This window comes from Eptesicus fuscus, chromosome 7 (genome assembly GCF_027574615.1).
Source record: "Eptesicus fuscus isolate TK198812 chromosome 7, DD_ASM_mEF_20220401, whole genome shotgun sequence".
NCBI classification, from domain to species: domain Eukaryota; kingdom Metazoa; phylum Chordata; class Mammalia; order Chiroptera; family Vespertilionidae; genus Eptesicus; species Eptesicus fuscus.
Genome location: NC_072479.1, coordinates 56181541 through 56251695, shown reverse-complemented (window position 1 = coordinate 56251695; position 70155 = coordinate 56181541). Strand labels below are relative to the sequence as shown.

General features: G+C 48.1%; 3 protein-coding genes and 1 long non-coding RNA gene across 6 annotated transcripts in view; 1 reads left to right on the top strand and 3 right to left on the bottom strand.

Moving 5' to 3' along the window:
• Positions 1 to 2848, bottom strand: part of ATP5MC2 (ATP synthase membrane subunit c locus 2) — a 6826-nt gene extending 3978 nt beyond the window's left edge. Inside the window, exons 1-2 of the mRNA XM_028144515.2 lie at positions 2679 to 2848; positions 99 to 156 (exon numbers count right to left, since the gene is read on the bottom strand). Of these exons, the coding sequence (XP_028000316.2) occupies positions 99 to 156; positions 2679 to 2848 (228 nt within the window). The remainder of the gene's footprint in view (positions 1 to 98; positions 157 to 2678) is intronic.
• A 25883-nt stretch (positions 2849 to 28731) lies between these two features.
• On the bottom strand, positions 28732 to 44967 carry CALCOCO1 (calcium binding and coiled-coil domain 1). 2 transcript variants are annotated; one of them, XM_028144519.2, is made up of 15 exons: positions 44838 to 44967; positions 42269 to 42448; positions 41830 to 41932; positions 40871 to 41061; positions 38990 to 39148; positions 38445 to 38593; positions 36491 to 36581; positions 34032 to 34187; positions 33575 to 33829; positions 32997 to 33122; positions 32433 to 32528; positions 31985 to 32093; positions 31550 to 31749; positions 31078 to 31184; positions 28732 to 29882 (listed from the first exon to the last, which is right to left on the bottom strand). In XM_028144519.2, exons 2-15 carry the CDS (start codon positions 42422 to 42424, stop codon positions 29705 to 29707), a joined length of 2076 nt encoding a protein of 691 aa, XP_028000320.1. In that variant the 5' UTR covers positions 42425 to 42448; positions 44838 to 44967; the 3' UTR covers positions 28732 to 29704. The 2 variants fall into 2 exon arrangements, with proteins under 2 accessions (XP_028000320.1, XP_008138996.1); XM_008140774.3 differs by having other exon boundaries at positions 44810 to 44838.
• A 243-nt stretch (positions 44968 to 45210) lies between these two features.
• On the top strand, positions 45211 to 49276 carry LOC129149787 (uncharacterized). Of its 2 annotated transcripts, none has more exons than XR_008556601.1 (3): positions 45211 to 45277; positions 47785 to 48007; positions 49032 to 49276. It is a non-coding gene; the product is annotated as an uncharacterized LOC129149787 (long non-coding RNA). The 2 variants fall into 2 exon arrangements; XR_008556600.1 differs by lacking the exon at positions 45211 to 45277 and adding an exon at positions 45983 to 46151.
• A 661-nt stretch (positions 49277 to 49937) lies between these two features.
• Positions 49938 to 50237, bottom strand: EIF4EBP3 (eukaryotic translation initiation factor 4E binding protein 3). Its single transcript, XM_054718439.1, is given in 3 exon segments — positions 49938 to 50046; positions 50048 to 50157; positions 50160 to 50237. Coding segments are annotated over 3 exon segments (297 nt in total).
• Positions 50238 to 70155: the final 19918 nt, after the last annotated feature.

The following is a 70155-nucleotide window of genomic DNA, read 5'->3' as shown; positions in this document are numbered from 1 at the left end:
AAGGATCTTCCCCCAGCCCAACTGTAAAGAACAAGGTGTTGCAAGGAAGAGACAAGATGCCCCTCTTGAAAAGTCTCCTAGAAAAGGCAGGTACTCACCAAGGAGGGGGTGGAGACAAACTTGGTGCAGGCATACATTTTCAGGGGATGAGGGGAGCTGGAATTACAGAAGCACATTGTGAACACTGTACTTGCTCACCAAATGACATTTTTATTCGCAGAAAAGAGGCTCTGGAAAATTTAAATGGCCCAGAGAGCAGAGTGACTGACCTCAAGTCTTAGAAGAGATGGAATCAGAACTCTGAAGTCAAGATTTCCTTATAATCAAGCGACTTCCCTGGTCTGAGCAAGTAGCCACCTGGTCCGTTTTAAGACCCATTATTTACTTCCATAGCCTCATGAGTTGGGGTTGTCAAGAGGAAATTTGCTCAGTGTCATTTGCCTAAGTTTTCCTCAGTTTCTATTCAAAAGGAACCCTTTTCAAAAAAGACCTCATTATCTGGGCCTAAAAAAGTTGCCCTGTAAAGACTCTTGGGAATTATTTGTAGAAGGCTAAAACACTGGAAGGGTCGCCAATGATTTTTTAATTACCTTTAAGCATTTGATTCTCCATTTCCTATATCAATTAACAGAGTGAGGAAGATCAATGAGGAACTTTGCCATTACTCTAATTAGCAACAACTGTTAAAGTATTCATTTTCACCATCACACTAAGGGCATTCAATTTTGTATACACAAGATCTAAAACAATGCTGACACTCTGTAGGTGCCTAAGTAGGTAGAACTGAACTTATCTGGGAGGTATGGGTGAGTTAAACATCTAAAGGCAGGGTTTTTCCAAGTGCAGTGAGAGGCCCACCTGAACTAATTATCTAGGTGTAAGGATGGTGTATGTATTAAAAATGCATATTCTTGGGTCTCACCTTAGACCTTCCTGGTCAAGACCTCTGGGGTTAAGGCCAGCACCTGTATTTCAAACAAGCTTCCCAAGTGATTCTTATCCATACTAAAGGCACCATCTAAAAACCAATCTTAAATTATGACAGTGGTAAAGCCAGGACCTTAACTCTTCTTACTAATAAATGAAAGCTTTATAATATGCTAAAGGTTATAATACTTACTGATTACTTAGGCCTGTTAAGTGACACTTCCTTAAAGGAGGTGGACTCCTAGGTTACTCTTCTGAATCCAGAATCTTTTTACTTTTAGATTAATGGAGGTCTTCAACTCTTATCCTGTCAAGAACTCTTATTTCTGCCCATATTTAACTCTAACCTAACTTTGTGCTGAACTATTCAGGTTTTCTTGGGTCAAATCCAAAATTTCTTTAAAGCTTAAAAAAAGGGAGGGCTGGTTTTTCCCCAAGGATTAAACCTCAATATCATCATTTGTAAAATGCAGTTCTTAGGGAGATTAACTGAAATTACGTATGTAAAGAGCTTAATGTGGTGCAGGCCCATAGTAAGACCACACCCAAGGGTGACAATTAAGGGAGCCTGCAAGAAGTGGTGTTTGCTCCACCGGCCACCTAACCTGGCAAGTCTGTAACTGCTAACCTACAACACCCCGGGCAACGGCACCATCCGGAACCAGAGGACCTAAGTCATCACAGGTTTCCTCCTCCGTGTATCAGTCACTGAGTTACTGGACTGCTGACTTAACCATTCCCTTCCTTAAACTTTCTTTTTCCTTTTGAGGGCAGAGTCTAGGGCAGTGATGGGCAACCTTTTGAGCTCGGTGTGTCAAACTTCGCCAAAAAACTGAGCATAACTCGGGTAGTGTGTCACTTTGAGGAAAAAACATTATTTCGCAAACGTTTCATCCTCGGCATGCGGCCGCGTGTCATCAGAAATGGCTACGCGTGTCAGTGCTGACACGCGTGTCATAGGTTCGCCATCACTGGCTAGGGACTCTCAGTAAGCCCTTGAGGAAAGCGGGCAGGTGCACATTATCCCATGCAGGTCCCACCCTACCCTTCTGGGCCTGCTGCCTCTAACAGAAAACCTCACTATCAGTCCACTGTGTTTTTTTCCAGCTTCACCGAAGTGGAAGGAAGAGAACGGTCCTGGAAGACAACCAAAGGTTCCAAAGAAACCGACCTCTTTTCTGCAATAGCTCTCCCAGATCACAGCCTGAAGGGAATGTTTTGACTGTTTTGTTCACTTCTACCACGTTCACGGTTTACTTTTTTAAATGGAAGGGTGCTGACTAGAGGGGTTGGTGGCTCTGGATGATCCACTATCTCCATTGCTCGGCACCTGAGGTCCTGAAGTCTGGAGGTTTCAGGATAAGGAAGGCACGGAGTAAGGATGAGAGGATAAAGCAGAGATTGGAGGGGAGAGTCGGGGTTGTGATAACTCTGAGAGGGCACGAGGGTAAGAAAAGAGCGTTTGTAAGGGCTGAGTCACGACAGGTGAAATGAGCACTCTGGCATTTGACTTTCGCCAGCTCCAACGCGCCCTCCCACAACGAGTCATCCAAGATGGCGCCAGGCCCGCGCGGTTGGAGGTCAACGGCACACGGAAGGGGCAGATCTTAAGACGCGGGGATACCGGGAGCGAGGACGGGCGTGAGGACCCGGGTGGGAGCATGCAAGGTACGGACCTCAAAGCAACCGCGCGAGGGAGGGTATCCCGCGCGCGTGCGCGGCGCAAGCGGGCGCGAGGGCCCAAACCTTACCTGCTCCCAGGGCAGAGAAGACAGAGAGGGGCGGGGGGGCCGGAATAGCGAAAGGAAGGCTTGGCGCATGCGCGGCCCGGACCAACGAGTCGCTCCGATAAGGATAGAGTGACTGCAATGTTGAGGCGGCTCAGGCGCCACAGCGCCGCCTGCCACCTCGGTGGCGGCATCCGGCCAGTCGCTCCACCTGGTGTTGTAGAGGAGAAACTGCAGGCGGAGCGGACTGAAGAAATAAGGATAACTACCCAGTGTAAGCCGACCCCTTATGTGGCCTGTGGTATGGTCTGCACAGCATTTGGGATCTTGGACTCGCGTTCCCTTCCCGAGCATGCGTAGTCACATTGGAAAAAATAATCGACCTAGTAATTCAGTGTTAAATAGCATACAATCGGGATTGGGGTTCAGTGCCCAAAATGTAGCGGGGTTCTTGCGTTGTTGCCCCCGGAACTCTGGCTTTATGGATGGGAAACCTATTCAATGGGGAAATAGTCAGCAAAACGCCCCAGCTATCTCTGGTGGCTTTGCTTTTATTTCCCCCTCTCTCTCTTTCTTAATTCCAGTGATCAACCACGAGGAAACTAGCATCAGCGAACCAGAAGATAGGGGCTAAGGATGATGGGACTCAAGCACCTGACTAAATCTTGAAACTGACCTGCAGTGAGGTTGCGAGGTCACGCCAGGCATGCCCATTCTCTGCCCAGGCTTCTGAGACAAGCAGACCCCCAATGAAGTGCTCTCATGAAGACCCCTCAGCTTTCCCCTCGTCCTGTCCTTCCATGGGCCACGTAAGGAAGGGGGGCGCCACGGCCCCCATGGCTTCCTCCCGGTCCCTGTCTCCCGCGGGGTCTGACAGCCTCTGGAAGAGGCGGGTGCACGGCCTACCTAGTCCCCTCCTGTCCAAACCCCGGCGTCCAGGCGTCGGGCTTGCACGCAGCATGAGAAAGACGGGGAAAGCTCACCAAACCCCCATAAAAAAATAAAAAATAAAAAGAATGCTGCGGCTGTAAATAAAGCCAAATCCACCGGCCTCGGAGGGGCCGTTTGTCCTCCCCTCCTTGGCCTCGTCCTTCCCGCCGCCCCCTCCCGGTTCCCGGGCCCCGCGGCGCCCCGGCCCCGAGCTCCTCCATTTAATCGGATTTGGGAGAAGGGGAGGATAAATCACGGCAGCAGCTTTACGGTCCCGGAGGAGAGGCGAGCCGCAGCCAGGCACACCCCGGCCGGCGATAAAAACCGCCGCTGAAAGCCCACGGAGCAATTTCCCGGGACCCCGAGCGACGCCATTACAGGAATGTAATTTTGCCCGGATGAGGCCCCGAGTTTAATTATCCTCGCGGAGGAATTTCAATGTGGCCAATCCATCTTGCAGGCGGGCGGCAGAGGGATTTATATGGGCCCGTTATTTCACACCGATCCTCCATCTGCATTTTTATGGCCCCGAGCTCCTGAAAGGGGGGGAAGGAGCGGGGAGAAATCGGAGACGCGGGCGCAGGGAGAGGGTGGGGGGACTTCCCTCCCTCCCGAAAGCCGCGACTCCGGCTGGGTGAGGATTCTCACGGGTTCCCCTGAAACCCCCCCAATCTCCGTCCAGGGCCAGTGGGTGTCTTGGGGGACGAGGGTGAGTGAGGAATGAAGCTGGAAGCCTTGCGAATCAATCAACAGGTATTTACCAAGTACCAAGCAGGGCCGGGCGCTGCCAGATGCCGAGGAACAAGGGAAGGCAGGCGAGCAAGGGTGCCCCTCAAGTCCCCAGACACCCCCACTCCGTCCGCACTGAATGCCTTTGAGCTCGCAGCTTCAGGTCCTCCGAGGCAAAAAGTTCACGCTTCTCCGGGCCGCTACCACCAAACGGTTTTTGCAGCTGTTGGGACAGCACTGACCCCTCTCAGATGCCGCTGACAATCCCCAAGGAGGTGTGGAGAAGGGGCTCTGAGGAGCTAAAGCTGGCTCCTCTCAAAAGTTGTTACAGCTTGCCATGTCTAATCCCCCCTTGCTCCCATTCACCGGGCTCTGGATTCAGACAAACCTCGTTTCCCAAATCTCTGTGTGACCTTGGGCAAGCTGGTTAGCCCCTCTAGATGGAGTACCTTCTATGTAAATTGGGAATAATAATAGTGCGAACACCACAGCGAACATTGGGGTAATAAACGTGAAGCTTTTAACAAGGTGCTTGGATCGCAGTAAGAGTTGAACTAATGCTAGTAATAGTAGTAACAGCATTATTATTATTACTACTATTAGTATTAGCATTGCCATTCAATTCTGCACTGCTCCTCAGAGGCGTTATTACCAGGTTCTTTCAATGATGGTTGAATATACTCAACTGTAACTTAACTAAATTTTTTCATCTACATCAATCATCCAAAACAAGTTATTTGACACGGTTGGTGATTGAAGATCTGGGGGGGAAGGCTGAGAATCCTGGGGGTTATTGCTACTAGGTCTGAAGCCAGATGTTATATCTATAAGGGAACAATGAGATTACAAAAAGTGGACAGAGGTATGTGAGTGAGTGGTGAAAAGATTACTCAAGAGAACATTAGCAAAGGGTCTAAGGATTTTCTTTACTAAGGACTTGGGAAAGAGTCCTTCTCTCACTTCAATGAGGGGAAAACGGTCCAGGAAGGAAAGGGTGTGGAGCCAGAACTATCCTTTCCAATCAATCCCTTCCTTTTCCTACCAGACCATGTAACAAGGTTGGTCTGATTGGCCAGCTTTTCTAATGACTCTTGGTGGCAGATTCTGACTGGTTGGCAGCTTCCCTGCTCAGTAGTGACGAAGAAAGGAGATTGATCTTTTCTTTCTCAGGATTGGTTCACAAATCGGGGCTAGAGACTCGTTTTAATTGACTGGATAGGCGAGGAGGGAGGTCCAGCACATCTCATACAGATATTCTGTCTCCTTTTCCACAAAGGTCACCAAGAAAGAGTCTTGATAGGTTTATGCATGTTTGCTTTTAGAAAGACACAGTCGTTTAGTGAAGAAGAATCAAGAGAATCATGCAGGCATGCTACAGCTCAATTTGAAACCCCAAACAGAGGAAGGGATGCACAGAGAGAAACATAAGAGGGGTAAAAAGAGATAGAGACTAGGACCCAGGGAAACACAAAGAAAAATGATTGCCAGAGAGGAGAGGAAAGGTTTGAATAATTTGTTTTTCATTCCTGATGGTTTAAGATGAGGCTACTTTATGATGCATTTTGCTAGATGCACATGTTGCCAGCACACGGCATGGAAAGAATAGCTGACTTGGAGGCAGGAGACTGGGAGACTAGTCCCAGCCTTGCTACTAACTACCTGAGTAACTGCACGTTTCTTCACCTGCCAAAGCTCCAGTTTCCTCAGTTGGAGAGAGAAGTAGGTGATTTCTAAGGTTCCATCCAGAGTTAATCTTCTAGGAGTCCCTTTCTTTCTGCTAAACAAGGATTTTTGTACAAGTTAAAGTGGTACCTTTGCACTGCCAATAAGGACTATTCTTAGGTCTTAAACTCCTCTGTTTATGATTGCTAATTACAAGCTCCTGAGGCTGGATGGATTTTACACTTTCTCTTACTAAATCAGTTTCTTGGGACAGCAGAACAGTGAAGCCATTAATTAGCAAACCAACCTATTCCAAAAACAGTAAATGAAGGAAGGAAAAGGATCCTTAGTGTCCAGGCTTCTGAGGGAGAATTGGTGGCAAAAGGATGACCAAACAAATTTTTGCTGGGGAAGAATCTAAGTTCTTCTGAATTTGTAAGGTGAATTTGTACAGGTCCTGTATATTTATCTAGAAGCCATGATTAAGTATCTATGTGAACAGATTTGGTCCCTGCCATTTGGGGGTTCCCAAGCCGAGGAACACACACAGACAAAACAGAAAATAAAAGTCATTGTGATATGTTGTGAAGAGCTACGGGCAGCAAACTAGAGTTCTGAATCTAGATTTTAGAAACCTACTAATTCATCATATGACTTTAGGAAAATCACTTCCCCTTTATAGAATTTAGTTTTTTTCTCTTGCAAAATGTAGGAAAACACTAGGTGAATGTTCTCTTTCAGTTTTAAATAAATAGCATAGATTTGTCCTTCCTGGTTTGCCCTTGTCTCCTATGACTTCAATTAAACAACCAATACTTATTGAGTATCTACTGTGTGCAAGATATTGTGCTAGATATTGAGAATAAAGAGGAAGAAATAATCCCTTTATAAATTTATAGTAAAAAAGACATGTACATATATAATATGTGGCAAAATTTAATAGGTTAAATGGGTAATAGGAGTTGAGGAGGCAGTATGACTTTCAGCTACAATGATCAAGGGGCACCATGAGTAAAGTAGGTATTTTTCTTCTTTTTAGAAAGTATGAAGTATTTGCATTATATAAAAGTTGCAAGTAATGAGCCCTACCTGGTTTGGCTCAGTGGATAGAGAATCGGTCTGTGGACTGAAGGGTCCCAGGTTCGATTCCAGTCAAGGGCACATGCCCGGGTTGTGGGCTTGATCCCCAGTGGGGTCATGCAGGAGGCAACCAATCAATGACTCTCATCATTGATGTTTCTATCTCTCTCTCCCTCTTCCTTCCTCTCTGAAATCAATAAAAATATATTTTTAAAAAAGTTGCAAGTAACGAATATCATTTATTCAACAGGTATTTATTGAGATCCTAAGTGCCAGGCACTGTCCTAGGTTCTGGAAACACAGCTCTGAACAAAACAGGACAAAAATCACTTGCCTTCCCAGAGCTGACATCCTACCTAATAATAGACAAATATGCAAATTGACCGTACTTTCGCTATGCCCACGATTGGCCAGGAGGCGCAGGGGGGGGCGGGACTCGGGGGGGCCGGGGGGGCCGATTGGGCCGGCGGGACACTGAGCTCGCATCACCAGCGGTGGCGTGAGCTCAGCGTCTGCGCTATGGCTGTGCTGTGGCACAGAAGGGGCCTCTGGGGCAGCGAGCTCACATCCCGCCGCGGACCATCAAAAGCGGGGGAGCTGGGTGCCTGTCCGCTCCAGCACCAGGCCTTTTAGAAGCCTCTGCCACGCCGGAGGCTTCTGAAAGGGCTGGTGCATCAGCGGACAGGCACCCAGCTCCCCTGCGATCGAAAGCGAAAGCATGTAGAGGACCCTACACGTGCATGATTTAATCATGCACCGGGCCTCTAGTTTTATATAAATCACTAGAGGCCCAGTGCACGAATTCATGCACCAGTGGGGTCCCTCAGCCTGGCCTACGGGATTGAGCTGAAACAGGCTCTCTGACATCCCCCGAGGGGTCTTGGATTGTGAGAGGGTGCAGGCCAGGCCGAGGGACCCCACCAGTGCATGATCCGGGCCAGGGAGGGATCACTGGAGGGTTCCAGGGCATATTTGTCCTGTCTCACTCAGTCCTGATCCTCGGGACTCCAGCAGCAAGCTAACCTACCGGTTGGAGCGTCTGCCCCCTGGTGGTCAGTGCATGTCATAGCGAGGGTTGAGCGGCCTTAGCATATCATTAGCATATTACGCTTTGATTGGTTGAACTGTCAACCGGTTGACCAGACACTTAGCATATTAGGCTTTTATTATATAGGAAGGATGAAGCATAATAATAAAATGGACACCCCTTAAACCACCCCTAATTCAAGAAAAGAAAAGAAAAACTAGTACCATGGGGCAATGGGGGGGCCACATGCTGCTCTCCTATAGTAGCCCCTGAGTTTTATGTTTACCATTTCAAGGTTTTTCTTGATATAGTTGACATATATTGTTTATTTTGGGCTCCACCCTTTAAAAAACATTCTAAAAGTGGTATAATATTATTTTTAGACTTCTTTTCTTGCTCTTTTATTTAATATTTTGTTTCTAATATTCATCCATGTTGATGTAGGCAGCTGTAGTTTATTCATTTTCATTGATGTATAATAGTCCACCAACTTATTGATTAATTACCCTGTTGATGAGTAGTTAAGTTTGTTTCTAGCTTTTTGCCATTACAAATAATGCTTCTCAGAACATTTCTGTACATGTCTCCTTGTATACATGGGCAAAAGCTAACAAACTTAAATAAAACATGAAAATAAAATATGAAAATCTTTAAGTTTTCTAGATAATGTCAAATTGTTTTCCAATATTTATGTCCATCAAAGTATATAAGATTTCAGTTGCTACCCTATCCTTACCAATTTTGGTATTTAGTCAGTCTGTTGAATATAAAATGATATTTCATGGTGGTTTCAATTTCTATTTGCCTGGTTATTAATGAGGTTGAGCACTTTTTCATATATTTATTGGTCAATCATGTTTCCTCTTCTGTGAAATGCCTATTCGTGTATGTCTTTTGCCTGTTTTCCTATTGGGTTATTTGTCATCTACATATTGATTTATAGAAATGTATATATATAGCCTGGTACTGATCCTTTGTTAGTGGCAGCTATTAGTGAGGTTTAAAGGATGGATGGTTTCAGTTCCAGCTCAGAGTCCTCATTTAGTTGAATTAATTAATTCTTAATTCATTCATTAAATATTTATTGAATGTCTAGCCAGACATCATGCTAGACACTGAAAATACAATCCCACATTTATTCACCCTTTACCACTTCCAAAATCTAGTTGGGTCCAAGCCACTGACATCTCTTGCTGGACCACTAGAATAGCCTTTTAGCTGGTCTTCCTGATTCCAATCTGGCTTTGCCATAGTCTACTTTCCACACAGTAAGCAGCTAAAGTAATATTTTAAAATGTAGGTCAGAAAATGCAACTTAAACCTCCCAATAGTTTTCCAGTACTCACAGAAAAAATTTCAGGGTTCAGCTACACTAGACTCCTACTGATCCTTAGACACACCAAACTTACTCCAACTCAGGCCCTTTGCTGTTTCCTCTGCCTGGAACATTCTTCCTCCAAATCATGCTCATTCTCTCATTTCATTTAGGTCTCATCTCAAATATCACCTCCTTGGAGAAGCCTTTCCTGACCACCCAATCTAAATAGCCATCACCTTCCCTTCTTTATCTCTTTATCTTCTTTTATTTTTCTTTTTAGCATTTATTGCATTTTTATTTTTATTGCTTCTCTCCTCCCCCCCCCCCCGCCCCTCCCTCCAGAAGATAAGCTCCACCAGGGCAGGGACATTGTTGACCACTATATCCTCAGCATTTAGAACAGTACCTGGCACATACTAGGCTCTCAACAGAAATTTCATGAATGATTGAATGGTGCATAAGAGAGTCCTTGACTTTAAAATGTCTATAGTCTAGCAGGGAATACAGAGAATTAAAAGGCAAATTATTTCAATACCGTACAATAGTGTTACAAGAGGGGTAAGTACTTGATGCTATCAGAGCTCATAGGAAGAACATGAATCCAGTTCTGAAAACTGGTAGTCAAGGAAGGCTTCCAGGAGGAGGTGACATTTATGAGACAGTGAAGGCCCTGTATAAGGAGGGAATAGGAGGCTATCCCATAGAGAAGAAACAGTAAGTACAAAGTCTTTGAAGTGAGGGATTACATGTTCTCTTCCCCAAAGGGCAAGTAATTCAGTGTGGCCAGAATGAACAGTTGTGGGTGTGGCAGGGTACAGAGAGGTGAGACTGGTTGTTAGTAGCTAGATCCCGAAGGATCTTGAGCATCTAGGACATTTGGATTTTATCCCAAAAGCAGCAAGGGATTATTTTAACAGAAGAGTGAGAAGCTCAGATTTGCATTTTAGAAAGATCATTCTATCTCTAGTGTGAAGAATGGCTTGGCGGCAGGGGTGGGGGGTTGGACTGGGGGTACAGAGTGCAATAGGAGGCTGTTGTCATAATTCAGGTGGGAGATGGTGGTAGCCTGAGCTCTGAGGTGGTAGTGGGAATGGAGAAAATTAGGCAGAGCTCAAGAGGTTTAGAAAGAAGTGATCAGGCCTCAGTGATTGATCGTTGTGGGGGATGGAGGACTGAGGGAGAGATAAAGATGGTGCTCAGTGTTCTGGCCTGAGTCACTGAGTGGTGCCATTTCCTGACAGGAGAATGGCAGCACCGACAGTAAAATGACTACAGGTATGCACTGTGAGTTAGTTACATCCTCTTCAGTCTGGGAATAGCAGGAAAAATCTTGGCAGCTCTGAGAGGGCAGGAGAGAGGAAAGCAGCACCTCCTTTTGCAATAAGCTGAAAAGTTTCGGGTGAAAGGTGGATTTGGGAAGCTGTGAGAATGAAGAGGGGTGAATTGCCCAGTGGGCAAGTTTGGGGATTTCTGGGCAGAAAGGATAGAAAGCAGGAGGCAAAGAGTCAGTACCGTATGTTATAGTGAGATGAGTTGGCCTATTGCTCATATTTGTGGAGCCTAGGGCAAGATAAAAATATATAAACCTATATACCAAATATCTAAATATGTAAGAGTCATAAATCAAAGCTAACAAACTTAAATAAAACATGTTCTACCCTTTTATTTTGATAAGTATATCAATATCAACTGGGAGATTTATATTTAGAATTCTGGGACTCCTCCAGCTAGCATTCCTGGCTCTGTCCCACGACATGAGGGGCCTTACACAAAAGTGTGTGCTCAGTGCAGCCACACATTTAAACTCCATCCACACTCCAGGGCTAGCGGTGTGACCTCCAGCAGCTCCTCTGTACTCTCAGGAGATGGGGCCCAAGGAAGAGGCCCTGAAAGTGAGCTTGAGGTTGCGTGGCAGGGGAATCTGGCAACTGGAGCATGATATAGGAGAGGGGAAGCATGAGCTCTGGGTAGGCACATCTCTGGCCTTAAGTTATCCTCACTCTGGAGGAGGAGACGCTGTCTGAAACAGACATCTAGGGTAGAAGAGGTCCTTCTTGCTAGGTCTAAGGGTGTGGACTCTGAAATCATATAGACTGAATTTGAATTCCTATTATGATATTTATGAACTCTTCTTTGAACCTGACCAAACTCTCTGAGCCTGTTTTCTTACTTGCAAAATGACAATAATAATATTTACCTCATAGGGTTATTGTAAGAATTAAATAAGCTAATATGTGCAGAGCACCTGGTATTTAATAACCACCACTCATTCACATTGTTTTCTTTCCACTCACTACCATACTTCCTTCACAGTAACCACGGAAGCTGGAGAAAAAAATTATAAAGTCTTTTTCAGGCAAGGCTGTCTGGGAGGAGTGTCTAGGAAAAAGAAGTTTATAAGGGAGACAGTAATACTCCCAGCTCTGGCTGGGACCATGTGGGAGAAAGAGGAAGAGCAAGTTATCTTGGATGCAGATAAATGAGAAATAATAATGGCATAATTGCTTTTACAATCTGTTTTGCTGACAGTAGCAGCTGGCTACTGTTTTGGCTTTTAGTTTTCAGATAGGGGAAAGTGTGAATAATCTAAAATAATATAAAATACAAACATCATTTCTTGATGACCAGCAACATGGTCAGAGAAACACATGGTTGCAAACATGGATTCTGTTTTTCTTTTCTTTTTAAAAATATATGTTTTTATTGATTTTAGAGAGAGAGGAAGGGAAAGGGATAGAGAGATAGAAACATCGAGAGAGAAACATGAATTGGCTGCCTCTTGCATGCCCCCTCACTGGGGATCAATGGAACCCTGACCTGGGAATTGGACTGTAAACTGGTGACCTCTTGGTTCATGGGTCGATGCTCAACCATTGAGCAACACCGGCCAGGTGGCATATTCCGTTTTTCAAACACTGAGACTGTTTCAAACACAGAGACAGCATGTATAGATTCTTATCAAGTGCTGTCACTCTCACTACTCCTGCAGCTGGAATACTCTCGTCCTTCTTTTCTACCATTCCAAATTCTACTCTTTATTTCAGGTCCACTCCTTTCATGTTAAGCATCCCTGTCCACCACCATCCCCCACTTCCCTTGAGCTCTTCCTAGTTTTTATTACCTAGAACTTATTCAAGTTCTTAATATGATTGCTGTCTTGTATTGTTCTCTAACTCTTTCATGTGTGCAAGTCTTTTCTCCCCGAATAGAGTTTAAGCTTATTAAGGGAGACCTATGTTTCTATTTATCTTCTCTTTCTTATGGGGTCTATTTATTCAGTGTACATTTATTGAGTTCCCGTGTGCCTGAACTGTGCTTGGGATTCAAAGATGCATATATATATATATATCTTCTTTACTAGAGAAGCTAATAATGTTATGGACTTATGGTTTGATAACTGCCTATAAAAGTGTTGCACACATAATGGGCCCTCAATATATGTTTGATGGATTGATGAACCATGCTGCTTTTCAACTAGGTATTCAATGAATGAATGAATGAATGAAACGGCTAAACAAGGAGCCCCTGGTACAACTGTTCCAGGTGTACGTGTACCCCTCCTATATGAACCTAGTTCTAATTGACTTTAAGGTGTAAGACTGGTTTGAGGGCAGAAGTGGTCTTTAGAGGCATCAAAACTGAGAGCCTACTGTCTTTTCAAGGCAATTTCAAAGCAGTGTTCACTCCTTCCCTTAAGGCCTAGTGATTAAATTACTAAGCATTTTACAGGCATTGGCCAATTTGTGTCATTCAGGTTGGTGAGTTATAGAACTATGTTCATCACCATAATAAAAACAGCTATTATTGAATACTTATTATGTGCTGGATGTTGTGCTGATTTCTTTACATAAGTTATCTAAGTCCTAACAACAAACCTATGAAGTAGGTATAATTATTATCCCCATTTTACAGAAGAGGAAACAGCTAGTAAGCAGAAAAACAAGGCTTGAATCCAGAAAGTCTGATTCCACACTTACTGCCTACACAATTAATTGGTAGAGTGGAGAACTGAGTTCTTGACTTGGCCCTGCCATTGGCATGCTGTGTGACCTGCAGAAGTCATTTCACCATTTCACCTCTCTGGTCTTTAGTCCCTTCTGATCACATAATTTAAGGGTGACAGTACCAGTATTAAAGCCTGTTCATTTTTTTAAAAAATCCTCACTGGAAGACAAGTTTTACATTTATTTTTAGAGAGAGAGGAAGGGAGAGAGAGAAAGAGAAGGAGAAGGAGAAGGAGAAGGGAAGAAGAAGAAGAAGAAAAGAAGAAGAAGAAGAAGAAGAAGAAGAACAACAACAACAACAACAACAACAACAACAACAACAACATTGATGTGAAAGAGAAACATAGATTGGTTGCCTCCTGTACAGGCCCCAACAACAACAACAACAACAACAACAACAACATTGATGTGAAAGAGAAACATAGATTGGTTGCCTCCTGTACAGGCCCCAACCGGGAATCAAACCTTTAACCTTTGGGTGCCTGGAACGATGCTCCAACCAACTGAGCCACCGAGCCAGGGCTTAAACCTTATTCTTTTGAATTCAAGTCCTGTGCTCTTTCCACCACTTTCAGCTGCCTAAAGCTGATGGTGATTCCCCTAAATCTCATCTTTTATCTTCTTGTGGCATCTGCAGGAGCCTGTGGTATAGTCATTCATAAAACGAGTGTTCTTTTTTTTTCTTTTTTGAGAGCTTATATATGAAGACCTTGATGGCTTTGTGAAAGGCTTGGCTGATGGGGAATATAAAGAGAGTTGCAGAAGACCCCTCAACCGATTTCTTCCTGTGACTCCCATCCTTCAATTTCTAGGTTAAAATTTTTTTCCCCAGTATACAGGATGTTTATTATCAAGGGTCCATTCAGAAAGCACATAGCCCAAACCAGGCTATGATCAAAAGGCAGGTGGTAGGTCCAATGCATTTCTGAGAGTGCAGCTTGCTCAACATGGGCTAGAGATTGAGACCAGGTAACATGAAAGAGCAGGCAAGTCTACTACTCTGAGGAGCCTCCACAATGAAATTGAAGCTGTCGAAATCCTCCATTTTGTCCCTTCATAGATGGGATTTCGCCTCCACCTCCATGTATACAGACAAAGGATGATGATTATTTGAACAAGTGTGCATGGTTGGCTGGCCTCAGTATTTTAAATTGATATGCACAAATACAAATTGGTTTGCTGTACCCCTCATGTTGTTATTTGGCTCAGCTCTCCTCAGTCTGTAGCTGTGTGTTCCGTTCTCACGAGGTAGTCTCTGGCTGGGGTGACTGCTAGTGTCCTTTCCTAGAGCATCTTTAACATCAGGCAACCTGATGTTAAAGATCAAGCAGGATGGCTTTTATGTCCCATCTTCGTCACCTTCTCGGGCCTCCAATTTAAGCTAATTTTCCAGAATAATTTGCATTGTTCTCCTGTATACCTTTTTTTCAGCTTTCTTCTCCATCCCTGCATAAAATTCTACAGAGATGGGGCGGGGGAATGGGGCCCCTCTGCAGAGGAATCTCTCTCATGTGCAGGGCAAACACACACACACACACACACACACACAACACACACACACACACACACAGTGGCAGGAAAACTTCATCTCTCCTCTGACTTTACCATGTTCCCAAATATCAAATCAAGCTCACTCCCAAAGGAAAAAAAGGAAACCTTAAAAAAAGTACTCCCCTTCTAGAAAATGAGTTCATCCCTTGGGGAGGGATCCACCTGTGGTTTACTAAAGGGCTGAATTCTGAAGCATCTACTTGTATGTCAGGCTGCAGCTGAGGGCCTGGGGATCTGAGGTTTTGGGTCAGTCTCCCTGTGGATTTCACCTATTTGTAAAGGTATTTTCCTTAAGCCGAAGGTAGCTTTGCTTGTAGGTTAGAGTTCTAAATGTGTGTGTGGGAGAGGAAGTGGGGATGGTGGTGAGGATCACTGGGGGTAGGAATTCAAAAAGCAGTCTAGGTCCTGCCTTTCTGGGAATCTGTGGGTGTAGGGGACTCCGTGTTAGATTGGGGTAACCCAGAGGAGGGAACCAGGGAACAGTTCAACTTTGTTTACAAATCAATATACAAGCAATTGCAAATGAATTCAGGCAGGGACAACCATCAGCTTCAAATGGAGAACACTGCCGGGAAAGGCGGCTGCCGCAGAAGGGTAGACTTTAGAGAAAAACTTGGAAAGCTTCTGGAGGGAGCCGGTTGGAGAGGTAGGCTGGGAACCGCAGCCGAGGGTAAGCCCAGCCCGGCCGCCGTCCCCGGGCTCTCCTCCTCGCCGGCCGCCCGCCGCCCGCCGAGGCCGCCGGGTGAAGTGCTCTCCGGAGCCGCCGGCCCCCGGGTCCCCACCATCCTCAGGCCGCTTCCTCCACACGCGCTCCTCCCGGCTCCCCCTCTATAATCTCCTGACATCTTTTCAAATCCAATTATCGAATTAATTGACGTGCTAACCGAGAGGCAAACAGAGAGGGGCGGCAAACACCGGGCGGCTCAGATTTATCCTCCGGCCTTCACAAGCCCCGGCCGGGCGAGATTTACTGGGCCTCCAACACGGCGACAGTTCAAACCTTTGATTAATCATGTTTTTCTCCCAGCCCCATAATTTAGTTGGTCTTTTTCCCTCCCTGCTTTTTTTTTTTTTTTTATCAGTGGAAACAGAGACGGAGTCCTCATCAGCTTCAATTACAAATATTAAGCCCCCGACAGCATTTTGACAGAGAGGCGGCCAGCCCCCCTCCGTCCCGCCCCTTTAAATCATCGCCGAATTAACATCACAATCGGCGGCTGGCGTGCGTTCAGATTTAAATGGTGGCATATTGTTCGCGGACCGTCTAGGGGAGAACTGCGGGCTCCTAGCTGCGGGCGGCAGCCCCCGCCTCTCCCCACTCCGCCCCGCTCCGGCCTCCCGGGAGCTGAGACACCGGCGCCGCGGGAAGATCCGGGCCCCCGTCTCCGGCGGCGGAGACGCCGGCGGGGAGTGCGCCGGGTGGGGGCGGCGGGCGGGTGAGAGCGGGAGGGTGTGGAGGGAGAACAGAGGGGGTGCCGGGGAGCTGGGCCCCGGATGGGCAGAGGGGGTGAGTTTGGCTTGCGGGGTGGTAGGGGGAACAGGGTTTATGCAAATGATATGCAGATGAAGGCGCAGAAGCCGCGAGTTTGGGAATGCCCCGCGACTGCCCTTTGGGGGAAAGATTATGGCCTCCTCGACCCTCCCCGGGCCTGCGCGGCACCCTTGGGCCGTGGTGGAGTCGCCAGGAGGCAGGGACACCTCTTGCTCTTGGAGTTTTGCTGTCTGAAGGAAGAACGTGAGGCAAGATTTCTCCATTTCTTGAGCGTATCAGAAAGAATCGGCCCTAAGCCACAGCCCGCAGGCTTGAAGATAGGCCTCTGACAGGACTTCCTTAGTGGGGAGATGGAGCGTGAGGTAAAAATCCCCCTCCCCCAGGGAATTTTCGGTTTAGAAGACCCTGGAAGTAGCCAGGTTTCTCAGGTGCTTGGGGGGAAAGTTGTAACTATTTGGCTCCATCCCACTCAAGTGGAGGAGAAAAGGGAGAGTCTTTCGCTGACTCCATTAATCCTTTAAGAATGAAGGAGCTCAGGAAGGAAAATGTCAATCCAGGAGCCTAGGTTTCCAGATATTTTCATATCCACCTGTCTCTTCAATCTTGACCGCATTAATCTCCAGGACCCCACTTCTGCCTAGCAACATCACAACCAATCAAGATGCAATTAGACCAGGCTGCTGGGCTCATCCTTAACTGGGATTGGCTGCTCGCAGTATGTGCATCGCAAGTTTTCATTGGCTGACGGCCACCTGTATGGAAATGAGAATTACACGAGACTCAGCGGGTTCTCCGCCCTGTGGACCTGTGGCTTAGTGCGCTGAAACCTGCAAGCTCAGAGCAGGAATCCTGGGGCTGGTTTCTTGTCCTTTCTGCCTCCTTTTCCCCTGAAGAGATCTCTCGAGCTTTTCCCTTCTTCCTGGCGTCCCTGCCTGAGGCCTAGTGTCAAAGAAACGCGACCAAATAACGCAGAAATAATGTGGATTTGTGTGCTTTTTGCATTCTCTCGGTTCAGTGTCAAGATTTTGCCCCTTCGGTTCGTTGCCGCCACGGTTCCTACCCCGTTGTCTTGTCCACATCCATCCTAGGGGCCTGTAGAGTCCCTCAGTCTCTGCGCCTTGTTGCCACAAACCCTGCCTTTGGGCTCACCTTCTCTCCAATTCTCGTTGCCCCTCTCCTCCCGCTCAGGCAGGCGTCTCGCACAACAATCTAAAGCCCGATTTAGGAGGGAGTTAGAGGGGGAGAAGACCCCTCCCCCAAAACACCCCCCATTCTCGTTCCCCATCCATTTTCTCCGAGGGAGCCGAGTTTGACAGCGAATTCATTCCGAGCGGGGAGGGTGATTTATTCTTCAAATATACCGACAAGTGCGGGCATGATGGAGCCCATTAAAATGTTGGGAGATTGTTTTTATGATTGAAGTCTGTATTACTCCAACCATAAAGAAAGAGAGCAAGGAGTCATTAGCATTTTCATGATGGTGTATTTCTGCTTGTCTCCACGCCATCACTCATCTTTACTGCCCGTCCCTTTGCTCTCCCTCTGCTACAACGAAGAGAGACTGCAGCCTGAGTTGGGTTGGGGGTGGGGGGAGGCGGGGGCCAGAGATCCCCCAGTCGGTCTGCCCTTCACGCCAAATCCTCACCCTCCCTGGGACGCAGATCAGGGGGTGAGATGTCGGACACAGACATGCTTCAGCTTTCTTCCTGCCAGCCCCTCCTGCCCCTAAATGGTGGGAGCAGGGGGTCCTGCACAAACGGAGCTTGGAGACCTGGGAAGTCTGGCGTTAGGGAAGGGGGAATACTCCTTCCTTTCTTTGGCTCTCCCCTTCCTGGCCTACACTCCACTTAGAGCACGGCAGGGTTATCCACTTAAGGGTAAAGTCAGGAATTCCTGGCTGAGTGCCCTGGGCTGGAGACATCAGAGTAGGAGAGGATAAGGAGGAGACTCTTATTCCCTTGGTTTGGAGGCTGTGTTGGTAGGAAGTTGGGAAACTGGACTTTTGGCTTCTGTCTCTGCTATTTCCTAAAGGGCCTAACCTTGGTCTGGGATGGGCTTAAGTCTTTCATCTCCACTGCAGCTCCCCAACTCTTGCTCCCTCCTGACATCCTAAGTCCTTGATTTGTTCTACCCAATCATATACAAGACTCTTCAGTACCAAAAGGAACACATTTATGAAAATAACAGAGATCAAAATAACCACTGCCAAGGAAGATTCTTGGAGAAAATTTGCTATGGGTAAAACAGTTTCTTTAGGTGTCCAAGGACTGTTGGAATCACCTGTCCTCACCCCTGGCTTCTGATGAGACTCTTCTCCCCCACAAAATACTTTTACTGATTTTTAGAGAGAGAGGAAGAAGGAGGGACACACAGAGAGAAACAGCTATGTGAAAGCCCAACACAGACTGCCTCCTGTACGCCCCCTACTGGGAATCAGGGCATGTGCCCTGACTGGAATGGAACCCATAACCTTTTGGTCCATGGGCCCACACCCAACCAACTGAGACACACCAGTCAGGGCCTGATGAGACTCTTAACATAAATAAACATTCATTTTAGGTTGGGCATAACTTGCCTGCATAGCCTATTGCCATAAATTGTATGGTGGCACTTGAATGGGAGTTGATTGGGATAAAGGGGTAATGGGAAAATGGAAGTGTCACTAGCAAGACATGAACAGTGCTAATAACGATTAGTGGACCACTTTCCTCTTGGCCCAGTGCTTTCTCATTGATGTCTCACAACCTGAAAATTAGGCTTCATGACCACCATTTCACAGATGAGGAAACCAAGGATCAGGTGAGGATGTGTGGTGTGCCCAGGGTCATTTAGCTAGTAAACAGAAGAATCAGGATCTGAACCCCGGGCTGTCTTCATTATCAGTGCTGCCTGTGAAGGAGTTCACGGTCTCTAAAGTGGAAGTCAGAAAGACTGATTGCCCTGCATACTTCATCTGGATTTGTGAGAAAGTGGAGACTATCTGGTAAGTGCTTACTAGGAATATTCATCCCTTGGCCACTGGTCTGGGAGTTGGGTAGTAGTTAGCATTGCTGGGATTAACTGCTCTAATCATTCAGAGAACATTTATTGAGCACCTATTACGTGTCATCTTTTGTTTGACCATACCCTCCCTTTTCCTAGGCTCCCCCCTTATTAAGATGGGTACCTAATAGGGCTCTGCAGTTGGGCAGAGATGGAGCAAAGGGGGGTGTGGAGGTGAGAGCCCCCCCTACAGCCTGCACATGCCCAGAGGCTGCTGCAGCAGCAGCCCCAGATTTACAGCTGCCCTGGCGCTGATGCCATAAAAGCAAACGATCCTTCTCTGTACTAATTTCTGTGTAATTAGATCTCTCCTGGCATGGAAAGTGGGGAGTGGGGGTGGTTAGGAGGGGAGGGTGCCAAGGACTCTTTACAGAGGTGGGGGAGGGGCTGTGGGACACACAGAGCTTCATGTGGGGCAGGTTGGGCACAGGGACCTACATGCCCTCTGACAGATGGGAAATATAGTGATGCACACCTGGAAGGCAGATGTGATAGCACCCTTTGTCCCTAGGATGGGGACAGACTAACCTGGGATCCTGTACAAGGATCCTGAAGCTGGAAGAATAACTCCTGGCTAATCTATGTACACATGGAAGGCACTGAAATCCTCAGAGGAGCTGCACACAGATTTCCCCTCACAGGCAGCTGGACAGCAAAATCTCTCAGAGGGGACTGAACAGCAGAGAATTCCTGCAGACCCATTACATTTACATCCACATTTACAAAACAATATATACATGCTCATTTACCTGCAGGAAAGCAGATACACATTTCTCTTAATCAAATGCAGAAATCACAACATCTGCACTAAATATAACCTCCACAAATGCTTGTTCCCTCCTCCGCCCCCACCCATCGCCAGCCTGCCTCTTAGAGGCAGGAAACTAAAGGATGAAGAAAGCCCTTTCTTTAAGGTTTTCTTTAAGTTATTTGGAGATGAATCCCATTATACCAAGAAAGGGGGGTGGGGGAGAAAGGATTGCAGAAGAAATCAGGAGGAATGTGGGGATGATTAGAGAGGGAAAGATTCTGGAACTTTGTCTTTTTTTTTTTTAGGGAAGAACAGTCTTAGGGAGGAAAAAATACAGTTGTTATTATCTGCCCTCTCCCCACCCCATGGTGACAAACAATGACTGTAGGCAGTAATGCCATTTGGAACAACACTTCTACCAAGCTAAGTATTCATTATGCACTGGAGTGTATCTGTGGAGGGACCTCAGAGGGCCTCTTATCCGATCTCCCTCTGCAGCCCAAATTTCTTTCACAGTAAGCCTGCCAGGGAGTCAGCCAGATTCTGCTTGAATGCTTCTGTTGAAACGAGCTCTTTACTTCATAAACAGTTTGCCCCTGTTACTGGACAGGTATAGAGGTTAGAATATTCTTTGGTTAAATTCAAATTTGTCCACTTTGAAATTTCAGAATATACTATTTCTAACTACTGTCATATCTCCTTGACATATCTCCTAAAACATATTCTAATGTTTTAAGACCAGCTCAATCAAAGCATTAATCGTCCCCCACAACAGCAATAACAATTAGATACTCATTGGAAAATCAGGAGATTCTGATCTCCACAGATAATTGTCATGTACTTATCTTAAGCCCTTGTTCTAATGGCTAATTCATGATTAACCCGAGTAATGAAAATGTATCACAATAAAGAAAGATTTGTCATGCCTTGTTATCACTTCATTGGGCCATCCTTCTAGATACCTGCCATAACACCAGGATATTTCTATTCCAATAAAACATGATCATGATGTGCTTGGCTAGTAAAAAGGAAAAAACCTGTGTATTAAGAATATGTTTAAAATGATTTGCATGAGTGATGTAAATATAAACTACCACTATCATCATTGTCAACATCATCCTCCGTTGTTTATTTGCCTTTTGAAATCCCTGCTCAACTTTGGGGGCAGGGATATATATATTATATATATATATAATATTATATATATTTATATAATATATAAAAGCATAATATATTATTATGCTTTTATAGGTGAGGGAATTGGGCTCAGAGAAGTAACTTGCCTGAGGTCATACAGCTAGTGACCAGGCGATCAGAATTTTAACCCAGGGAAGTCTAATTCCAAAGTCTCTACTCTCCCACCTAAACCTGAACTAGTTAATTTTACTCTGATGCCATCAGTGCCTCACCAAGTGGCTCTATACTACTGACGAGACACTGGTGAGGAGATATGCTGGGCTCAAAGACCTCACCCTTCCCAGATACCCACGCTCCCCACATAGGAACCAGGAGTTCAGGGCCTGAACTTTGTGACTTTGTGCTCTTTACTGCCCTCATCTAGGGTTGCCCATACATAATCGCAGGCAGCGCTGCACCCATTGTCACCCATTTACCCACTGTCACATTCACACAGCCACACATACCATACTGTCACCTTCAACTTACACAGAACTCACAGAGACTGGCTGTACTCTCTTCTCCCAGGCAGTGGTGTGCATAGCCAGCAGGGGTCGCCGGCACACCAGGAATTACCACCTTGCTGGGTCTGTCTCCTGCCCAGCAGGACCGAAATGTCCTTCTCTTCTGTTCTTCTAAAATCTCTCGCTAAAATCCCTCCTCTTTCCTGCTTTTCCTTCTAGCCCCCACCCCACCGCCCAGACCCTGCATGTTTGTGACCATGCGCTGGGTAGTTGCCCATTATGCAGCACGCACCCTAAACTGCCAAATCCCAACCTGGATGTCAATCTTGCTTTAGGAATGAACAGTCAAGGAGCTAGGAAGAAGCCTGGAGTGCCCAAACTTCTGGTTCACTCTTGGCCGATTAGGACTCTCCCTCCTCTCAGTGCCTCTCCAACACATTACTTCTCAGCATCCTTCACTTCCCCGCCCTGACCATCATTTTATTGTACCAGTGTTCACGTAAGCACTTGTCCCAGACATTATCAGACCCCTAGGATCCTTTACCTCCCTCATCTTGGGAGGCCTGAGAATGAAGGAGGAGGCAAATCTCTTATAGATCTGTGGCCAGAGGTTTTAAAAAAGCAATCATAGTTTGGGGAGTAAATGGGAGGGACCCAGATACCCTGCCTCACTGCAGAAAGAGAGGCCAGGTGTCCGCTCCCTGCTGGGATGGGGTCCAGACACTGGCTGTGGAGGCAGCTGTGGCTGCCTTCTGGGAGTGGCATCTCTCTGCTCTTTTCTGCCTCTCCCCTCCCCTTTTGTAGCAACAGCTCCCCAGCATTTCCACGTTCCCATCTCTCCCTCCTCCTCTTTCCTCCCCTCATCTTCTGGAGCCCAGTGATTGGCGGCTGCCTGCTGCATGGCGGCTGGGTTTATGGCTTTGCGGCAGCTGGGGAGAAAGCTAGGCCAGAGACAGAAAAATGGAAACTGACCAAGAAACAGAGGACGATGGAAGAGTAAAAGAAAGACAAAGAGGCAGAAAGACCTCAAGAATAACAGATAAAAATCTAAATGATGAGAGGGACAGACTGAAGCAGAGATGAACACAAAGAAAATTACAGAGGTTCAGATAAAAGATGAAGAAAATGTGACAGGGATGGGGAAAAAAGGGAGAGAAAAGCATAGACAGAAAACATTTGAATACCTCTTGAGAGTAGGGATGTGCAGGGCCTTCCAGGGGGCAGGAATTGCTGGTATTACCTAGAGGTAGAGGATGGGTGGACCTCTAGGGACCCCGAAAATTCTATAATACAGAAGAGGCTAGAGGATCTTGCAGCTAATCCAATTTTCCCCACTCTTGTGCTTCCATTCATCCATTCTAGTATTTTCCATGTTCACATCCTCCTGGAATTTTAAGGTTATTACAGAAATGTCCTCGTTAAGGATGAACCATGACCTAGTGTGGATCTTGTTCCATTTTCTATGAAATGAATGGGAAAACCAAGGTGTGAGGTTTGGGAGGGATTTTTATATTAGAACAAGCCTTTGTTGAAATAGGTTAACTTGTAAGGCTGTTGGCTGGCTGTCATGGCACCTCAGTTGTCACATACCACGTTTACCTTACAGTTATTTTTCTATGTATTCTTTTTGCTAATATATCAGCTCTTTAACAGCAAGATCTGTGTCTGCCCTTCTTTGTGGCTCCCACAGTGCCTTGTTCTTGTTTATTGAGTGAACCAATGATTGGCCCCTGGAGATGTTTAAGCAGATGTTGGATGACTACCAATAAGGGATGTAGTCCAGGGAATTTCTGTACTGAATGAGAAGCTGGAAATATATCTCTAAACACCCTTTTGGTTTGGAGGTTCTGTCAGTCCATATACATAAATTTGTGTTTGCTCTGTTTCTTTCCCTAGTTCTCCAAATACGTAAAGGGGGAATCCACAAGTTACAAGGTACCTACTGTGTGCTATGTTCTGTACAAGGCATTTTATACATCTGATCTCATATAATTATCACAGTAACTTTTCCAGGTAGGAGTTATCCACATTTCTTCAGATGAGGGCTTAGAGATATGAGGTGTTTTGCTCCGGGTCACATGGTTAGGAAGTATGACAGATTAAGTCTTAGAGACTAAAGTCAGTGCTATTGCCACAACACCGTGTTTATATCAATTTGGGAGATTTCCACAGTTTGAGAAACACAAAAGAGTTGAGGAATGGGGAAAACAGGGAGAACACATGGCTTCTAAATTTAGGGTTGGGAGATTCTGGACTCTACACTGGGGGAAAAATCCACTTTTGTGAGAGAACAGGACATTTCTGCTCTCACCCGATTATCAATAGACCTAGAGAAAGAAAAAAATATGAAGTACCAGGACGGGGGTGGGGGGGACTGGAGATGGGTATTAAGCATGGGAATTTCTTGTCATTGTTATAGCGCTGGGAGCATGGGGCATAGGGGTGCATCTAGAATGCAATAGTGGACATTCCAGGTATTTATCTTCCCGCTAGAAGGGATGTTGGGAGTCTAGTGAGTCCAAGCGGTGGGGGTTCTAATCAGTGGCAAGGCTTAGGCTAGTGTTGTGTAGTAGAGATTTAACACAGGCCACATATATAATTCAAAATTTTCTGTCCTATCCGGCTTGGCTTAGTGGAGCATTGGCCCATGGACTGAAGAGTCCCAGGTTTGATTCCAGTCAAGGGCACATACCTCGGTTGTGAGCTCAATTCCTGGCCCTGGTCAGGATGCATACTGGAGGCAACCAATCGATGTGTCTCTCTCACATCGATGTTTCTCTCTCTGTCTCTCGCCCTCCCTTCCACTCTCTAAAAAAATCAATTGAAGAATGTCTTCAGATGAGGATTAACAACAAAATTTTTTCTAGTATCCACTTAAAAAACAGTAAAAAGAACCAGGTGAAACTAACTTTAATAACATATTTTATATAACCCAATATATCCAAAATATTATAGTTTCAACATGCAATAAATATAAAATTATTAAAAAACATTTTTTTTGTACAAAGTCTTTGGAATCTATTATGTAGTTTGTACTTACAACATCTCAATTCATTCCAGCTACATTTCAAGTGTTTGATAGTCACATGTAACTGGTGGCTACTATAGTGGGCAGTGCAGACTTAGAGTGTGCTTCACACCTGACTAGTCAGAGACAACAGGATGTTGGATCCTGACATCTTGGCTCCCTCCCTTGATTTTTCTTATACCTTAAATTAGAAGTCATTGTTTCTACATGAGTTTGGAGACATATTCCTAATCCCACAGGTCAGAAGAATTGCATTTCTATTGCAGGGTCTGTGAAGTCCAGCTGCACAATAACTTCTACCTGCAACACTCTCCTTTAAGGTCCTTGTTGAGCCACCAGGTACCCCCAGCTGCTAATCCAGTGATTTTCAGGAGTCATTACCCTGGCCTCTCTGCCATACCCACCACTGCTAACCTCTCTCCTTGACTCATCTCTCCTGAATTGCTTACTCTCTCTGGCTGACCCGCCTGTCTTCTCTGTGACTCCGCATTCTCCATACTTCCTTCCACATTGTCAGTCTCCTGGGTGCTGCCCGTTGCCCTCTTACCCTCTTACTCTACATGGGGGAGACCTAGGTAATCTTTCTTCACTCTCATCACCTTCACTTTCAAGGATCTTGTTTTTTTCTCCAGTTGTAAACTCTCTTGAGCTCTGCACTTAAAATATCTATCCAACTGCCTACTGGATATCTCTCTCTGTCACAAGACCCCAAAGACATTGGGAATTCAACAAGACAAAATTATACCAATCATCTTTTCCCTCAATGTATTTCTCCGTTTGTATTATTTATTTGGTGAATGGTCATCTGGACATTGAAACCAGAAACCTGGGATCAACTTAACTCCTTTTGTTCACTTCCCATATCTAATGATTACTGAGTCCCATTAATTCTGTATTCTAAAGAATTCTGCCTCTTTACCTTTTGACACAGCTTAAGTTTGGTGCTCACCATTTTTTCCTGGGGTTATTACAGTGGTTCCCAACTGGTTTCTCTGGACTTTCATGGTCTGCCAGTAGAGTGTAAGCTCCATGAGGGCAGGCATTCCTGCTTCCCAGTGCCTAGAAAGATACCTGGCACATAGCGAGCACTCAGTGAGTATTTGTGTGTGTGTTTTTTGTTTTTTTAAATATATTTTATTGATTTTTTTACAGAGAGGAAGGGAGAGGGATAGAGAGTTAGAAACATCGATGAGAGAGAAACATCGATCAGCTGCCTCCTGCACACCTCCTACTGGGGATGTGCCCACAACCAAGGTACATGCCCTTGACCGGAATCGAACCTGGGACCCTTCAGTCCGCAGGCCGATGCTCTATCCACTGAGCCAAACCGGTTTTGGCTCAGTGAGTATTTGTTGAGTGACTATGAATAAATGTCTGTTAGTCCATCCTTCCAGCCTCACTTCACACACTATGTATGATCCTCACTCTACAGCCCTGATTGAGTGTTTAGACTTCTGAGCGAGTTATGTCTTTGCACATTTTGCTCCTTCTGCCTGAACAGGTTTGGCTCACAACTACTCATTATTTAAGACTCAGCCTCCATATTGTCATCCATGGAAAACTTTGTAACTTGTAAACATGATGTAGAGTGTTTTTACAAAGTGCTCTATGTGGTATCTCAAAAATAACTGAAGGAATCAAGTAGGAGGAGGTGTCCTTTGAACTGAGGGGAAAGCATGTGTTCAGGGGCATGCAAAAGTAGTGCCTATTTCTGTGGAGTGGTTCTGTAAAACTGGGGTCCAGGGTGCCTTAGGATAGGAAATGGGAAGTGGGACCAGACAGTGCAGACCCTGACTGGCACACTCAGCAGTCTGCACTTCACATTCCCATAGTTACCAGGCAGCCACTGAGGTTCTGTAAGGGGGGAGTGATGTTTGCATTCATGCATCTCCTACCAAATACTGACACCCTAGTTCCCATTTGCTGCTTCCTGGTCTGACTTTTCTTCTCACACCAGGCTCTCAAGCCCATTCAGTTTGGATGCTGTATGGATGCTGGGAAGGAGGGGGGAATGAGCTGATCCAAGGGAAACGAGTAGGAAGGCTGAGCTGCCAAATATCACACAGTAAGTAGGAAAAAGAACTCAAATTGCAAGTATCTTTCCTCTTTGCCCATGCAATCAATTACCCTTCCCTGAGCTTCCTGTGTCAGAGGCCAGGTCCTGGGTCCTGGGGTAGGCAAGAGAAATGGCTCTAAATGTCCAGCCTGAAGGTGCAGATTGCACATCAGGAGACATGCAAGGGCAGAGCAAAGAGCAGCTGTGGGCTCTAAATAGTTAGGTGGAGGGGTCTGATGAGATACTGGGGGGCTTCATGGAGGAGGGGAGCATGGAGCAGGCTTAGGAAGATGAAGCAGAACTGGGCTGGGGAGAAAGTGAGGTGAGAACGACCCAAGTCGTTTTGGAGGTGGAAAGTGAAACCTACGCGGCAGTTTTGCCAAGTGCTTTTAGTCTGGTAGCCTGTGTGTCAATGGCCTTGTGCAGCTACCCATGAGGCTCCTGTTGGGGAAGGAGGTGTGTGTGCCTTGGCAGGGGCTGTGGGTGGGAGCAGGGGCCCTGGGTTCCTGTGTCTTTCTTCCTCCTGTTTTGCACTAGGGGCCACCTTTCTGGAAGCGAGGATATCTGGGTTCCAGATTCTTCCCTCTCTAACCTCCCCCAGATATAAATCACAAGTGATTTCATTAAATGCACCTCCTGCTGGGGATGTTGGCTCATAATTCCTCTCTGATTAACCCCCACTACCCCGGCAAGTTTATAGGCCAAGCATAGGAGGGGGTACGGGGGAGGGGAAAAGGAGGGTATGAGGGGAATCCCAGGCCAGTGATGGATGCCTCTGTCAGCCCAGCTCATATTTATTAATAGTCTTAATACGGGAAGCAATAAAGGAAGAGAGGGATTCTATTAATTAAATCATTGTTATAATTAACTTTCATTAAAGGAGGATCAATAAAGAGGAGTTGAGATGGAGAGAGGAGAGATCCATTATCTCTAATTTCCTTGGAAGGGATTCAGGGAATGAAATGGGGTTGCTAGGAGACAGCGATGTGAGGGAAGAAGGAAGGATGTAAGATGTCATTCAGGTGGGGTTGGAAGGGGGGTGGATAGGAGGGTTTCAGGTGGATAGAAGAAATGGTGGGGTGGCAGTGGCCACCCAGGGGCCCTAAAGGGAACAAAGGGTGGATAAGGGAGCTACTGGGATAGTGAACAACAGGGCTATAGGCATGGCTTGTACTGGGCATTCCTGAGAGCCTTGATGAGCTTGCAGGTCCTTAATAAATGCTTTATGATGCTGTCTCTGTCTAGCCTGTGAAGCTGGTTAGAGTGGATGAATGTGTTTTCATGACTGTGGAGTCAGAGAGCGCACACGGGTGTGTGAGGATGGCAACAGAGGAAGAGAGGGAGGTAGAGATGGGAAGAATATCAAATAGTCTTTAGGGGTATGGGGTTTAGGGCATTTTTAATAAAGTGGATACTCAAAGGTTTCCCTTTTGACAGGAGTAATGCCTGTCCTTTGGCCTAAGGTACAGTGATGGCTGCTATGGAGGGTGAAGGTCTGAGTGGTGGAAACCACCCTTGCCTCCTAAGGCATGCACTTTGGCCCTATACCCGAGTCCCACTCCGGGACTAAACCCTGAGCAAGCCAATACCAACCCACAGTTTGCTCCTCTTGCACTGCAGTATTCTCCAAGCCGGACCTCCACGTGGGACAAAGGTTCCTCCCTCCTCCTCTTCCCACTGGTGGCCAGCACAGCAGGCATAATGGGATAAAGCCGTCTGAAGTCCCCTCCCTCCCTTACCCCTCCACTGAGGTCTAAGAGCCAGGTGTCTGGTCCTTCTTTGCTCTAGTCACACCTTATAATAAGAACACATTTTATTAGAAGAGTTATACATACCATATAAATATATTTGTCCAAACTACAGGTAGGGGGAGGGATACTGGGAAGAAAGCTCTACTGCTATGGGGAACCTGGAGAGGGAGGAAGGGCTGGGAAGTGGGAGAACCTGGGACTAGTTGTTCCCCCATCCCTCACAGAAGGCACAATGCATTATTTCTTTCCATGTGAGGACACTGGGGGTGGGGGGGTTGGCATGGAGGGGCAGAAGATAAGAGTACAGAAAAACCTCAAAAATACAAAAAGAAACCTCCAAACTTAACATCTAATGGTATGGAAAAAGGCTGGGGTGGAGTGTGGAAGGCAATGGGGGGAGGGGGGGGGAGCGGGGCAGTAAGAGGAACCAATGAAGTTCAGAACTGAGAGACCTGAGAAGGTCATGATGTCCATGCTGCTGCCTCAATGCAGGCCCCAGAGGAAACTCAGGGGAACAAACATAGACCCCAAAGAAGAGGGTAGGGTACCCCAGGGATTGGCTTTGGGGCATCAGAGACTGTGAGTGTGTGTGAGTGTGTGTGTGTGTGTGTGTGTGTGTGTGTGTGTGTGCAGTGGTGGTGGTGCTTGCAGGAGCTGGTGAGTGACAGAAGCAACCAGGGCTAGGAGGGGCAGGTTCTACTCCCCCTGGGGAGGCCTCCTCCATTCTGGTTTCTCCCAAACCGCTTTCAGGGGGTAAATTCATCCATTCTTCCATGAAGGACCCCTCCCTGGACAAAAGGGCTGGTAGGAGAGGATGAGGTTGGAGAGCTTGGAATAAAAACGGCACACGGGAGTGGTTCTTAGGGAACAGAATATCATGGAGCCCATTGTGTTGGAAAAGAGGCATGAGACCTAAATGTGTATGTGTGTGTGTGAGTGTGTGTATGTGTTTAAGTGTGTGTTTGTGCTTGTACTAGGGAGAGGTGAGATCACTCAAAGGTGAAGGGGTCCTGGGTGCTGAAGAAGAAGTGTCCATCCATGTGGTCCTCCAGGGCGTCCTTATCACTCTCAGCTGGGAAGCGCTCCCTACAAATAGGGCACTCCTTCCATGGGGGGGTGGCAGGGCCCCCAGTGCTGGCCTCTGACAAGGGACCCACTGCAAAGCCACTAAAGAGAGACAGAGGGGAAAGGAGAGGGTCAGTGTGCTCTGTTGCCTTATTGACTTGCAGACCTCAGGGAGAGGGACTCATGCACCTGGGTTCCCAGATTCTCCTGTTCCTAATATAGCATCCTGGTAGTTCTCTCTCTCCGAGCCTCTCCCATAGCATCTTTCTCCCCACAATGCTAGGGAGTTTCCCGGTTCCCTGTGCCCTCCTTCTTTAGTCCTTGCTGGTCCCCATAGTGAGAGCCCATCCCCCAACCTCTTGCTCTCCTCCCTCTATCTCTATCTGCTGCCTAATGAAGCTGAAAATGAGTCTGACATCGTCCTTCATCTTCTTGCTCCAGCTAAGAAGGATGACAGCATACCCCCACCCCACCCTGAGCCCATCTCACATCCAGGCAAAGCTGGGGACTAAGTGATAAAATCTCTCTTCCCTCTGCCTTCCCCTCTTGACCTGCAGAAGAAAAGGAAGGCAGAGGGGGCAATCTAATACCTAAATCCCCCACCCCTGTGGCTTCACCACTCAAAGGGTCCCCCAGGGAAGTCAGGAAAGAGACAGCATCTCAGGGGTGGTCAGATCGATGCTGGATCCCAGTCTCCTCTCTGTTCTTGCCCTGTGGGCTTGGTCTCCTACTTCCCTTCCTCCCCTGATGGAGCCTAGGAACCTACCTGGTGGTTGGGGAAGGGGTAGGGGGGATGCAGGGCAATTTGGACTCCATGAAAGATGGTGCTAGAAAACAGAAGCCAGTTAAAGGCAGGGCCTCTGAGTGCATGTGTGTTGATAAGCTGAGGGGAAGGATTACCCGAAGGCACCTGGGATTTAGGAGAGTGGTAAATAATTTTCTGCCACACCTATGTCTCCTTTACTTGGCTAGGGCAGTGGTCGGCAAACTCATTAGTCAACAGAGCCAAATATCAACAGTACAACGATTGAAATTTCTTTTGAGAGCCAAATTTTTTAAACTTAAACTTCTTCTAACGCCACTTCTTCAAAATAGACTCGCCCAGGCCATGGTATTTTGTGGAAGAGCCACACTCAAGGGGCCAAAGAGCCGCATGTGGCTCTCGAGCCGCAATTTGCCGACCACGGGGCTAGGGCCAACAAGACAGAGGTTGGGGGAAGGGCAGGGACTGTTCACCTGGATATCCTTTCTGCTGGCATTCTCCTACCTCTCTCCTGCCCCCCATTTTTACTCTCACCTGGCCATGTCATAGAAGGCATTGCCCAGTTCAGGAAGCAGCAGGTTGGCCTCTTCACCCCCATTCTGCACAGCTGCCATCAGGACTGACTTCTCATCTTCAGCCTCCTGGGCACCAAAGAGATAGGTTGTGTTTGGGGTAGTGTCCAAGATGGGGGAGTAGCACATTGGGCAGGCAAGGGAAGAACAGTCCGGGCCATGACAGAAAACAGGGCTACAGTAAGAGGGGGCAGGCAAGGTGTTTTGAAGGGAGCTGGTGGATAAGAAGAAAATGCGTTGGGGAGTAGGGACTAGCAGCAGTAAGGCTACTGAGTGGGATTGGGTTTGGTGGTGTCCGTTGTATGGCCTTGGAGAGAGGCTGGGCCTGCCTCCTCTTCCCCAAGAAAAAATGAGAGCCCGTACGGCTGTCTTCCTGCTCTGGACGCTGGGCCACTTGAGCTTGGCCCTACCCCCTCCTCCCTGGCCCTGCTCACCGAGTCAGAGCTACTGTCCTCAGCTGGCCCTGAGGGGTGGGGAGCGATGGGAGCTGGCTGGCTGATGACAACCAGGGGAGAAGCTTCTCGTGGCCCAGCAGGAGAGGAGCCTGGATCTCCACGTTCACACAGGCCATAAGGTGGGAGCCTCATGTCTTCTGGGGACTCATCCTCTGAGTCTGTCAGAGCTGCCGGGCAGCCTGTAGGTGAGGGAGTGGGAAGAGAAAGAAGGATACGTTGTTAGAGGGTTGCATCAGCTCTGACTCCTTTGGATAAAAGATACAGTTAAATTAGACAAGGGCCAGAGTCTGGGAAGAAAAAGGCAAAATACAGAGGGCAGAGGCAGCTCCCAGGGGGGTCACATGGAACTTTCCCCAACAGGGCAAGGTGGAGCGGGGAAGAAGTGTCACAAGATTGGGGGTGTCGTGTACAGACCCAGCCCTGCAACTGCCTCCTCATCCTCTGTAGCAGCATCCTCATTCCACTTCTCATCGGCCACCTTCTCAAGGCGAGCCTCCAGCTTTCTCATGTACTCTAGCAGTTCCTGGTGTTGGGGAGGAAAGAGGTGCAAGAGGATGGAAAGATGCCAACCTTGCTGACCTGTAGAAAGAACCTTCTGCATTCAAGATTAACTCTGAGCTCTTGAGGATTAGACACCTTCACCAAAGGTGGGGAAGCTTAAGGTAGATCCTCAGAGCCCCCCAAGGGCCCTCCTTCGCCCCCTACATCACCCCTTCCCCCAGCAATCATCTCGTCCTACCAAATCAGCTGATAATGGTCCCATTTTTAGCCTCAGGGTCCTCTTAGAGGTACTGGTTCCTAAGCCAAGAGACACAGTTTCTAGTCCGCAAGCCCTCAGTTCTGGCCACCAGGGAGTTCTCACCTGCTTCTCCTCCTGCAACTGCTCCTTTTCCTTCTGGAGCACACGCAGGGCCGACCGCAGCTCTGTCAGCTCCCGCTTACTCTCTGACAACTGCACCTGAGGGAAACGGCCAAATGGAATAGGAGCCTAAAATGTACCTCAAAAAACCTGGGCTCTGGGATTGGGACCCAACAACCTAGAATCATGTCTCTGTGCCTTCGTTCCTCCCTTGCTCCAACACACACAGGGGAAGCCCCAACACTTTTTCTATGAGCCCCTTTCCTTGGCCACGGGAAGTTCAGTCTCTGCTTCTTGAGTGTGGACCTGGATGACTTGGGCTGGGTGCAGGGACATAGCAGGGGCATGGAAGGGGCAAGCCATAATTCTCCTAAGTCATTACTACTAGGCCCAAATGTGTGCCCTAAGAGCAGAAAGGGACACTGCATGTTTCAAACCAATGAAGGCTGGGAGATGTGCAAGTGAGATGTTGCCCAATATATAAGTGAGCCCCTTGCACTTAAGAGAGAGGGGGCACTGGCCTCAAGAGGCCATAGGACCAGGATTCAGGGGTGGCTGGTGCCTCACCAGGCTAGCATCCTTTTCCTGGGCCAGTTCAGTCTTGAGCACTTGATTCTGGGTCCTCTCCTCCTGAACTGCCTTTTCCAGCCGAAGTATCTCTGCACTCAGCTTCAGGATCTTGTCCTTCTCCGCCTAGGAGATGGCCAGAAAGGAAAATGGGAAGATGAAGGAAAAGGGACGCCACTGGCAATGGCACCATCCCTCACTGTGACCTTCCTCTACTTTTGGAGCGATTTCCCCTTCTTGCCTCCCCCACTCCCTCAAAACCGTGAATGAAGGAAGGGATCTGAAAGCAAGGAACCTTGCTGATCAGTAATGGGCATTAGGGCAAGGGTCTGCTGCCTAGAATGGTACATGTTTCTGAATCAAGATGGTAACCAAGGACAATGCTACAGAGATCAGGGTTGGGACACTCTATTTAGGGATGAGTCACACCCGGACAATGAAGTGTTCCTCCCTCACAGCCCCTCCCCACCTAAGTCTTCTGAGGTTCCCAATGTCCCCTTTCTGTTCTTCTAGGAGATCTGACCACACAGAGGTGGGGGTGATGGCTATGAGCTTGCCAGGTCCCTCCATCCCTCTACCTCCACACTCTGCAACATCCCTGCCCGCTCCTTGCTCCACTGGCTTTTTTCCTCCTTCAAATGCAGACTGAGCTCAGCCAGCCTGCCGTTGACTCCAGCCACTTCCAGGCGGCTGCGGTGTAGTTCGGCTATGGTGCGGTCCCTGGCTCCCGCTGCGCTGGCCAACTCCTCCCCAAGAAGGGTGGCTTTCTGCTGGCTTGAGGCTGCAAGCTCCTGGGCCCCTCGAAGCTGCTCCTTCAGGGGCTCCAGCTCAGCCTCAGAAGAAAGGAAGAGATGGAGATCAGGGCTCCCAGTAAGTCATTGTGAACCAGGAAGATATTAACTAGGCTACCTCCTCCCCCCACTGCATTAGGACTCAGGATGGGGTTGTTTAGTTTTTAAGTCATATCCTTCCCCAGACTTTGTAGTGAGTCCTTGCAGCTGTCTCTACTTCTTGTTGCCTAGAGGCTTCACTCACCACCCGCTGCTGGGCCTGGCTTAGGGTGTCCTTCATCTGAACCAACTTGTCTTTTAGTCGCTGGGTCTGCGCACCCTGCTCCTCCTGCCGGCCCTTGGCCTCCTGCAGCTCCAAATTCAAGCGACGATTCTCCTGTTGTGCCATTTGGAGCTCAGCCTGATGGAGGTGAAGAACAGGTAAGGAAAGGGGTGGCCAGGGAGGTGAACCACTGTGATGAGAGGTCAAGGTTCCATTTCTCAGATTTAACACAAACTCAAGCATTCAGCTTTCACCACCCCTTCTTGGGTTCTCAGCTCAAAGCGACTCAATCCTGAATATCCAGTCTCCAGCTCCCAAAGTGAGGTATCCAGCGGCACAGCTTAGGGTCTTACATAACTAGGTAGCCCATGTCCCATTTCTGCTTCTCCACTTTTTCTTTTAAATAAAAACTCAGTCTAGATGTCCTCCAGGTCCTGCAAACTCAGCATATTCTACCATAGGCCTTTCCTTTCTTATTTCTGTCCATGGTTCAAACTAATTCCCAAGTCACTTAAGCTGGACACCCTGGTGCTACGCTTGGATCTGTTCTCTCCCTAGCAGCCCATAGAAAAGCCCAATGCTTCTCCACTCTCCATCTTGTTCACATCCATTTTCTCTTCTACTATCGCCACAACATGTTAGCTCAGGCTCTGGTCATGTATTGCCTGGAGTACTGAAAAACCTCACAACTAGCTTGTTTTCCACAAGGCAATCAGCTTAATCTTTGAGTACATGTCACCTACATGAAAATCATCGATGCCTCTCACTGCTTACAGAAAAGATTAAACTCGAGATCGTCTACAATCTGACCAGGGCTTATCTCAAACTCTTCACCCACATATTCAACTGCCCTGAGTGTTCTGACTCTAAACCTTTACTCATGTTTTCCCCTGTTTTTAGAATGGCCTCCCTTCATCTCTTTCTACTCAAATTCTACCTTTTCATCACTGCCAAGCAAATGGTTTTTAAACAACCTTCTACAGAAGCCTAGGATTCTGAGGAAGTCATTTAGAGGTTCTGAAAATATTTAATTTAAACTTCAAATATTTAAAAATATTAAAAATTATGTGAAAAAATGCACAAACTCACAAGTTAACACATTGGAGATCACCAATCCACTGACATGTACTTCCAGGTTAATTAAATTTTTTTAAAATATATTTTTATTGACTTCAGAGAGGAAGGGAGAGGGAGAGAGAGATAGAAACATCAATGAGAGAGAATCATTGATCAGCTGCCTCCTGCATACCCGCTACTGGGGATCAAGCCCACAACCTGGGCATGTGCCCTTAACCAGAATCGAACCTGGGACCCTTCAGTCTGCAGGCCGATGCTCTATCCACTGAGCCAAACAGGTTAGGGCCAGGTTAATTAATTTTTATGTAAATCTTAGAATAAAGTTTCTATTGTATTTTCTATTGAAGTGAAGAGCAAAATGAGATTGCAAGGTGGACAGTTTAAAAACTGTTATCAATTTGCACCTACTTGTGTGTGACTCAAGGTGTTCTCAATATTGTACAACTACTGTATAACAAAATACTATAACTAGCCACTGAGGCTGACAAAACAGTCATCCATAACCTCCAATTTCAAAGTTTGGTATCCATCAAAATTACCTAATTGCTTTTACTATCTTATACACTGAGTGGCCAGATTATGTTCTCTGAACTCATAATAATCTGGCCACTCAGTGTGTATGTGTGTGTGTGTGCGTATATGTGTGTGTGTGTGTGTGTGTATATATATATATATATATATACATATATATATAGATGTCTATAGATATAGATGTCTATATATATAGATGTTTATATATATATATATTAGAGGCCCAGTGCATGAATTCATGCATGGGTGGGGTCCTGCGAGCCTGGGCGGTTGGCTGGCCTGCCTGCTGGTCAAACTCCTGGTCGAGGGGACAATTTGCATATTAGCCTTTTATTATATAGGATATACACTAAGTGGCCAGATTATTATGCGTTCAGAGATCATAATAATCTGGCCACTTAGTGTATGTAAATGTTAAACATTTAAATTTATAAAAATAAACGTACAGTAATGAAATACTGCTGTTATTTATTCAGCGAGGTTCCACTTAAGATGTAAAACTTCATTGATGGGGGATAAAAGGTTCTGCTGCTAAAAAAGTTTAGAAATTCTAAACTAGTTTATGTCCCCCTTTTAAAAGTCCTTTCTAATGTCCCTAACAAAATGTGCTCCCATTCATCTCTGTGGAGCATCATCACACTTTATTATACTTCCCTGTTGATACTTCCTATATTCCCCTTTGACTGATCCTGACTTATGTGTATGACTTATGTTCCCCAGGAGAGTACACAATGTTTCTTTACATTTTTATTGCCCTTGGTGCCCAGCATTCAGAAAGAACTCAATAAACACGGATGAACAACTGAGAAAGCAAACCAACCCTGAGCCCTCACCTCGCTTTGCTCCTTGTCTGCTTGTACTTCCTTTAGTTGCCCAAGGAGCTTCTCTTGTTCCCGAGTCAGGGCCTTCACTGTGTCTCTAACCCTGTGAGTGAGGGACAGAATGTCAGATAACCAACTGGTCACCAGAGAAGGAATGAAGGAATCGAACTTCTGTCTGGAGCTCTCCTACTGGTGCTCCTCTGGGCCCAGACCCCTACTTCTCTCTGGGATGCTCAAATTCCCAAACTGAGTTCTAAGCCCAAAGTACCCAAGACTCCTGATTCTAGAGCACAATCTAGAAATAAACAGTTTTTCTTTTCTCTTTATATATCAATTTAAGAAATGTCCTGTCGATGGTTCCCTCATTGTTTTCACTCAGTCAAGAGATCAGAATCCAGTCTTTTCTAGATAAGCAACAGTCATTGTTGATTATAAACTTTTGGTCTAGGTGAGAAGTTGGCAGACTTTTTCTGTAAAAGGCCCAACAGTAAGTATTTTCGGCTTTGTAGGCCATGTGGTTTCCATGGCAACCATTCAACTCTGTCACTGTAGTAAGGAATAAGCCATAGATAATAAGTAAATAAGTGAGCATGGCTGTTCCAATAAAACTATATGGACACTGAGAATTTAAAAAATTTTAATTTACTGATTTGAGAGAGAGAGAGAGGGAGGGAGGGAGGGAGAGACAGAAATGGAGGGAGGGAGGGAGAGAGAGAGAGAGAGAGAGAGAGAAACATCAATTTGTTGTTCCATTTATCCAAGTATCCATTGATTGATTCTTGGATATGCTCTGACAGGGGATCGAACCTGCAACCTTGGCAGATCGGGATGACGCTCTAAGCTACCCAGCCAGGGCATGAACACTGAAATTTTAATTTCACATGTCAAAAATATTTCAACCATTAAAAACTCTCAAAACCATTTTTACCTTGTGGGTTGTACAAAAACAGGTGGCATGTGAGATTTGGCACATGGGCCACTGTTTGCTGACCCCTGGTCTAGACAGTCCCTAATTTTTTCCAGATGCTCAGTCTGATCCCTGCTCTTCTATTCCATGATTTAGAACCTAGACATTTAGTATCTTCCTAGGGCAAGACTAACATCCTGAACTGAAGAAGCCTCAGGGATCAACTCACTTTTTGCTCTGGGCCTTGGACAAAATGCCTCTTTTCTTTAAAGAGTTTGAAAAAATATAAAATCTACCAGTACTGAATGAAAGAAACCTACGTCATTCAGCGGAAAAAAGAATTAAGAGTATTTCTCTTGAAAAACAGACAAGGGAAGGTGGTCAGTATTTGTTACTTGGTAGAAATAATAGTTGTCTGCCAGAAGAAAGAAATTTATTCTATGTGGCTCCAGAGGTCTAAAGCAGGACCACAGTGTGAAAGTTACAGAATGGGAGAGCTTGAATCAACACAAGAGGTACAAAAAGGACAGCTGTCCAATAGTAAAGAGGCTGCCTCCTGAGGTAGTGATCTTCTCTTACATATCATCTTGAATACCTTACTTTACTCACAATGCTAAAAATCTATGATTTATTCCATTTTTCAGGGCAGAGATTCCATAACATTCATGAATCACCAGTTCTATCATTTCCTAATAGTGAGATCAAAGTCTAATCTTATTCTTTGCTGTGGCAGGATCCTAAATCCATCCTCTCTTACTTTGTGTTGATTGTTCTATCCATTTCTCTTTTTTCAAATCCTCTACTCCTAGCTCCTGCTTAGCCTTTACTACACAATAAATGGTAACTACAATTAATTCTGAAGGTGAGGAATACAGAGTAAGTTAGGAAAGATGGAAGAGAGCGAGGCAGAAAAATATACCGTCAGTCAATAAAATACCCTAAGAGAAGTTGAGAAAGGAAAGAGAAACCACCTGAGAAAGAGCAGTTTGCCTGCCTGAAACAGGAAGCTGGAGTTCCAGGGTCACAGGAAATGTAATGGGGTACAGGAGGTCCCCTCACCTGTCCAGCTCCACCTCCTTTGTCAGCACTTTCTCACTGATGGTCTGGATGTCATCTTCCAGTTCCAGGATGTGTGCCACATGATCTCCTTGTTGCCGGCTTAAGATGTCCCTCTCTTCTGTGAGTTCCCCGTGGGACCGCGAAAGCCCCTGGAATTAAGGTTCCCCCAGAAAAGAAAAGTTGAGACTCATTTAAAAGAATAGAGCAAAGGCTTAGAAGGAGCATACCAGTTTGTTCCAACCCCCTCACCCAGTAACCTTCCTTGAAAAAGACACTATAAGGAAAAATTCCCTTACCAGCGGACACACCTACCCCAACCCTACCTCAGCATTCCTGTGTTCAGAGAACTGAGTCTTTTACAAATCTGGGACATGTCTCCTGTCATATCAAATTTAATCCTACTTGTTACACCTTAAGCCTATTTCTTTGATGTCAGAACCATCGTAAAAGCCCACTAAAATCTCCCCTTTACCCTGTTCACTGGGTTAATATTTTGGATCTCGGGTGAGCAGCCAGCCCTGTCCCGCCCCCCTCTCAAATCCCACCTTGTACTGCTCTTTCAGTTCCGCATGCTCCTGCCTGGCAGTTGCCAGAGCCGTCTCCAGCTCCTGTACTCGGCTCCTCAGCTCCGTGACCTGCCCCTCCAGCTGCAGCTTCAGCTGCATCAGGTCATTCCTCTCTTGCTGGCTCTCATCCAGCTGGTTCTACAGGGGGCAGGAGGAGAAGAGGGTGTGCTTGTGCAGCACCCATCCCATCACTCTGCAGATTCATTTCAGGATTGGGAAGATACATCAGCACAGGATACAAAGAAGTGAGTTGTGTGCTACTGAAGTCTGCCCACCACCCACCAGCTCCTGGCACTCTTAACTGCCCATTCCTCTTAAAAAAAAATGTTTTTATTGATTTTAGAGAGAGAGGAGGGAAAGGAGAGGAAAGAGAGAGAAAGAAAAACATCGATGTGAGAGAGAAACATCAATCAGTTGCCTCCCATACATGCCCCAACCTAGATTGAACCCCCAACCTAGGTATGTGCCTTGACTGGGAAAAGAACTGACAACCTTTCGGTGCACAGGATGATGCTTGGCCAACCGAGCCACACCAACTAGGACCCCACTCCTCTTTTACTTCTTTTTGTGTGTGTGTGTGTGTGTTTTTTTTCTCTTTTACTTCTTCCCACTCAAGGACTGGCCCCTCCTTGGCTCAGCAATTGCAGAAATCTGGTAGAAATCTTTCTCAATTCACATAGATAAGACAGATGGCTCCCCTAATTTTAACCTATTGGTTCTGGAGTCAGACACTAGGTTTAAATCTCCAACACAATTTTTATGAGCTATGTGACTCTGAACAAGTGACTTAACTTCTCTTAGTCTCTGTGTCATCTGTAAAGTGATCCCTTAGCCTAGGTTGTTGCAAGATAATTGTAATGAGAATGATGAATATAAAAACAGAATACAGTGTAGGAGCTTACGTGTCTCTGACTAATGTAAGATATAAATATCTTCTTCCTATTCTTGTGTTGATTACACGTGTCTAGAAGGTTCTAGAGGGCTGGAGTTTATCTAAATCAAAGACAAGCTACTCATTCTCCTCTTCTGACCTTCCTCAGGCCCGTGCTCTTGCCTGGGGAGTGTACTTCCTCCCACCCAACACTGGTCCTCACCTTTTTCAGGAAGTCTTCCTTGCTAACATCTGTTTCTACTCGCTCATTCTTTCTATTTGGCTCAATAGAAAAATAATACAAACCACTACAGATATAATTTAAAACTTTATAGTAGACACTTAAAAATAAAGTACTAATAAGAAACAGATTATATTAATTTTAATAATACTTTATCTAACTCAGTCTATCAAAACTATTATTTCAACATATAATAAATATAAAAAATTATGGAGATCTTTACACTTTTTTTTTAAATACTAGGTCTTCAAAATCTAGTAAGTATTTTACCCACATAACACATCTCGATTTGGACCAGTTACATTCCAAGTGTCAAGAGCCACATGAGGGTAGCACCTCCAGTCTAGGACAGCGCAGGCCTGGGCCCTATCTATCTGTTCTCACTCCTCCCCTGTCCTGGAAGTGGGTTTCATCCTTCCCTTCCTCTGGTCGTTCCTTCACTGGAGTGGCCTCCCTCTACCCTTTGTATCTTCTAGGGCCTAGGGCAGGATGTAGCACTTGAAGAAGAAATGCTCAAAAAGTTCTTATGGAATCCTGAGTAACATTGGTTTGTGGGTGGCTTGCTTTCCTGCCCTACGTGTTCATGTCTATGTTAGATTGAGACTTTCTTGGAGGCAAGACTTAGTATAACTGCCAGTGAGGTCTCCAGCTGAAGCTACAGCCAAGGGGAGGGTCCAGTGGGAAGGACCCCCTTGCAATGCTGTCCTCCCACTCCCCTGCCCAGGAGCAGCTGTTGCTCTGTTCTCACCTGCAGCACAGTTGCCTTGGGGACAACCAGCAGGATGTCAGAGCCGCCATCAGTCTCCTCAAGAGTCACCAGTTCATCCATGGGCCTTGGCTCTCGAAACTGGAAAGGGGGGCTCTGCCCACACACCCGGCCCTGGCGATTCACATATCGAAACTGGTAAAGCTGGGCTCCTGGTTTGGGCAGGTAGCTGGCTGTGGGAAAAAGAATGGACCCAGGACCGCAGTATGATCCCAGGCCCTCCAGTGCTCAGCAGGTCCCCTTGGTATATTTTATTATCCACTCTTTGGCTTTGGTCCCTTGCTTCCTGTTCCATACTCTGTTTTCTCTCCTCTCCACCTCCCATAGACTATTGCTGTTCCCTGGGATACTCTTCTCGCTCTTTTCTGCCTAGTTCTTTCCTTCCTCTCCCAAATCTATCTTCCTCAATAATAATAGTAATAATAATAATAATAACAACAATAATATTTATTGAGTGCCCACCATGTACCAGAAACAGTGTTAACAGTTTCCCCTATATCATTTAAAATCCTTTTATTAGCCCTATAAACCAGGCATCTCATTTTAATGTTAAGATAATAGACACATAGAGGTTAAGTAATTTGCCCAGTGTCAAACAGCTTATAAGTATTAGAACTGAGATTTGAACCCAGGTCTTTTAGAATCTAATGATCACCTTCTTCTCAATATATGGCACCACTTTTCCCTCTTCCCTACCCGCTAGTTCCTCCTTCTTTCGGTAGGAGGTGGAATTAGTTGCACTGTACAGTTCCTTCCACCTCTAAGTCCTGGATTCTATGACAACCCCATGTCTGCTGAGCCTGTTGGATATTATTTTATTTTTTTGAGCTTATTTTTCCTTGTTCTCTGTGCCTAGCTTTTGTGTTTCTGAGCCCACTTCCTTTTTCCAAACCTCTATCCCCCTTGACTCCTCCCTCCCAGTTCTCTATCTTCCCTTGTACCTTGGAACTGGACACTGGCGTGGACGGGGGAACCATCAGTTGCACTTTCAGGCACCGAAGACCACACAAATGTGTGGTAATCTCGAACACAGGCAGCCTCCACCTGTGAAAGTCCAAGGTAAGAGAGAGCTATAGTGATGGGACTACCAGCTATAGATGGTAGAAAGGGCCGAGGGATTGAATGGGAGAATAGGATTGTGTTACAGTGGCAAGGATGATGAAAGACAGGGAAAGTGGGGGGACAATAATGTGTCAAAAGAGAGCAAAACTAAGATGGGGAGATGAGCTTTGCTTATATAGATAACTCTCTGTCATCTTTGCCATCTTTTTCCCTTCTTCTCTATCAACATGAGGTTGAGGATCCAAGAGCCTAGTCATTCTTCCTATTCCAACCAACCCATGGCCCATAAACTTGAGCTGAAAGGGGTTCCAGGTATACCTTGAAGATGCCAATCCAGTCACTGGCACTTGGCACGGTGCCTGGGGGAAGGGTGTAGTGACATTCCACCTTAGTATTGGGGATGTAGGTCCGGGCCACATTCAGAAAGCTGACTCCTCCCCGAGATGGTACCCGGCTTATTGATGATTCTTCCATCCTTCCCTTGAGATATGTGCCCTCCTATGAAACAAAGAGTTAATATCCTAAAGTCTCTCCACTTCATTTTTCCCCCTTCACCTCCATCCACCCCTACAAACAGCCCTTGCCACTATACCTGGAGGTGAAGTCATATTTAGTATCCAGTCTCTGAGGGTTATAGGACCCTTTTAGAGATGTCACTCTTAGTCTGCAGGACCTAAGTCTGGCCTTCCATGTCAATCCTGGTCCTGTCTCACACTACTCCCATTCTAAGTCATAAATTCTTCCTAGAGTTAATTTCTGCTTGCTTTTCACTGCCCCATTGATCAAGTCTCAGTATCCTAGGCTCTGCCCTCCTCAGTCCCTCCTTTTCCATCTTTTAACATCTTGGAGGATTCCAAATTCTTCAGCCTCCATGTCCGCATCCCATCCCCCACATCTTCTGGCTCCTGAGTTAAAAATCCAACTGAGGTGTGGAGCCCCCTCATTCTGAGCAGGTCTCCTTGTGTACGCCTGAGCTTGTTGACCCAACTGCGCAGGAATGACTACGACACCTGGAAATAGCAACAAATCTCTGAAAGTAATGACTGCATCTCCAGAGCTAAAATATGGCTGAGAGTGGAGGGATAGCCCAATCCTCAGGCCCATGAGCTCTCATTCTCTCCCCTTCTCTGAGCTGTCTAATCCCATGAATTAAAAACAAACAAATAATCAAACAAAACAGCTTCCACTCTCATCTAAGAGACAAAGGGAAAGGGAGGATATAAGGAAAGACAGGTTCTGTCCTCAACTTCATTATTTCAGGAAGTCAAGAATTCTGGAGGCGGCTGCTATAAGGGTGGAGTGAAACACTCAGCAGGAACGTGGTGGTGTGGGGAGATGGAATGTGGGGGCCTAGAGCCAGGAAAGCCCCACCCCTGGGCAGGGGACAGATTGGAAGGTGGGAAGTAAGGAGCCCTGAGAAGGGGAAATTTATATATAATGTTAAGAGAAGGAACTTAACATTCTTCTCTTCAGGCAAACCTACTAGTTTGACTATATGCAACCCAGTTCCGGTATTCCCCTCCCTATTTTCTCTCTGCTCCCCTAGCCTCAGTTCTAAGTGTTGAATTCCTCCATTCCTCCATCTGCTTGGATTGATAGTTGGAAGCACACTATAGGATGAAAGTGAGAGGAAGAGGTGTTCCAAGTTAGGTGGGGAGGGGAACAATAACAATCAACAGAACTCCTCAGCCTAGGGCTGTGAGATGGCCCTCATCCCTCTCTCTAGCCCACTAATCTACATCCTGTGTCAGTCACAGCTGACTTCCTCCAATCAGCCATAGCCACTAGTCATGTGCACACCCCCAAAATCACAACCCCACACCAGGCTGAAGTAAGGGTGGGTAGGAACTTTAAAAGAAGAAAGACACTCAGCAGAGGAAAGGTGGGCCAGTAGAACAAAAAGAACAACTTTTTAATTGAATTGAGGAAAACAGGTTTCTTTAGATTTTCATCTCTCTTAAACATCCCTAGTTAAAACTAGTCCAGCCCTAGCCAGTTTGGCTCAGTGGATAGAGTGTTGGCCTGCAGGCTGGAGGGTCCCAAGGTTCGATTCCAGTAAAGGGCACATGCCCGGGTTACTGCTCGATCCCCAGTAAGAGGTGTGCAGGAGGCAGCCAATCAATTATTCTCTCTCCTTATTGATGTTTTTATCTCTCTCCCTCTCCTTTCCTCTCTGAAATCAATAAAAATATAACAAACAAACAAAAAAACTAGTCCATGTTTTCTTCAAATACAGTTCTCTGGTTTCCTAAGGGGACATATATTATCCCAAAGATCTAAGCCTGGGGAATCCCAAATACTTGCCACAAATAAAATCCTTAAGAGTTGGAAACATTCCCCAGGCCTGAAAGAGAGCTCTGTACGTGTGTAGTCAAACTGAAGTGTTCGCATGGTGGGATACCATCTTCCCACTCTGTAAGGCTCTAGAGTTCCTTGACATTCTACACCTTGGAAGGTTTTCCCCGCGCCCCGCAGCGAGTCAAACGTCGTAAAGGCCTTTGGATTGGCGAGGGGTGTGGGGGTGGTAAGGGGAAAGGGAAGGTTGTGAGGGCCAAGTCTTGCATGGGGAAAAATGAGCAAATAGTTCAGTCTCTCCCCAACTCCCTTAAGCATATCAAGCTTTTTTTGAGAAGGACAGAGAGGAAGGTGGGAACAGTGAGGGGCGGTATCCCTTTGATCAGGGCCCCCCTTGAGACCAAGAACTCCCACAACAGTGGGGCTGGCTTCTCCCGTACGGAAAGTATTAAAACCCAAACGTTTCTGCAACCCCTTTCTACAGTCCCCTTAGTTTATCCTTTCATGGACTGAAAGTGGGGTGACTCCCCATAAGATCCCCCCAAATTAGGCCAAGTTTCTTACCCCACAGACGGATCAGCTGTTCCCTTACCTTTCACCAACAACAAAAACAGCACTCCGACTCCGAGAGGGGAGGGAGAAGAATGAGCGCGAGGACTTCTGGGGTTTGTGGTTCCTCCACGGTCTTTTACTGGGGAGCCGACTTGGATCTGGGACTACATAACCCAGGAGGCTATTGGGCAAGGAGGGCGGAGAAGAGGGCGGTCGTGGCGGCGGCCTCACCGCTGCATTCTGGGAGACGTAGTTCTCACTTCCATGACAGCAAACGAGGGTGTGGCCATCAAAGGACTTCACGGCCCATGATTCCTTAGGAGGGGGCAGGCTGTATTAGTGGTGACTGAGGGTTTGTAACGTGCGTAGTTGGGGGGTGGGGAGGAGTTACGGCTTTAACGCCCGCTGTGTAATACTTTACAGTGCGACGAACGAGTTCAGATGCACCCTTTCGTTTACTTTTAACAAGTTTTGAGATAGGTAGTATTGTTTTACACACTTTATTGAGGGAGAAACTAAAGTGGAAAAGGTTAAGGAACCGGTCTAAAATATCAAAGTTATGAGATGGTAGAACACCAGGATTGCATGTCTCCATAAATGCCGTGCTTGCCACGACTTCACAGCCACCTGCCATTTAAGGGATGGGAAACTAATAGCTGTGCTAGCAGTTTCTTCTCTGTTTCAACCTCAGGGACAGCCCTGTAAAAACTACGTGCTGTGCACCGCTATTTCTTTACTACTTGAGGGATTCAGTGATGGGCCTGCCAATACACGGTCCCTAGAGTGACCTAGGAAGAGGCTCTATTGCCTGAGGGGGCGGTGGGGGTGGGGTGGGAGGGAGGAGGTGAAGTAGAAGAATGAAATTGGAAGGGGAGCCTGGCATAATTCAGGACCAATCACAACTCACAAACAAGCCACTTACTGGGGCCAGTTTGCCCAAGCCTTTAAATTAATTAGGATAACAATACAAGTTGTTGCTCCTGTTTTTATTTAGGAGAGTTGAAAGAGTCACACTCCTCCCCCAGCCCAAGTTATGTCAAAAACTTGGGCATCATGTCCCCTCCCTCTCTGGGCCCTCCAAGTAGTCAGGCATTCTATGATCTCTTTCCCAGTCTTCGTGTTAGGGGATTGATTTGCTCTTTCTGGGTCCCTGCTTATTCCAAGTTTTTTTGGGGTAGTATTTTTTGTTGTTATGACTGAATAGGGTGTCTGGTGCCTGCCATGTGTGCTTTTCATCTGAAGATCTCCAAGCACTTAACTATAAGTTACTGGGCTTCACAAACACTGAGACACATCTGTATAATTAGTCAGGATTTATGAGTTACAAGCCACTGGATGAGCTCAAGGTCCTGGGGTAAGTTACGAGTGAGGTCCTCTTACAAAACAAAATAAAAGACCTGCAAAAAGAAAAAAAAGAGTGAGGCCTGTTCAGAAATCAAAGTCCCAAGTGTTCTTGGTTTATGTCTTACACCCAGAATAAATGCATGGGAGAAAACTCAGTCTCAGTTTCAGTCTCAGCTAGGGCTAAAAATAATAACTTCCATTTATTGGGTGCTTACAATTATGTGTTTAAACTATGCTGAGGTTTTCTGTTTAATACAATAATAGCCTTATATAGTAGCCCCCCCCCCTCATTTTACATATGATGAAGACTGAGACACAGATAATTAAGTGAATTAACTGATTTACCTAGGGTCATCCAACTAGTAAGTGGTAGAATCAGGATTCAAGCACAAGTCGTCAGTACACCACAGTAGTAGTAGTAGATACACCATGCTCCCACCCCAGAAACTCCTGATATGTGATACTAAATTCCATTGTTCTAAGGAACTGTTAGGGGCAGACATAGAATAGTGGGGACTAACTATAATTGTAAGAAATATTAATAATGTTCTGTTAACTGTGATTGTTCTATTCTGATTAGAGAAAGCACATTCTAACCTGGCTGAAAGTTGTAGACCCCAGACATGGTAGCTAACATCAGAATGCAGTCCATCCTTTTCTGAGAACTACCTATACAATCTGGTCCTGGAGGTACCTGCCATTAGCGACCCCCAGCCCACATTGCCTGGCTCAAGTAGTGACAGGCAGCCCAGACCCATTGGTTGTCCAATTTCAGAACTGAACTGTGTTGTTAATTAATCAGGGAACAAATGTTCACTGAGTATTTATGTGCAAGGCATAAGGTTGGAACAGATTCATTTGACAAATACGTGTCAGGTACTATGCTAGGTATTCATTACATTTTGTTGAAAGGATGAATGTATAGATAGTTGAAGGATGGATTGGATTTGGATAGTTTGGCAGGACAAGGTCTAGGAAGGATGAAGCAGGTTGAAGCAGATTCAGAGGTGGGAATGTGTAATGTTTACTAGAGTCTAAAAGGTCACTTGAGAACAGCACATCAATTTTAACTTTTTTTCCCCTAAATTCAGATTATTGGTAATTGCTGCCTGAAATATGTTTTTTATTTTAAAAAATATATATTTTATTGATTTTTTACAGAGAGGAAGGGAGAGGGATAGAGAGTTAGAAACATCGACCAGCTGCCTCCTGCACACTCCCCACTGGGGATGTGCCCACAACCAAGGTACATGCCCTTGACTAGAATTGAACCTGGGACCCTTTAGTTCACAGGCTGATGCTCTATCCACTGAGCCAAACCGGTTAGGGAATGCTGCCTGAAATATTATGTTGAGAAGGTTTGGACTTCACTTAACCAAATAACTCAATGTCTATTGGATTCTGGGATTAATTAGTAATGTCTGTCATGTACTTCAGATAGAAGATGGCAGTTGTAATAGGTTGATTTATTGTTTGAAATAATTTACTTTCTTGCCCATTGCTATGTAACTTGCAGTATCTCATTTAACTGACTTTGGACTTGATTGTGTTTCATACCTTGGCCAATGGGATGTGAATAAATGTGACTCATGCCATGTTTGAGCATGTGAGTTTCCATTTTTCTTGTTCTTCTTTGCCACTAGAATGGGTGTATTCCACAGGAGACTGGTTCCCTCTACCGTGTCCTGAAATCAGAAGACCCATAGGACAGAGCTGCAGCCTGCTCACAACATACATAATAAGTCATAAATGAATCTTTGCTGCTATAAGCCACTGAGACTTTTGGGATTGGTTGTGACTACAGCAAAGCTGACTAATAATCATACCTGGAAAATGGTATCAACTTTGAAAGATCAAGTTTGAAAGGTAAGTATAAGACAGAGTGCGGAGCATCTTGAATGCCAGAGCCTGGCTATGTGTTCATCAAAATTTCTTTACTTCTTTTTCTTAGACACATACCTGGACCACATTTTTCGGTTTCTCTTTAAGTAAGTTGTTTCACTTCCAGGCTTGGCCCATGAAAACCTCTCAAGAGAGATCCTTCATGTTCTTTCCTTTCTGGCTTGATGCATATGACCTTAAGCACAGTGACCTTGAAGGCCAAATGTTAAAGATGATGGGGCCACAGGTTGGAAGGAATCTAGCTCCCTTAATCACCACTTGGCAGAGAACTACCTGCTAATCATCAACATGCGTTTGGGACTTCACTTAACCAATCATTATTTCTATTTGCGACACCACTAGAATTTTGGGCTTTATGTTTTATAGTAAATAGTGTTTTCTCTTTAAAAGAATTTATTTTTGTTTATTGATTTGAGAGAGAGAGGAAGGGAGGGAGGGAGAGAGAGAGAGAGAGAAAGAGAGAGAGAGAGAGAGAGAGAGAGAGAGAGAGAGAGAGAGAGAGAGAGAAATATTGACTTTGCTGTTCCACTTAATTTATGCAGCCATTGGTTAACCCTTGTGTGTGCCTTGACTGGGGATTGAATCTGCAGCCTTGGTGTAGCGGGATGATGCTTTAACAACTGAGCTTACCTGGCCAGGGCAGTAGTGTTTCATTAACCAATACATCATGTTAAAAGGTTTGGACTTGATTCCCATTAGGAATAGTAAGTTAGTCACTGACGATTTTTTTTAAACACAGGGAATAATACTGTGAAGACTGTTGGGAGTGACAGTTATAGGGATAAAAAAATACTCCTGAGTGAGGCTGTGAGATCCTGAACTGTGGAGTTTTCAGAATACAGGCTAACTCCTGACTGTGGCTGGGAGAAGATTGATAAGGCTCTTAAGAGGTTGTGGAAGGAGCTGCTGCAAAATGAATCCTATTTCCTGAAGTTTAAAGTCTTTTTCTCTTTTGTAAAATTCTTAACTCTGGTATTTCTTCATCTAGCCCTGTGTCTGATGCATAATAAACTTTGAATTGAAGTTGGTCCTAGACTCTTGGAAAGCTTTGAGGAGCTACCACTGGTTGAGTGCCTGTGATGTGAGAGGGCTCTTTCACCTATCAAATCATCACAATAACTATGCAAGGTGCTATTAGATTTTACAGACAAAGAAACTGAAACTCTAAGAGTAACTTACCCAAGGTTTCTCAGAATAATCTCATTGTACAACCCATATCTTATCCAATATAACAAGGTGCTTCTCAAAAAATCACAATGGCTGGTATTTACTGAGTGGCTGTCATGTACCAGGCTCTGTTGGGTGCTGTACAAACATAACAGAAGCAGCTGGTGTATCAGTTATTGTAGGCTGTTACTTAGTGTTTCCAAACTATGAACTCGGTGGGAAGTAGGTGTTGGAGTCTGCTGAGGCTGCCATAACAAAATACCACAGGCTAGGTGACACAAACAACAGGAATTTATTTCTCACATTTCTGGAGGCTTGGAAGTTCAAAATCAAGATGCTGGCTGATTTGGTTTCTTCCCGAGACTTGCTTCCTCACATGGAGGAGAGTGAGAAAAAGCAACATCTCTGGTCTCTCTCTCTTTTTTTCCCCTTTGAATGTTTACTAAGCAATCAGACAGTGACATAGTCCGTCCCCTAGTCTCTGCCTCAGCTGAGCTGGGGTTGAGAGGAGTGCCTACAAACCCAACAAAGAGTAATGCTAAGGGCTTGGCAAGGTGCCCATTCCTAACCTTGGCCTAGCTGCCTCAGAACTAAGGGAGGCCCAGAACCAAGCGCTCCCTTCCGGGTTAGCTGAGGCCAGCTGGTCTTTGGATACCTCAGGAAGAGGAGGTGGCGGCAGCGGCAGGAGGGATTCCTCTAACTCCACACACAGGTCATCTGCACTGGATTAGATGTCCCTTTCAAATTGTGTGCCATCGAGTATCTCTTCCTCTGTCTCCTTCTGTTCCTTCAGCTCCTCCAGCTCGGAGGATGGGGCTGTTGAAGGGGTTGCCCAGGAGGCAGCAGTGGGGTGTCCGGGCAATGGGTGAGTTCTTGCACGCCAGCAGGAACTTTCTGTCGTAAATGATCCTGGTGCCTCCCAGGGTAGTGGCGAACAGCGTGTCCCCCCCGCACCCCGCATGGTGCTGCAGCAGTCGGGCAGCCGGTCTCTGCCCCCAGGAATTGGGCAGCTCATGAACCTGGACATAGCGAGTGAGATGAGCAGGAAGGCAAGTGGCGGGTACTGAGGACATGGAGTGCAGCAGAGTCTGAGGCGGACTCCGTCGACCACATGCGGTCGCAGCCACAACACCAAGTGGACATCCTGGTCTCTTCTTATAAGGGCACTAATTCTATCATGACGGTCCCATCCTTATGATCTCATTCAACCCTCATTACCTTCCAAATGCATCATCTCCAAATGTCATCACATTGCAGTTTAGGGCTTCAACACACGGATTTTGGGTGGACACACACATTCAGTCCATAGCAATAGGAAAAACATTGACATAATTTTAGGGCAAATTCTGATTTTTTTTGACTTTTCTTTAGGGCCCTGTCCCATTTTCTTTTGTCCTCTTAGTTCTTTGGCTCCGTGGGCTGGGTGGAAGTGTGGTTTATGGTTCTCCATAATATTCAGGTCCTGTAGCTCCTGCTTCACTCCATAGACCCACAATCCCACTCTAATCTCAAAGTGTTCAGATTGCTTTAGTCCTTTATCAGTAGGGAGTAAGATGTGGCTTTGAGAAATCATCCACCCATTTATTCTTTTTTTTAAAAAATATATATTTTATTGATTTTTTACAGAGAGGAAGAGAGAGGGATAGAGAGTTAGAGACATCGATGAGAGAGAAACATCCTTCAGCTGCCTCCTGCACACCCCCTACTGGGGATGTGCCCGCAACCAAGGTACATGCCCTTGACCGGAATCGAACCTGGGACCCTTGAGTCCGCAGGCCGACGCTCTATCCACTGAGCCAAACCGGTTTCGGCTACACCCATTTATTCTTATTCATTCATTCATTCATATTATTTATTAAACATTTTCTAAAATTACATTTATTGGGGTGACATTGGTTAATAAAATTATATAAATTTCTAGCGTACAATCCTATAATGTATCATCTGTCTGTTTCATTGTGTGCTCCCCACCCAAACTCAAGCCTCCTTCTGTCATCATATATTTGACCCCCTTTACCCTCTTCACCCTACCTCCAGCCCCCTCAAAAGATTTTTAATAAGCATTTTGTGTCCATTGCTGAAATAATAGCCAATGACGGTTGTAGCTTTCTGTTTTAAAAGGCCTTTTACATATTTTTGTTGTTAATCTTCACCCAAGGATATCTTTTCCATTGATTTTTAGAGAGACTGGAAGGGAGGGAGGAGGGGGAGAGAAAGAGAAACATCGATATGGGAAAGACACATCGATTGGTTGCCTCCTGGGGCCGGGACATGCCTGGACTGGGCCCGGGGATTGAACCTGCAACCCAGGAGTTGTGCCCTTGACCGGGAATTGAACTTGTGACCCTTTGGTGCATCGGCCGATGCTCTAACCACTGAGCCACTGGCCAGGGCGCCTTTTAGATTTTTGCACTCACTTGATTCTCACAACCAATACTATGAAGTGGATCATATTATTGTTATGTAATTTTATCAGAAACCTATTTCAAGGCTAAGAAATATTAAATAACTTGACCAAGTTAACACCTCAAGTATAGGGTCCAAATAAAGATTTTCTTACTCCTGCCCAGCTGGCATGGCTCGGTGGTTGAGCATTAACCTATGAACCAGGAGGTCACGGTTCGATTTCTAGTCAGGGCACATGCCGGGTTGCAGGCTTGATCCCCACTGTGGAGCATGCAGGAAGTAGCCGATCAATGATACTCTTTCATCATTGATGTTTCTTTTTATCTCTCCCTCTCCCTTCCTCTCTGAAATCAATGAAAATATATAAAAAGGGAAAAAAGGAAGTTAAAAAAGAATATCTGACTCCTAAGTGTTCCCCTCTGCCCTCTATATCCGTCACAGTTCAAATTCTACAGTGCCTCAAGCCTGGTTTCTTGCCATTTTAGTCTTACTACTTTGATTTATGCATTATATAGAGTAGATACAACAGCTGCAACAGACAACCCCCAGATCTCGGTGTAGTAACATGAATATTTATGTGTTATATACAGAAGTTCAATGTGAATATTCGGGGTCAAGGAACCCAGATCTGTTCATGCTGTGGCTTCAGGTTGCTCAGGGGTCATCCTGCCGGGAGAAGGGAAGAGCAAAGGGGTGGAGAAGGCACAATCATTCTTAATTTTCTCAGCTTGGAAGTAACATACACTTCCGTTTATATTCCATCGGTTATCACCAGTTAATAAGACCTCACCTCGTTGCAAAGGGGCTGGAGATTGAGTTAGTCATGTGCCCATGCCACTTTCTATCAACACGGAGTTGAGTCAATATTCTAGAGTTCATAGAGTTGTCCTGGGAGAAAAAATGCCTCTGGTGAGAATGATTCGAATCTGCCCCTATGTCCATTCCTCTATTTGTCTCTCATTCCTTCTATCAGAATTCATGAAGCACCAACGTTGTGAACCACTCATCGTCAAAGATCTCTTGGCTGAAGAACAGATGGGAGCTCAGACAGCTCAAATGTTGGTAAGGCATCAGGCCCCAGGCTGATGGGTGATGGAAGGGGTCTTTTCCCCCTAGAGAAAGTGTGTTCCTATCGTTTTTCTTTATTTTTATATTGTATCAAAAAGTTTGGAAATTTGTACACTATCACAAAATAAACAGAGCCATGTTGTAGTCATAATTTTAGTAGTTGATTTCATGAACTTACAAATCACCTTTCAAAACACTTCACTCTGGGAAGCTGTGAGGGTGGGCATGTCTCCTAAGCTTCCAGACCTGCCGGTGCCCTGGGCACGGAGAAGCACTAAGAATACCGGAGCCTGGGAAAGCAGTGAGAAGACGGCTCGGTCATCTCGTTGAGAATGACTTGCATCTGCTAGAGAGAAGGAAGTGATGTACGCAGGCGATGTTTAGGAGGTAGCATGGGCAGGGTGTGGAGGGATGAAGGAGAAGAAAGCAGATCATTTTGTTTTTTTAAAAAATAATTTTGATGCCTGTGAATGTGTGGCCCCAAAAAAGTAAAATGTTTAGCTTTTTTTTTTTTTAAGTGTCAACAAAGTCACTTAATGAGTGCAACTGACTACCTTGTTCCAACCCCAACCCAGGGAGAAAGAAAATTATGGCTGACCCCAGGTTCCTGGCTTGGTGGATGGGGACCTTGGCAGAAGAAGCAGATTTGGGGGTGGGGCTGGGGTGGGGGAAGTTGTTCTGCTTTGGGACACAGACAGTTTGAAGTACTTCTCAGTCTCCAGAAAGCCATTCCTTGCACTGTGGAACTCAACTTCTCTAGTTCTCTTTCTGCAGCTCTAAATTTTCTCTTAAAGGAGAAGATGGAAGGTAGTTCAGGTGCTGGGAGAAACACAAGAGCCAATCACAGATGTAGATGAATTAGATTAAGTGTGTGTGTGTGTGTGTGTGTGTGTGTGTGTGTGTGTGCGCGCGCGCGCATGCATAAATGCCATTAAGAGCAGGGTTGAGATTGCAAAGACAATAAATGTTCATCTGCATTGGGCATAACATTTGCACAGTAAATAATACACATAAAAATGCAAGGAGACACCCCAAGTCTCAGCCCCTGTCCTAAATGAGGAATCATCCTTCTCCTCTTTTCTGGTTGCACCCCCGAACCTTTAGCTTATATTGTGTAAGGTTGGGGTGGTCATACTCGAAAAGAAATAACAGGTTGGCCTCTCTTGTGTCAGTTCTGGGTGACTTCCCTTTGTGCCTGGGTCAGAGTTGGGGGGAAGGGAGAGGCTGTAAAGAGGCCAGCATGGGGGCAGAAATTGGCTTAGTTTGGTCTCAGAGGATGTCCTTGTGTGTATCTATTTGGGCCCCTCTTTCTATCTCTTTTCACTCACAGATTGTGTGGCATTTTGGAGGGTGGAGTGCCTGGGCACCTATCCCACTACTTCCCGCCCCAATCTGGCCCTGGGCACAAGCCACATGGTGCTGGCCATCAGCCTGGCCTCTTGCCCATCCATTATAGTCTCAGCTGCCAGGCTGGCACAGGTATCAAAAGGAACTTCTGCGAGGCCCTGCCCTCCCCTAATTCTGTTCCTGGGGCTGAAGTGATGGAGAATCAGATGGAGAGAGCACACTCTGGGTGGGGAACCAATGCTAACATACACCCCTTGGTGGTGGAAGGGGTGTCTGTGCCTTGGGAGGGACTGCCGAGGAGCTAGGCTGTAGTCCACGGAGGAGGGCACCTTAGTATGTGTATGGGCTGGGGACGGTGTTGGGAGGAGACAACAGCGATCGCTATAGTGTGAAGGAGGACTCCCTGCTAGCTCCTAGATGTTCCCTCCTCTCCCTCCATGTCTGTGCAAAGCATGTAGACTGGTGCATGCTTCCTACTTGTGGGCATGTCCCCAGGTGGGGGTGTGTGCAAGGCTCTGAGACTGTGTGTGTGGGGAGGGCCTTTAGCTAGGCCCAGGCAATGGCAAGGTAAACCTGGGGTGAGTATTGCATGTCAGGACATATGACTCTATCCTGCATGTGAATGACATCTGTGAGACTGTTGTAGGGGACAGAAGTACAAGCGTGGCTGAGGCCTGGGACCTTTCAGTCCCATGGTATGGATTAACCGCATTTGCTCTGTGGGGCATATGAGTACCATATACATGGACCCTGGTTGTGGAAGACATACGCCCTTATTCCTGAGAGCAGTGGCCTGGTCTGGGTGTAGGCTGCATCTATGTCCGGGCAGTGAGGGATGGTCTTGGTGAGTGGGGTGTCCGTGGGGAGTGCTGGTCATGTCTTGCCTTTACAGCCATGTGAATTGTATGTTCAAATATGTGAATCCCCTGGAGAGAGATGTTGGGTGATGAGGGGGTGGGAAGCCTGAAAAAGATGGAGAATTTATGAGCTGCTTTTGTCGGGAGACAGTCGTAATGAAGAAAATTCAATTTTCTGCAGCTCGGAGAGTCAATATGTTAAATCTCGGAGAAGCTGTGGATTGACAGCGGAATGGCAAAGTCAATGGGACGTGCGTGGCGGGGAAGGCGTCTATCTGTGTCTGCAGTGAGGCTGCCTCCTCTCTGTACCCTTGAACTGCAGCCGGGGGACAGGATGGACAGACACCCGAGTTCCTAGAACTGCCCCGAGAGCAGCCTATCTCCCTTCCAGCTTCTCCTCAGTGGCCATCTTCTCTTGCCCCCTGCTTACAGGGTGAAAGGCCGCTCTTTCCCAGGCCCGGTCCTTCCCTAGGGCCTCCTTGGGAAGTCCTGTTGTCTAACCAGCACTCCTCTTGCTGCAGTTACTAATGTCAGAGTGGCCATCTATCGCCCAAAGTGATGAGTAGGAAAACTTTCTTTTCTTTCTAACTTACTTTTCCTTCCAACTCTTCCCTCAGCTACTCCATGCTGGCCTTCTGTTTCCCAGCAATTTCACCCCCCCCCTCCCCCAACACACAGACACCAGTCTTTATCTCCCTCCAGCCTCCTGTTCCATGAGGCAGGAGCAAGGGTGTGGGGTGGATGTAGGGAGAGGAAGCTGGGGATTCCTCTGTGAGCCAGTGTCACCAGGAGCCGTGATTAACCGAGCTGCTGGCTGTGTAATTGGTGTGTGCCCCGTCCCAGGGGGTCTGGTGTGTTAACAGCGGGTCCCAGTGGTGAGGAACAAGATCGTGCCCATGGCTGGTTGCACACGCTAATTAATTAGTGCTCCTCTGGTGTTAAGGAATGAGGAGGAAATGGGGTGGATGACGGTGGGGTGTCTCACAGCCCGAGAGCCCAGCTTTTCAGAGCCCAGAGGCCACCCAGCGTTCTGCCAGAATGGGGGCATTCAGGCTAGTGTGCAGGGTGAGGGGTCAGAGATCTGGGAGCCCACTGAAGAGAGGGTGTGTGGGGGGCACAGTGGCTTGGGCTCTTGGTGGTAGGTGTCCTGGGGGCCGGGGCTGGGTGGAGGGGTGGACATCTGCCCTCAGCCTAAGGAGGCTTAGGGCCTGTCTTACAGTAGCCTCTTTCCAGGAGCCCAGAGGAAGAGTGGCATGGGGAGGAGGCATTTCAGATTCTTCCCGTCTCATTCCGGTCTCCTCGACCCTCCCTCATGTCACAAAATCAGCTTTTCAATCAGCTATTTCACACTTATTACACACCCACTGTGTACACAGAGCTCCAAAGTGCTCCCCGACCACTGTCACCGTACTAATCACTGCCTGCCCTCACCACCCAGGCAGATACCCAGACCCCTCAGCTCCTGGGTTGATTTCTTTTGAAGCCTGGGAATCTGGAACCTAGAAATCTGGGAGAAATGCCGAGGAAAATCTGAAGACGCTGGGGGCGGGGAGAAGGTTGGGACCGAGCCCCCCAATCTTCCAGGACAATATGATCACCTATAGCAGCAAGAAAGATTAAGGTGAGAGGAGAGGAAGAACTTCCAGCGAGCAGACAGCTCTCCTGGTTTCCAGAAATTCTGCGCTGGAAACGGGAAGGGATCGGGATGAAAAGGGACCCTTAGGAAAGGCCCTCGCCTTGTCTGTTGGGATTCAGCGAGGTGTGCCAGGGGGCAGGGGAGATGAAATAGAGGAAACGGGCAGAAAAGAAGGTGAGACTGCAGCGGGGAATGTGTGGCTTCCGTGTGGAGGCACGAGTCCCATTCCTGCATACGGTAATTGCTAAATTACCCGCCATCTGCTCGGCTCGCAGACATAAATTATCTGCGAGGAGAAAAGGCGCAGAGGCTGCGCGCCTGCCTTTCTCTCCCCCAAACCCGCGCTAGGAGCTGCGGGGGAGTCTTCCCTCCAGCTGGCGTGGGGGTGGAGGTGGAGGTGGTGGGACGACCTGATGGGGAACAGTCACCATTTGCCTCCGTCCTCTTTTGAAGAGGAGTGGCTTCGGGGTGGCCCAGAAACGGGGCCCCGCGCTGCCAAAGGTCCCTTCGGGCCTGGGCTGGGGCGGGCGGTGCGCTGGGGCCGGCCCTCCCCAGGCCTCCAGGAGGGGGCGGGGCTGCCCGGTTGGGCGGGGCTTCCCTAAGGTGTGAATGAATCGCCGGCTCAGGTTTTCCCCGGGTCACCCTCTTCCTCACCCTCCACCACTTTGCTTGTGGGGAGATGACCCGAGCTCTCAATAACACCCCTCTGGTCTGCCAGACGGAAGAGAGGGGGGTGGGCAGGCAGAGGGCATGAGGGGAGGAAAGGGGCATGCCTCCTCCTTTCATTCTGCTCGGAGCCCTGCCATCCCCGAGGCCCTGAGGGGTGGGAGAGGGTGAAAGCAGGTGCAGGAGGGATGACTTGGAATGGGGAAAATGGTAAGAGGCAGCAGGTGGAGGAGCCGGAGGTAATGGGACGGTGGAGCCCACTGGGAGGTGGTGGGCTTGTGGGGGGAGGTGGGCAAGGGAAAGAGGTGGCCAGGCTGGAGAGGGGCGCAGAGGGGAGGTGGGCAGGATGAGGGGTCAGAGGGATGGAGTGGGCAGGGCGGGGCGGTGGACGAACCAGGGGAAGCAGTGCTAGATGGGGACTCGGAGGCGGTCAGCCTGCTCTGCAGGGAGAGCAGGAGGAGGATCGGAGTGGGGGAGGGGGTGACAGGCTGCAGCTCCGAAGCCGGGCAGGCCCTGGGGGGAATGCAGGCTGCAGAGGCTGAGACAGGGAAAGCAAGGGTGTTTGTGGGTCCGCGGAGGATCCCGGGAGGTGAGGGTAAGACTCCCAGAGCCACTTCCCACTCAGGCTGAGGCCTGGCCACGGGGCGGAAGTGAGGAGGCCACCCAAGCCGCAGGGGTTGGAGGTGCGGTCCCCGCTCGCCCCGACCCCACCACAGGTCCGGGCACCTGCAGGGTGTGCCCCCTGTCAGGGTGGGGGCGGCCTGGGCAGCTTCCCAGTTCTGAGCGCAGAAGCTTGTGGGTTTCTTCCGAGCGATTGTTTAGTATTCATGGGGCGACGCAATCTCTCCCACATCTGCTTAGCACAGCAAGTCCTGTCATATAACTGTCTCCCGCACTGTCTGTCCATAAAGAATGTCTCGGAATTGGTGTAATTCAGAGAAATTAATGACGACTTTCCGCGGGACGGCTCCCTGGGGGATGATTAACACTTCATCGTCCATCTGATGCGCGGGGCCCAGCGCTCCATCGCGAACATTTGGGCCGCGGCCAGCCGCATTAAAGGTTATTACGGAAAACGCGACCTGCACACGGGCGGGCGAGAGGCATGATGGACCAGGAGGGGCGGGAGTCGGGCGGGGGCGGGAGTCGGAGGGAGCCGGCCAAGTCGAAGATCAAGTTTCCCGAGGTGTGCGCCCCTGGGGGTCTGAGGCCGAGGAAGACGGGTTTCTGTTTCAGCGACCCAGGACAGGGAGGGTGTTGGGGAGACGCTCGCCACAGAGGCTGGGAAAGGGAAGGGGTCGCTTGCCATGAGTGGACACATTGCTGATGGAGGCTTTCCCGGCCTTTTAATCCTCACAGGATGATTGGGTGAATTTTATTACCCACCCCCTTTACAGGCGATGACGCTGAGGTTCAGAGAGGTTGTGTAAGGTGCCCAAGGTAACACAGCGTAAGAAGCAAAGGCTATGTATTAATTTTAAAAAAAGAAAAAGCAACGGCAGGATTTGAACTCAGGTCTTTGACTCCTGAACTTTTGCTCTTTCCACCACACCACTGGGCAAAGGTCTTACTCTTTTATGCATCTGCCTCAGCTCCTGGCACAAAGTGGGTGTGTGCAAGTGGGGGGTGGCAGGAGGTAGGTACTCAAAAATCTTTGTTGTATGAAATATCTTTGCAGGTTCCACTTCCATGGTGTGGGCCAGAATCCGAGAGAAAGGGAACACAGCTTGGGCCAGGAAACTGGAGAGAGGTTTCTTGTGGATTTCCATGTTTCCCCTGGACCTCTAGCTGGACCTCTAGAATCTAGAGGACTGGGCTCTTGATCCTTTGTCAGAAGAAAGGAAGACATGAATGTGTGTGTGTGTGTGTGTGTGTGTACACAAGTGTGTCTAATGAGCGTATAAGTTTGTGGGTATATGCCTGTCTGTAAATGTATGTGTTTCTGAGTATGTGTCTTTGTGCTGCCTACGTGCGAGAATGTTTGTGATGTATGGGCGTGTGCATATGTGTGTATTTTGAGGGAATGTGCCTGTGTGTACGAGTGTGTGCATCTGTGTGTCTATCTGCATGTGTACAGGTGAATGTGTGCATATGTGCATGTGTGCGTGGTGTCCCAGTGGAGCCTGAAGACGCATAGCTGAAGATACCTTTGATGTGATTTGCCCAAATCTCTAGCAGGTTCCGGGCTGTGGTGTGCGGTGGTATGTATCTGCCTAGGGTGTGGGGGTGAGGTAGCCTGAGCAGAGGGTGCCTCTGGCCTGCCAGGCACAGGGGATGGTGCCAACTTCCTGGGTCTGAGACTGGGTGGAGACTGGGTCCTGAGACCTCCGCTCAGGACTTGCATAGGCCCTGCTCTGCTTGGAGAGGGCAATGGGGAGGTGGGTCAGGGTGAGAGGGTGCTCAAACAGCGGAGGGGTCAAGCCTGTTCTCTTCTCCCCCCCCCCCCCCCCCCCCCCGCAGGTTTTTGGAATAATCTTCTAACCAGGCTGCAATTTCTTATTCTAGGCTAAACTTATTCTGCCCTAGGGTGGTAGAGTCCCCAGAAATCTTTGTGTGCAAACTTCTGGGGGACCATACCCAGAGTGAAAACGTCTCTCTTTAGTCAGCACTCCTAGGCAGGTTCAAACCAATGTCCTTGTCTCTGGGAGGCCTCTGGGAAGTCCCCGTATTCATTCTTACTGAACGTCACACGAGCCGAAGCTTTCAGACTCCTTGGGCTGGGAAGTTCTCCCCGAGTCTGACCTTGAATCCTCTTGTACTTTGTGCTCATAACCCCACACGGAGTTTGTGAAATTGGAACCTAGCACCCGCCCCATGCGGAAATAGATTCTTCTGGTTTGGGGCATGGTCTGGAGGGTAGGGACACTGAGAAAATGTGGGGCTGAAGCCTGGTGGATCTCAGAGGAGCTGGACCATTTTGGGGGAGGTGGCAATGATCAACAGGACAGTTTCAGAGACGGGAGTCCAAAGGCCATAAGTTCCATCCCCCCTATTTTACAGAGAGGAGCCAGAGGCCGCAGAGGGAGAAGATCCCCTAAATGTCCCCTGCTCTGTGGTGATTGCCTCTGGAAAACCCAGACCCCGAATCCGGATGTAGGAGCCCTTCTCGTGCCCCATTTGGGGGACCTTACACTCGGTTCCTATTCTCTGGGCTTTGTGGGGGTGGGGAGAGGGAGGGATACTGCAGCCAGACCGAGGCACTGTCCCCTTCCTCTTGCTTAAGCCTATAGTGACTTTCAGCTGGGCCTCAAGGCCTCTCAACACCTGTTCCTTTACCTTCCCATTCTCCCTCCCCAGGACCCTGGTCTGTGAGGTCCTTCTGGGCAGCTATTCAGTATTCAGTCCTCCCTCCCCATCTCCTAGCCTCATAGTCTGTCCACAGTCTGAACCATCTACTCTTTTTCTCTCAGCAATATCACCCCATATGCTCCTTCTCTGGAAAGTCTTCCTTGATTAATCTCCTGGTTCTAGATCCCAAGCTTCCTCTTTCTAAGCTGCTGTCCAGGTGCCTGCAGGTCTCTCCTTGTTCTCCTCTCTTCTGTTTCCTAGCTGTGTGTCTTGTCGTTCCTCCCTCTCCACTGTCCCACCCACACGGACTAGCACCTACGGGCAGGCCTGCATTTCCTCCTTTCTCCCAGGAGCCCTCTCCATGTGCCAGGTAGGTCAGGACTGCCTTGGAGAACTGACCGAACCCGTCCCTGTTTTCTGTGTTCTGGGAACGGCAGAGATAATGGCGTCCAAGTGGGTGTCATCCTGAGGAGGGAGGTGGCAGTGTATGTATCCTGGTGTTTATTCTGGGTTAGACCTCACCTGCAGCTCCTGGTCCTTCTCCTCCTTAACCTCTGGCCCAGTTAACAGGCCCCTCTGGTCTGCTGCTCTGGAGCCCCTGGGATGTGGGGTCTGGGGTGGGAGTAGCAGGCAGCCCCACTCTGATTCCTCGCCTTGGCCTTTGCACTGCACTTGACCATTTGCTTCCCCATTGGGTCTGTTCAGACTTTTCTCTCAGGCTTCTCTTCCACCCTCCCTTTCCTTCCCCCATCCCAATCCTCACTCAGCCCACCTATTACACAGAGTTCTTTCAGAAAGCTCTGTCTTTCCAGAGACCCTCAGGGTTGTTGATTCCTGCCTGGGGAGGAGGAGCTGGGATGAGTGGAGATCTGGGTGGAGGACCCGGTCCTGGCTCTAACTCTGGATCAATCGATGCATTGGCCGCCACCTTGTGGCAGGTACTGAGAACTGCAGGGTTGGGGCCCAGGAGCTGAGAGAAGACCTCCTGGAAAGGGAGAGGGGGTGCCTGCAGAGTCGTGCACTATGAGAGCAGTGGGCCTCAGAGGTCCTCATTGACATCGGAGGTGTCCTCAGGGAGCTTTAGGATGCCTAACTGACGGGGGAGTAGAAACTTGGAAGGGAAGCCAAGTAGCAAGGGCACTTCTAGAGGAAAAGAGAGAATTGAAACTCTGTCCTAAAGTCTCAAACCTACTATTCAAACTCTTCCTCCTGAAAGGGAAGCAGGTAACACCGAAGCAGGAGGAGTTGAGGTCTGACCTGTGTAAGAACTTCCCAATAAATCCCAAAGCGTTTTTGGACACCACTGCCTCTGACAGCTGCACAGTTTTTCAAAAGCCCCCACCCCATACCCAGTGACTTGCTCCACCTTCAGGTCCCCTGATCTCATCGTGCTCGGCCCAGGTTCCCTGGCCTTTCCTACCCCAGCCTGTGCTGTGCCTATGACCAAGGTGCTAATCTGGGAAGTCCCTTCTGTGGTCTAACTCCAGCCCTTCCTGTAGCACTGGAAACGGAGAGGCCACCATACGGCTAGCAGAGCTGCCGAAGGGAAGGTGGCAGAGCGGAAGCTGTGAGGAAGGTTCTGAGGGAGGGCAGTTCTGCCTCAGCGTCTCCCCCCATCCTCCTTTCCGCTGCCCCATTGGATCCTTGGACAGAGTGTTTCGCTTCACTGGCGAACTCTCTTGGCTTGGAATTCAGGATTCACAGGTATTGGGGGCAAGGTGAACCCCTGAGTTCTAATCATGGCCCTTGTTATTCTCTTCTGTAGAATGGGTCTATGGGAAGGGACTATAATCTCCAACAGCCTGACTCCTTTTGGTCAACCTAGAGTCCCTTTGAAGCCTCTTCCTTTCTGTGCACCCAAATCCCAGTTCCTAGGGAGCCCTCCCAATGATATCTCCTTCTCTACCTCCTGAGCCATCCCTTCCTGGGGGGCTTAGAGCCACCGCATCCTCCCTGCCACTTACCCCCTGCTTCCCCTGGCACTGCCTGGAGATCTTGGCCAGGAGCCCTGGCTCTGCAGGCTCAGGGTGAGGGCTGTGCCCCCGCGCCCTCCCTCTGAGGTGCCATTCCTCCGCTGCCTCATTTGCTGCCGCTGACCTTACTGAGTTAAATTAAAAAGCAATGTTCTGTGTGCAGCTCCAGCCCCATGGAGCTTGACTCTGGGAAGACGAAGACAATTACCGGCCCCTCCGTCTCCCTCTCATCTGGCTGCCTTATAATTTTTCCCCCCGCTGCCTGGTATGCAACATTTATGTTTTTAATAACACCAGAATGGTTTTGACCTTGGGAATTCATAGCAGAATGGGCACCGCGAGAGGCCTCAACGTGATTGGCATTTGTCTCAGTCCTTTGCAGGGAGAAGCCTCTGTCTGGTGCCTCCTTGATACTGGGGAAGGTGTGTGTGTGGGGGGGCTGGCGGCACCCAGAAGGTCTAGGTGGAAATTTCGAAAGCCAGAGTGGACGAGGAGGCAGATGAGGAGAGGGAAAGAAAGGAGGGTTTTGTCTTTGCGGGTTTCCCAAAGAGGATGAGAGTTGGATTAAGGTGTTTGAGAGATTGAGATGTTTTTCTCCTCTTGTTTTGTAAGGAAGGAGTCCTTGATGGCGAATGGCATGGAGTACATGTGTGTGAGCTATTCGGAAGGGGTGGTGTGTGGCTCACATGTAGGTACATACTCAGCCCATGAGTCTATGAGTTTGCACATGTGCCCCCCATTACTGGCTCCTTCCCTCCGCAGTCACCCTGACCTCCATCAGCTCTCTAGCTCCAGGGAGAGTGGAGGAAGGCTGGACAGAAGGCTGGGGTCAGACTCAAAGTAGAACTTCCCAGCTGAGGGTAAAGCACACAGGACAGAGCCCTCTGGGGGCTTGCAGTTAGGATTCTTCCCCCTTCTTCCTGCCTTTCCTGCTCTCCTTCTGTGCTTGCCTTCCTGGCTGACTCAGCATTTGGGGTTAAGGGAGGCCAATGGTGGCAAGAAGGATCTGGAGGAAGGATAGGCAGGCGAGCGGAGGGACAGGGAGAGGCGAAGCGCAGTGAAGAGCCTGGGAGAGAGGATCCTGGGAAGAGAGAGTTGGGGACCTGGGAGGCCCTCTTCTCCATCTGTACAGGGATGTGGTAAGAGGAACCAAGGTTAGAACTGGGAAAGTGCTTCTCTGTTCGCAGCTTTGAGGAGCTACTGGAAATCAGTGAAACACACAAATGATAAGTGAAGAAAAGTTCCTCTTGCAGTTTAGGAAGTAGCGAGAGGAAAGGGCTGTACTCTGAGGGCAGAGGAGGGTGTGTGCCTAAAGATGAGGGGTGGGTCTCTGTCTCTGGTTAACAGTCCTATACGCATCAGTTTTATATGTAAACACGGGGAAGGTTGTAGCTTTGATAATGATTTTTTAAAAATATATTTTTTATTGATTTTTTTACAGAGAGGAAGAGAGAGGGATAGAAGGTTAGAAACATCGATCAGCTGCCTCTTGCACACTCCCTACTGGGGATGTGCCAGCAACCAAGGTACATGCCCTTGACCGGAATCGAACCCGGGACCTTTGAGTCCGCAGGCCGACGCTCTATCCACTGAGCCAAACCGGTTTCGGCTGATTTTTTTTTTTTTTAACCAAGAGTTGTGAGCTAGCTTTCTACTGAGGCCTGAACAGTGTGCTTTTTTTTTTTTTTCCAGCAGCATCAGCCAGCTCAATGGGAAGAACCCTGCATTGAGAATTGAGAAAACTTGGGTTCTAGTTCTGGCTCCAGTATTCATCTGGGACCCTATGAAAGTCATTTCTTTTTTTGAGCTTGGGTGTCATTACAACCGTGAAGGAAAAGTCTCAGGGTCCTACTGTACCAACAACCCCAGTGCCGAGAGACCAGGAAACGAAAGGGGGCTGGGATGGGTGATGGCATTTCAGGGTCCTGAGAGCCTGAGGAAGAATGTCAGTGGAGAGGGTTGCAAGAGATTTCCTGAATTCGGAAATCCCTGAGTTCTTGCTGAAGCAAGACTCCCTCAGCTTGGGCAGCACGGCCCACCCATCTCAGACCTCAGCCTGGGCCGGGGTCTGGCTCCGCCGGGAGCTCTGTTCTCTGCTGCCCTCCTGTGGCCGCTGAGCCCTCCGCAGGTCGCAGCGGAGAAGGTTCCGCTCAAGTCCCTCGCCCCCTGGTGGACATTTAGTATATTACAAGAAGGGATCCTGGTGCAACCGCATTAAAAAAAATTTTTTTTATTGATTTCAGAGAGGACGAGAGAGATAGAAACAGCAATGATGAGAAAGAAACATTGACCGGCTGCCTCCTGCACACCCCGTACTGGGGATCGAGCCTGCAACCCAGGCATGTGTCCTGCCAGGGAATCGAATGGTGATTTCCTGCTTCACAGGCCGACCTTCAACCACTGAGCCATACCAGCCCAGCAACCACATCCTTGCCCCCCCCCTACCATTTCCTGGTTTCTGGAGGCACTCACTGTGACCTCTTTAATGCTGGGAAAATCTTCCTGAGATTTAACTCTGCTATTGCCTGAAGTTTTAAGTTCTATTTTCTGGGGATATGCGGAGGAGACCAGGGCTGAGACCAAGATATTGAGCGGAGAGGACAATTTGTCTTCTTCCTCTTTGGATTCCTTCTACAACCCCAGACTCCTAGGGTCGCTGGGGGTTTTCAAAGAGAGACATCAGGGTCTAGTGACGCTCCTGGAGAAAATGGGTTTGAAGCAGACCAGGCATTACACATCTTCCGCAGATCTGCACCTGAGCTCAGTCTGTCAGTGTCAGCAGGGAGATTGATTGGCAGGAGCCAGGAGGCAAGAGACAGGGATGATGGAGGGAGATGGCAGATATGACAGATGCTGACAGGGCTTTTTGTTTGCTGGCTCTGGAATCCCCTCCCACCCACCAGGCTGCCCTTGGCCCTCCCCTTCTAGTGACTGTCTTTGGGGAGAAACCCAGTGACCAAAGCTGCATTTGGGTGGGCAAGGGAGGGAGAGGAGGAGGGTGGGTGATGGAGGAGTGGTTGGAATGACTGGGATTTTGAGCTGAGGCCTGATGGCCACTGGTATGCTTGGAAGGCTTGGCAGGGGAAATTGTCCTGGGGGTAGATACCGCATTGTTGGGGGTGGATGAGTGGGAGGAATATTTAAAGGAATTGAGTTCCACTGATTTAGGCACTAATTATTGGAGAACTGGTGAAATACGAGCCAATAATTTATTGGGGCTTCCTATGTACAAAGAAGGCTGGTAGGTGCTCTGAGGGGATGAAAGAGGGGCCGACATACTCCCTGCTCTCCTTCCGGTCCCATTTTCTCTCTGGACTTGTTGCTCCGCGGGCTCCTGTCTGAGGGGGGTAAAGAGCTGCTTGGCAATTCTCCGTCCGGATGCTGAGCAGAGCTCCCAGGCATATTTCTGTTCTTCACACGCCTGTCCCCCTCCAGCAAAGCACCCCCAATCGGCCTCCCACCTCTCCTCGTTCCTTTTTTCTTAGAATGCACAAGACATGTGGATACCTGGGTGAGAGAGGGGGCCCTTGAGTGCCCTCCCAGAATTTCCAGTGGCTCCCAGTGGAGGCCCTGGGGCCGGGGAGGGGGAGGCACAGAGCCCCGGGACTGGGAGCAGGCAGGGAGGGGCCCAGCGTTCGGAGTCGGAGAAGGTTCTGCGAGGAGAATGCTGCAGTCGGAGCCCGCGCTGCATCCTAATCAGCGCTGCGGCGGCCACGCCACGCGGCCGGCCGTCAATCTTCCACACAAAGGGTCGCCCGCCCGGTCCCCCCCGAAAGCCCTGCGCATCGCCCACCCCCGATAACTGCGGGGCAGTGCAGAGAGGCAGAGAAGGGGGGAGACAGACACACAGGCAGGGACCGAAAGACCCAGGAAATTCAAGCCAAGACCCACAGAGTGGGACCAGAAGGCAGAGTCAGGCACAGCGCCCTGGAGGTTCAAGAGACCCAGACGCCAGTGAACAGAGACACTCGGAGAGGAAACGGAGACAAAGAGGCAGAGCCCGAAGCAGGAGGGAGGGAAGACAAAGAGCAGAAAGCTGAAGACAAGCACAAAGGCAGCAACACCCAGAGGCCAGGGAAGGCAGAGCGGGACAGGGACTCGGAGACAGGCGTTGAACCAGGCTCAGGGGAAACCGGAGAAACAAACCATGAGCCCAGAGCCAAAGCCAGAGCAAGCTGGGGCCTGGCTGAGAAGACACCTAGAGACGTGTGCACAGAGACAGGGGGGGAGGGAGAGAGGAGGGAGGGGGGGAGGAGTGAGTGAGAAGGGCCAGGTAGGGGTTGCAGAGGGTGGGATGGAGGCTCTGGGGCAAGGGCCCTGCAGACCTCTCAGGACCTGGGACTCAGGTGGGAGGAGAGGCTCGTGTGTGTGTGTGTGTGTGTGTGTGTGTGTGTGTGTGTGTAGGGGGAGCAGGAACACAGCAATTCCAAGCTCTATTCAGAATGCCAGTCATCTGGTGAGCTACACCTCCACACACCCTCCCGCTGCAGTGCCTGCTCTGAGCAATGCAGTGTGTGTGTGTGTGTGTGTGTGTGTGTGTGTGGCGGGGGGGGAGGGGGCAGGAAGAACAGAAAAGGGTGGAAGCGAAAGAAAGACTGACATAGGTAAAGAAATGGCAGAGCCTGAACAGAAATTAGAGGGAAAGAAATTGATATTGAAAAAGGGAGGAGAGAAATCAACAGAAGACAGAGAAATACAGAGTTGGAGAAAGAAATATGATGGATGAGTATGTGGATGGAAGGCAGGGAGAGGGAGGGAGCCTCCATCTGCAGGAGGGAGAGGGGCAGGAGGGGATGCCTGCTGTTGAGACCAAGGGGAAGTGGGTGGGGGAAGCAGGCAGGGCACCGATCTCCCCCAAGAGGTTGGGCTGGGATAAAACAACCCGGTGGTGATTGGGGAGGCAGTCAATGAGGGGGTTTTTAGGGCGATCTTGCCTTTTTTTTTTTTTTTTAAACAAACAAAAACAAAGACACTGGCTCACAGCATGGCATCTTCCTCACAGCAGTGCTGGTGCAGTTGCCTGGTCATTCCTGACAGTTCTCTTTGGGGATCGCCCATAGAGCCTGCAGTACAGCTCTGAGCATCCTCACCACAGGCCAATTTTTATCCTTTAGGGTGGATCTAATTTTTGAAAACAGCCAAGTTTTCTCCTGGATAGTAAGGCGAGAACCCAGTCAGTAAGCAGTATTTCTAGTTAAGAGCAAGGTGAATACAGTGGAGGGTGTGCCCCCAAGTGGCTTTGAGAGGTCATTTTGAAGGAGATACTTGCAGGATGTGACAGAAGGAGACTTTCCTAGTGGCTGCTTGAGGCCCAGTGTCATTTTCCCATCTGTTTGTTAAAACTAGGTAGTAGTAGCTGCCCTCGCTGGTTTGGCTCAGTGGATAGAGCGCTGGCCTGCGGACTGAAGGGTCCCAGGTTAGATTCCAGTCCAGGGCACATGCCCAGGTTTCGGGCTTGATCTCTGGCCCTGATCCCTGGACCTGGTCAGGGCGTGTGCAGGAGGCAACCATTTGGTGTGTCTCTCTCACATCGATGTTTCTCTTTGTCTCTTCTCTCTAAAAATCAATGGAAAAATATCCCAGGGTAAGGATTGAAAACAAAACAAAGCAAAACAAAACAAAACCAGGTAGTAGTGCTCCCAGGAGCATCACAGCCTGGTGCTGTGGGGGGGGGTGGTGGGGGGTGGGGGGAAAGAGGCCTGGAATTTGACAGAAATACTCTGTCAAGTGGTCCTGCCCTTGGGGAGTTTAGAGTTCCCCTCTCTGCCAACATCATATGCAAAGTAACCTGCTGGCACCACAGCACAGATCAACAAGTGCAAATGACTAGGGCAAATTCAGGATCAGAGCCAGTTCGTTTATCTGGGAAGGCTGCCTGGAGGAGGGGAGTTACGAGTGGGGTGTGGAAGGAGAAACCCAACAGGGCATGGAAGGGAGTAGGAGAAGAGGAGGAGTACCTCCCCTGATGTTCTGAGGCAGGACTAGCAAGCTACAATGGAGGCAGAGGATAGCATTGCTGGACTGGAATAAAGAATTGGACTGGCCCTAGCCAGCTTGGCTCAGTGGATAGAGCATAGGCCTTCAGACTGAAGGGTCTCGGGTTTGATTCCGGTCAAGGGCATATGCCTGGGTTGCCGGCTCCTTCCCCAGTAGGGGGCGTGCAGGAGGCAGCCAATCAATGATTCTCTCTCATCATTGATGTTTTATCTCTCTCTCCCTCTCCCTTCCTCTCTGAAAAAAAAAAAAAAAAAAAAAGAATCGGATTGGGGAACCATCATAAAGATAATGGAGAGGGGCAAATTTTGAAGGCCAGTCTGGGTAATCTGAATTTGCTCCCAGAGAATTGGGGCCTACTGGAGGGTACACTGACATGTGTCAGGCAGTGATGTGTGTGCGCATTTGTCTGGAAAAGTGTGTACCCAAGTTTGCATGCCTTCCCTGTGTGTGTGTGTGGGGGGAGGGGCATATATTAGAACATTCAGGTGGCTTTATGCCCCAGGCCCTTGTCTTTCTATCTCTGTGTGTGATTGGCATGTCCGTATGAGAGCATTTTTTTCATTTGTGTGTTTCTGTGGTCATGTCTGAATGTTATCTCGATTGCTTTTTGTCTATTTTATTAGACTGCATGCGGAGGCGGGCAGCGTGTGTGTGCTCGCCCGCGTCTGCAGGAGGAGCGGGGCCGGCAGGGAGCCCTGGCTGCCCAAGCATCACCGTCTGTCTCTCTCCCTCCACTGGCTCCGTCTGCCCTCACTGAGGTCGTGACAAGGAGGCACACAGCAAAACGGCAAACGGTTGTACCCAGAGAGACCAGACATTGTAAGCCACGCTCAGACTCCCCCTGCGGGGCGGGGGGGGGGGGGAACCTGCGTGCGCAGCCAGAGCGACCCACCAACAAACAGAGTCCTGCGCGCACAGGCCGCTCTGGGGCGCGCTCTGCGGAGCAGGTGCACTCACGTGCACACACATGCTCGGCACACACAGGCCCACCGCGGACTGACACACACCTCGCGCATGACCTCCCTCTCCCCACCTCTCCTCCGAGCCCTGTGGCCCGGCACTCCATCACCTCCAAACGCCTGCCAGAGTTTGGTACTCGGGGGATGGGGGCGCTCACTCTGACCTCGGCGCCAATCGCCGGATGTCTAATTGCTCCTTGGGCTGTGGAAGGGGTGGTGTGAGTGTGTGAGTGTGTGAGTGTGTGAGTGTGTGTGTGTGTGTGTCCCTTCTTTCACTCCTTCCCCAGTCCCGCCACCTCCCACCTTCCGGCTCGCAGCTCTGCAATCGCCCGGCGGCCGAGAATTCATTAGCGGGGGGCGGATGTAAGCGCGGCGCGGTGGAACGTTTTAATTAGGCCTGAACAATAAACAAGCTAAACGAGCTGCGCAGGGCTCCCTGGCGGGCCCTCAGCCTCCTCCGCGCGGCGCGGACTCATTACGGCTGCAGCCAATTTCATGCCGGCGCCCCGCGCGGGTGGGCGGGAGGCGGGGGCGCGCTCGGGGCTGCGGGGCGCCGGGCGGGGGCGTCGGGGGCGAGGGCAGCGCCACCGGGCGCGGCTGGGCCGGTGCCCGCCCTGCCGGGCTCGCTGCTCCCCGGTTTTCCACTCTCCATCTGCCTTTCTCGGTGTCCTTGAGATGAAGGTCCCTCCCCACACACCAGACGACCGGTGGTGCGAGCGTCTGGCTTCCTTTTTCGGGTCTGCCTCTC

Coding starts and splice junctions, on each gene's coding strand:
- CALCOCO1 (XM_028144519.2), bottom strand. CDS start 42,424: ATGGAAGAATCATCAATAAGCCGGGTACCATCTCGGGGAGGAGTCAGC. Junction 41,933..42,268: donor ACTGGATTGGCATCTTCAAG/GTATACCTGGAA, acceptor GGACTTTCACAG/GTGGAGGCTGCCTGTGTTCG. Junction 33,830..34,031: donor GCCAGGCCCAGCAGCGGGTG/GTGAGTGAAGCC, acceptor CTTTCTTCTGAG/GCTGAGCTGGAGCCCCTGAA.